Source organism: Sciurus carolinensis, chromosome 6, assembly GCF_902686445.1.
Source record: "Sciurus carolinensis chromosome 6, mSciCar1.2, whole genome shotgun sequence".
Classification (NCBI taxonomy): Eukaryota; Metazoa; Chordata; class Mammalia; order Rodentia; family Sciuridae; genus Sciurus; species Sciurus carolinensis.
In genome coordinates, this window is record NC_062218.1 from 129,610,266 (window position 1) to 129,680,512 (window position 70,247).

Genomic DNA, 70,247 nt, shown 5'->3' on the forward strand with positions numbered 1-70,247 from the left:
TGTATCAGTGTACCTATTTCCTCACATCCTGACCAACATTTGTTGTCATTTGTTTCTTTTTAAAATACTTTTAGTTGTACATGAACACAACTTTATTTTATTTATTTATTTATTTGGTGCTAAGGATTGAACCCAGTGCCTCACACTTTGTTGTGCAGAAACTTTTTAATTTGATGCCATCCCATTTATTGATTTTTTATTTTATTTCTTGCCCATTTAGGAACCTTGTTAAAGAAGTTGGTTTCTGTGCTGGTATATTGGAGTGTTGGGCCTACATTTTCTTCTAGCTGTTGCAGGGTTTCAGGTCTTTGGTTCACTTTGAGTTTTGTGCAGGGTGAGAGATAGGGGTTAAATTTCATTCCACTACATATTGATTTTGTTTTCCCAGAATCATTTGTTAAAAGGTTCTGTTTTCTCCAACTTCTGTTTCTGGCACCTTTGTCTAGTATCATATCACTGTATTTCTGTGGGTTTGTCTCTATGTCTTCTATTCCATTGATCATCTTGCCTGTGTTGGGTACCAATACCACACTGTTTTGTTACTATAGCCCTGAAATATAATTGAGATCTGGTATTGTGATGCCTCCTGCTTCCTTTTTCTTGCCAAGGATTGCTTTGACTAGTCTGGGTCTCTTATTTTTCCAAATGAATTTCATAACTGCTATTTCTAGTTCAGTGAAGTTCTAGTTCATTGGAATTTTGATGAGAATTGCATTGAATCTGTATAGTGCTTTTAGTAGTTTGGTCATTTTGACAATTTTAATTCTACCATCCAAGAACATGGGAGGTCTTTCCATCTTCTAAAATCTTCAATTTTCAATTTCTTTCTTTAGTGTTCTACAGTTTTTGTCATAGAGATCCTTTACCTCTTTTGTTATATTGATTTCTAAGTTTTTTTTTTTTTTTTAGGCTATTGTGAATAGGATACGTTTCCTAATTTCTTTTTCAGCAGATTGATCATTGAAGTGCAGGAAAATGACTGAATTGTGAGTATTGATCTTGTATCCTGCTATTTGGATGAATTCATTTATGAACTCTAGAAGTCTTCCAGTGGAGTTTTTTGGGTCTTCTAAATATAGAATCACCTTGTCAGCAAACAGAAACAATTTGAGCTCTTCTTTTCCTATTTGCATCCCTTTAATTTCTTTCTTTTGCCTAATTTTCTGGCTAGAGTTTCAAGGACTATGTTGAATAGAAGTGGTAAAAATGGGCATCCCTGTCTTGTTACTGTTTTTAAAGGGAATGCTTTCAATTTTTCTCCATTTAGAATGATGTTGGCCTTGGGTTTAGTGTATATAGCTTTTACAATGTTAGGTGTGTTCCTTATATCCCTGTTTTTTCTAGTGTTTTAAATATGAATTGATGCTGTATTTTGTCAAATGCTTTTTCTGTGTCTATTGAGATAACCATGTGATTCTTGTCTTCAAGTCTATTTATGTGATGAATTACATTTATTGATTTCTGTATGTTGAACCAAACTTGCCTCCCTGGGATGATACCCACTTGATCATGGTATGCTATCTTTTTAATGTTTTGTATGCTCTTTGCCAATATTTTAAAAATATTTTTTAGTTGTAGATGGACACAATAACTTTATGTATTGATTTTTATGTGGTGCTTAGGATTGAACCCAGTGCCTCACACATATTAGGCAAGCACTCTACCACTGAGCCATAACCCTAGCTCAGTTTGCCAATATTGTATTAAGAAGTTTTGCATCAGGCTGGGGATATAGCTCAGTTGGTAGAGTGCTTGCCTTGCAAGCACAAGGCCCTGGGTTCAATCCCCAGCACTGCAAAAAAAAAAAAAAAAAAAAAAAAAAAAGAATTTTTGCATCTACCTTCATTAAGGATATTGGTCTGACATTTTCTTTCCTCAAGGTCTTTGTCTGGTATTGGTATCAGGGTGATACTGGCTCCATAAAATGAGTTTGACAGTATTCCCTCCTTTTCTATTTTATGAAATAATTTGAGGATGGTTGATATTAGTTCTCCATTAAAGGTCTGGTAGAACTTGTCTGAGAATCCATCCAGTCCAGGGTTTTTCTTTATTGGAAGGCTTTTGATAGCTGCTTCGATTTCATTACTTGATATTGATCTGTTTAATTTTTCTATATCCTCATGGTTCACTCTGCATAAGTCATATGTCCCTAGGAATTTGTCAATATCTTCAAGATTTTCTAGCTTATTGGAATATAAATCTTTACTATAGTTTCTGATGATCCTCTGTATTTCAGTAGTGTCTGTGGTGATATTTTCTTTTATCTTAACTTTTGTTAATTTGAGTTTTTCCTTCTTTCTTTTGGTTAGTTTGGCTAAGGATTTATTGATCTTGTTTATTCCTTTAAAAAAAACAACTTTTAGTTTCATTGATCTTCTGTTTTGTTTCTTATTCTCAATTTCATTGATTTCACCTCTGATATTTCCTATCTTCTAATGATTTTGGTATTTGTTCTTTTTTTAGGGCCTTGAGATGGAATGTTAGATTATTTATTTGGTATCTTTCTATTCCTTTAATGTATGAGCTCAAAGCTATGAACTTTCCTCTTACAATTTCCTTCATACTGTCCCAGGGATTTTGATATGTTGTATCATTATTCTCATTTACCTCTAAGTATTTTTTTTTTATTTCACCCTGATTTCTTCTGCTATTCATTCATCTTTCAATAGTATATTATTTAGTCTTCACGTGTTAAAGTAGTTTCTATTTTTATCTTATTATTGATTTCTAATTTCATTCCATTATGATCAGATAGAATGCAAGGCATTATTTCTATTTTTTGTATTTGCTAAGATTTTCTTTGTGACCTAAAATTTGGTCTCTTTTAGAAAATGTTCCATGTGCTGCTAAGATGAAAGTGAATGCATCATTTGATGGATGAAATATTCTATAGATGTCTGTCAGGTCCCTATTATTAATTGTATTTTTTAGTTCTGTAGAATCTTAATTTGTGTTTGGATGATCCATCCAGCGGTGAGAGAGGTATATTAAAGTCATCCAGTATTATTGTGTTGTGGTCTATTTGATTCTTAATATTGAGAAGAGTTTGTTTTATGTACATAGATACTGTATTGTTTGGGGCATAAATATTCACAATTGTTATATCTAGTTGATGTATAATTCCCTTAAGCAGTATGAAATGACCTTCTTTTTCTCTTCTGATTAACTTTGGATTGAAGTCCACTTTATCTGATAAAAGAATAGATACCCCTGCTTGTTTATGAGTCCCATGTCAATGGTATATATTTTCTCATCCTTTTACCTCCAGTGTGTGGATGTCTTTGCATTTGAGGTGAGTCTTTTGGAGACAGCAAATTGTTGGGTCTTGATTTTTAATCCATCTGCCAACCTATGTGTTTTGAGCAAAAAGTTACATTCACTTACATTCAATGCTATTATTGAGAGTCGATTTTTATTTCCTGCCATTTTGATTTATTTCTAATGTTTAAATCCTTCCTATGTTGGTTTTCATTTATTTTTCATTTCTTCATCATGAAATACTTCATTGAGTATGCTTTGAAGTGCAGGCTCTCCAGTAATGAATTCTTTTAGCTTTGTTTATCACAGAAGGTTTTTATTTAATCTTCAATTCTGAAGCTTAATTTTTCTGGGTATAGTATTCTTTGTTGGCATCCATTTTCTTTCAGAGTTTAGTATATGTTATTCCAAGCCATTCTGGCTTTTAGGGTCTGAGTTGAGACATTAGTTGAAATCTGGATTGGTTCACTTCTAAATGTGACTAGCCATTTTTCTCTTGCAGCTTTTAAAATTCTATCCTTATACTGCATGTTAGGCATTTTCATAATAATGTGCCTTGGAGTGGATTTATTATGATTTTGTATACGTGGAGTTCTATAGGTCTCTTGTATTTGAATTTTCATTTCATTCTTAATGTTTGGAAAATTTTATGATATCATTCAGTGAAAAAATAAAAAATGTGTTTCTATTTCTCACTTGTACACAGAAATTCACATTTCTAGGGATCTTAAAAATCTTGATGCTTGGGATATACCCCAGACCAATGGGGTGGAGTCCAGATAACAAATGTTTTTGTCCCCTAAAAGAATTTTTGTAAAGCTTATAGGCAATTTCAAAGTAAAGTCAAGGATGTGAGTCACTGTCTTAAATGGTTAAGAGGCATTGATATGAGAAAATGAACACCCAAGTACCGACTCGTATTGGCATATGGACCAGACATGTTTCATCTGAGTGTTAGCCTGAGTCTATGCGTCTGTGCCTGGGCCCAGGAGGGGAGCTCCTACTTTGTGTCTAGCCCTCTACAGGGCTCTGGGATATAAAGAAGATCAAAATGCCACCCTTACCTAAAGGGTGCTTAGACTAGTGGGGAATGTGGAAGGGACCAAAAAGGCAGTGGTAAAGCCTGAGCCTTCAAGTCAAGGAGGAAGAATCCAGTGTGGCTCTGCTACTGGATAAAGATACCAGGCAGGCCTGGGCAAGCTCAAATTTGGACCATCAGGCTTCATATATCATGTCCAGAAATTACTCATCTCAACCTATCTAATTACTCCTCATAAAACATTCAAAAATCTTGCCTTTATCAAACCCAGTTCAGAACGTGGTAGGAACTATTGGAAAATGCGAACAGGCAAATACATCAATCACCACTACCAAAGCGAAGGGTAACAGTTGGGGTAAGAATAAGCTTACCAAAAATTTTAGAGGGCAATGTTGGGGAATGAGATGTTTGAGGAATAAGGAACTTTAAAATTCTCTAATATTTTCCTGGGAATCTAGAAAGTCACATACATGCCGCAGGCCACATGCACGTTCAGAAAAGACTTTAAAAGGCCTATACTCCCACTTCTGGTTGACTTTCAGGCTTTGAGCATGGAGGAAGTAAGAATTTTTTATCTGTCTTGCTGAGTATGAAAGTATGTACCAACCCATACACAGAGCTCATGTGCAAAAAATGGGAGATTTATTTTTAGTTCCAGGTGTGCTAGGGTTTGGATAAGTTTGACACTGTTTGAATATCCCCCCAAGACTTTGTCTTTTGAAATTTAGTCCTTATTGTGAAGTATTAAGGTGGCAGAAACCTAATCCAACTATGGTGTTTAGAGGTGGGGCCTTTGGAAAGTGATTAGGATTAGACAATGTCATTTGGGGGAAGCCTCCATGATTGAATTCTGATGACTGATAAGAGGAAGGGAGACGAGACAGACATGTGTACACGCACAGGCACACATCTCCCATCTCTTGCCGTGTGATGCAATGCATCTCCTGGAGACATTGGGCCACATTTGGTGATGGCAAGAAGGCATGGAAATAGCTATGAGACATAAAGGGAAAAAAGACCTTAGATAACCTCACACAGATTCCCACAGGCAAGAATGACTCAAGGAAGAAGAGAGCTATTATCTCTGGCAGACATGTGGATGAGAATAAGCCAGGACTCAGCAGCAACCAGTGGGATGAATGGTATATCCACAAACACCTGGTGAACAGATGATATTAAGAACTAGATTCCCTCCAACACACACACTCATCCCTGAGGACAGCAGTGCCCCTTTATCCACAGAAGACAAGTTTGAAGACCCTCAGTGGAGGCCAGAAATCACAGACCATCCCTGTATAAGCTGTTTTATCCTATACCTACATACCTATGACAAAGTTTAATTTATAAATTATGCACAGTAAGAGATTACACAATGACTAATAATGCAATAGAACACTTATAGCAATACAATGTAATAAAAGTTATTTTAGAATTATGAATTATTAGCTGGTTCAGTGGCACACTCCTGCAATCCCAGTGACTCAGGAGGCTGAGGTAGGAGGATCTCAAGTTCAAAGCCAACCTTAGCAATGTAGTGAAGTCCTAAGCAATTTAGTGAGACCCTGCCTCAAAAATATAAAATAAAAAGGGCTGGGAATGTGACTCAGTGATTAAGAGACCCTGAGTTCAATCTCTGGTACCGAAACAAAACAAAACAAAACAAAAAAAAACAAAAAAAAAACAATTGTTTGTTTCTAGAATTTTTCATTGAGTATTTTAGAACTGTGTCTGACTACAGGTAACTTGATTAAAGAAAAATTCTGAGATGTCCTGAATTTAATTAAAATACAGATAGTGGAAGAGGGGAGACAAGAGAATAAATTAGTTACTAGCCATGGCCTAAAATAAAAGATAGGTTCACATTCCTGAATATATGTGGAAACCGTAACTCAAATCCCTTCAAGACTATTTGGACTATTTATTATCCTTAAAAGCAACAGGTACTTCTCCTTATGGACTGTCCTCCTATCCTCAGACTTTCCCCCATGGGGTTATCCTCCCCTCTTATCTATAGCCAATGTGGGTTTGACATAAACAATTTATGATTTCCTTCCCAAATTTTGTAATGAAATGCTCTTGGCTCTTGGACATAGTGGACATACTTCATCTGCTGTCTAGACTTACTGCCAGTAACTGGAATTTGTCCCTAGGGCCTTGTCCTTTTCTTGCTAGCTTCTGTAATTGTTCAACTAACCCTTTTATTTCAGAGATCCCTTGGTATCAAGAGTTTTGGCTTAACTAACTAAAACCTCAGAAAGTGAAATCACAAATAAGGGGGAGAGGCTACTATATTAGATAAGGCTCCAGGGCCTTATATACAACCTCAATGAACCCTAAATTAGCTGAGATTAAGTTTCTGCCACTCTAGCAGAATGGGTTCCAAAGTAGAAATTAAGTTGAGTTATAGAAAACTTTAATTATATTTCTTGCACATGTGGGTTTATGAACAGAGATTCATCCTGACTGGAGTAAATATTTTGAAGACAGAACCAAGGCTTAGAGATCAGATGGATGATAGGGTGGTAAGGAAGAGGCCTCTCCTGCCTTTGGGACATTTGTTTTCCAAACAACCTAGGCAAATTAAGATTCTGGGGGAGAATATCTGCAATGTTTTACTCCTTCCTTTAATCATCTTCCTCATAGTTCATAACATCAATGGTTCTATTGTTATTGTCCAGGCAAAACAGAACACTTATTATATGAAAAAACAAAATATTCTGTAGATACAGAAAGATCTGGTTTCTTAGGGAGCGGAAAAAGAGTGGGAGGCAAGAATTCTAGCCAGGTGGAACCATGTGGCTAAATTCTCAGCAACAGAATGTGAGTAAAGAGAATGAGTGTTCCCTGGGTATGGTCAGAAAAAATGGTCCCAACGACCCTCACTCTATCTTCATTCCCAACTTCTAGTTGAGTGAAAAGGACTTTTATAGTCTAAATGAAGTCCAGCCACAAGATAGGAGACTGGATTCCTGGGTGACTGCATGAAGCAAAGTTCCCTTCAACCAGCATTGGACCATGACATGAACAATAACTAAGGTGTTAAAGTCTGACTTTGAGGACTGTTTGTTACAACAGTTAACCAACCCTGATTAATACATAGTACAATGTAGCCATTCTGCTAAAAGATAGCTGGCTGGTCTCCTCAATGTAAATTCCACACAGGATTTTAGACTGGTTCCCTGAGGCTTACAAATTGGGTTCAGCACAGTAGATGGGTCAGTCTTGGGAAGGGGCACAATCCATATTGCTGGTTTAGTTTTCTCATGAACTCACTGAGTAATCCCTGAAGTGGTCAGGGAAGGAGATAATCTAACATCACAGAAGGACCATATTTCCATCAGACTTTTAGGAGTTGTTTTGCTTGTTTATTTTGTTTCTGTGGTATTGGGCTTGAACCCAATGCCTGCACATGCTACACAAGTACTCTAGCTCTGAGCTACATCCCCTGTCCTCATTTACTTATTTTATTTTGAGACAGGGTCTAGCTAAGTTGCCCAGCTGATCTCAAACTTCTTTTTGCGGCACTGGGGATTGAACCCAGAGTCTTGTGCTTGCGAGGCAAGCACTCTACCAACTGGGCTATCTCCCCAGCCCGATCTCAAACTTCTGATCCTCCTATCTCAGCCTCTAGGTAGCTAGAAATATTGCAAGGTCTCTCCACAGACCTTCCTTTTCTATGCCCTTAGGTCCTTTCTGAAGACCTAGTAGTCCACTTCTAGCTGGAGCTTGCACACCACATGGAATCATCGGTAAAACAGACTTTTAGATTTTTCTTTCTCTGTCTACTCTCCTTAAATAACATCCATGAGACCATGAACATAGATTAAGGGAAGAGTGGCAAGAATGGAATGTAAGCAACTTGCTCAGACAACCTACTTGTGCTTGAGGACTTGCTTGGACCTAGTCCATATATATCACTTCCTTTTGATGATGGAGTGCTGCTGGCCACCCCTGCTGTTATGGCTGGGTAGATCAGAACACTAAACTTAGGTCACATGGTCACCTGGAATGCTATGGTTAGGCATCCAATTTCACTAGATTCCTGGAGCAAGCAAAATGCTGTTTCTCAAAAAGAGAATGATTGTTTGCTAAAGGAGGGTATTACTTTGCTCCAAAAGCTGATGCTTGAGTATAAGGCCAAAGTTAGAACTATTTACTAACATGTTCTCTCCTAGTTTGCTCTCCCCACTAAAGTTGGCAGCTTTCAAGTGACCCAGTAACTGTTCAAAATAATGTAACTAAATGTTATCTCCCAAGTATAAAGAAGTCCATGAAGTATTATTGTACTTCCTTCTTAGACGTAGGGAATGTGATGTACAGTAGTTGTCTTTCACTTTGTAGAGAATATCTCAACACGTCTGCTATGGTTTGAATGTGTCCCCCAGAGATCATGTGTTGGAAGCTGTGCCCTTGTGGTTATGTTAAGAGGTGGTGAGACATTTAAGAGGTGGGGGCCTAGTGGAGGTTTGCAAAACTGGCTTCTTCCAATTCTCTGGATTCCTATTAAGGGAGATGTAGAAGGGTGGCTTAGGCAGCAAGGACAGGATGGAGAGTGAAGAGGTCAGGGGCAGGGCCAGAACAAAGAAGCATGGAGAGGTCTTCTGATGAGGTTAACTTCCTGTTTGACAAAAGTGTTCAAGAACACAGGCAGGAGACCCAATCAGACAGACACTTCCACACTTATGCTCCTAAGCGAGGGATCCAATAGCAAAACTAAAAGAGACATATGGATGGAGGGGGCACCAATAGATCATAGGAAAGCATGGATGGGGAGGAGATAAGGAAAAGAGGAAATTCAGAGACCATAAAAAAATCTCCCCCACCAGATTCCCAGCTCTGAGACCCCTTCTCTTTGGAGAAGTCTGTTTCTGTCAGTTTTCCAATAAACCTGCTGATTGCTTGCTATCTCTGTGTCCCATTTTTCAATTCTTTGCTGAACAGAGGCAACCCAGCATCCCTAGCTAGTAAAACTACCTTGCCATGTGATCTCTTCATATTGCATATACTCCTGCAATCGTGATGCCATTCACCATGAGGCCTTCACCAGAGCTGAGCTGTAGAGGCACCATGCCTCTGAACTTTCAGAACTCTGACCTAAGTAAGTCTCTTTTCTTTATAAGTTACCAACCTTGGTATTTCACTCTAATAACAGAAAATGAACCAATACAACACCCAAGACTTCCAATGGTTCACTGAGTAGACAGGTCTCTGTACATTTGTGGGATTTATTATCCATCCTCTGGCACACACATCATGCCTTACCAAGTCATATAGGCAAACTGTTATTTCCTATACTCAAGTTCCATCAGGGTGACATCACCAAAGGCATGGCAGATTAGCCAGATAGTCATTGGAATAGTGATTGGTCAAAAATCCTGGAAAAACAAGTGTGTTCAGAGAGTGACAACAGCCCAGAAACATACAGTGAAGGTCTACTGCTACCTGTCAGATGAATGCAGATTATTGTTGATGTTTGTTACAGTAGGCCCTCGTTACCAGAGGCTTCACTACCCACAGTTTCAGTTGCCCAAAGTCAACTGTGGTCCAGAAATATTAAATGGAAAACAGCAGAAATACAATTTTAAATCATGAGTAGTTCTGAGTAACATGAAATCTTGCACCGTCCTGCATTGTCTTGCCCAGGATGTGAATCATCCTTTTGTTCAGCATATTCATGCTTTATACGCTACCTGCTTGTTAGTCACTTAGTAGGCATTTGGGTTGAGATCCACTGCCATGGTATTGCAGTGCTGGTGTTCAAGTAATTCTTATCTTATTTAAGCACAGAAGTAGTGGTACTGGCAATTGTATTACAGTATCTTACTATATTATTATTTGTTACTGTTACTGTACCTAATTTGTAAATCATAGGTAGGTAGGTATATGTATGTATAGGAAAAAGCATAGTGTATATAGTGTATATAGCTCAGTACTATCCACAGTTTCAGTTATCCACTGGAGGTCTTGGACTTAACCCAAAGGATAAGGAATTACTACTTTCTACAACTGTGCTGGGCATGGTGGTGCACAACTGTAATCCCAGAAGCTCTGGAGGCTGAGGGGGTGGATTCTGAGTTCAAAGCTTGCCTCAGCAGCTTATTGAGGCCCTAAGCAGTCAGTGAGATCCTGTCTCTAAATAAAATACAAAATAGGGCTGGGGATGTGGCTCAGTGGTTGAATGCCCCTGAGTTCAAGCCCCAGTATGACCCATACACACCCTGCCCCTGCAAAAAAAAAAAAAAAAAAAAAAAAAAAAAACAGCTGGGGATGTGGCTCACTGGTTTAATAGCCTGAATTCACTCCCAGTACAAAAAAAAAAAAAAAAAGTCAATAACTGTGCCAGTTGCTCCTAAAAGGACCATATCTGGAAGTATACCTGCAATTGAGGTCCTTACAGAGTAAGTTTATCATAATGTCCTCCCTGCCAACACCTTCCCCCAGTGCTAGGGATTGAATCCAGGGCTCCCTGAATGCCAGGCAAGCACCCTTCTACTGAGCTACATCTCTGACTTCCATCCTGTCATTCTCTAAGCCTTTCTCTCTTCTGTTTTGGCCAAACTGAAGAAATAATGATGATATGATGGGAATCACTTACATCTTTCAAGTATTTGATAGTGGCACTAATTCCTATCATCAGATGAAGTTTTTAAATTTTTTTTTTTTTTTTACAGACTGCATTTTGATTCATGTACACAAATGGGGGTACAACTTTTCATTTCTGTGGTTGTACACAATGCAGATTCACACCATTCATGTAATCATACATATACATAAGGTAATACTGTCTGTCTCATTTCTACTATCTTTCCTTCCCCCACCTGCCCCATTTTCCTTTACACCATCCAAAGTTCTTTCATTTTTCTCTCCCCCTCTGCCACCCCCGCCACCCCCTCTCGTTTAAGTACAATTTTCATTTATGTCTCGGTAGTTAAGGTTCCAAGGCTTTCCATTTAGTTCTTCAGGAAGCCAATGTCGGGATTCTGTCCCTGTTGGTATATCTATAACAATACTACACATAAAACCATAAGGTTTCAGAATGTCACTGACCCGGACGAGATAGCACTCAAAAAAAATTTTTTTTAAATTTACACATGTACACGTATTATATATTCCCCCCAAAACTTGGAGGGAAAATCCATTTAAACAATTAAATGTATAATTATTAAATGTTTTAATGCTCCTTTGTGTGCCACTCAAAATCGTTTCCTGCACATACCACTTTTTTGGAAACACTGACCTAGCACGTGCCCTAGTCATCTCATTTTTATCACGCTGGTAGTAATTGTGTATTTAAGTGTCCACCTTCCACGACACTCCGGGTGAAGGAGCTGGGTCCTAGGCACACAAGACTGGATTGGATATCCACTAAACCATCTGTTACAAATAAAGATATAGTCGATGGCTTGTTCTCTTTCAGCGCAAGCTGATCGTGAGCTCATGATCTCTGGCTGGATGATGTTGAGCAATCTTTCCCGGGCCTGTTGTAGACTCTAGGTTTCTCCACTGCAAAATAGGAATGATCCGTTACCTGCCTTCAGGTGCTGCTGCGAGGAGTCACGAGATTAGTGTGAAAGTATCGTAGCAGAAATTAATTCACTCATCCATGTAACAGGCAATTATTAAACTCCTAGGCCCTCCCAGCACAGCTGCCACAGCGTTACAAACGTTTCTCCCGCAAGTCGCATCCCTCAATATCTGTGCAGGGAGTGCTAGGAGTGGGGGTGTCTACCAGGCCGACTTCCTTCCACGGAACATAGGGCGTGGACCTTAGTAAAAATGGCGCAGGAGCTTCGGGGACTAGTGCGGCGGCGCAGATTCTGAGTGCCCTCTGACCTCCTGGCAGCGGGCGGAGGGGGAGCCGGGCGCCGCCATATTGGCTGTTGTCCTGTGAGGGGAGCGGCTGGTGGCAGCGGCGGCGGCGCCAGTGGAACGAGGGAGCGGCACGAGCGGCAGCATGACTCGGAGGCGGAGCAGGCCGAGCGGCGGCGCGGGCCGGCGCGAGCGGGCGCGGGCCGCGGGGCTGCAGAAGCCCCAGGCGCCCGAGCCCCCGCCGCCGCCGAGCTTGGAAGCGGGCGTGGGAGCAGGGCCCCCGGAGACGCCGGTGGAAACCGATCACGACGGCCCTAGAGAGGAAGATGAGCCCAAGCTGGCGTCCGGCCTGCAGGTAGGAGCGAGCGAGGCGACTCCGGCTGGTTGGGTGCTTTCACCTACCCTGAGCGGGAGTGGGGCGGGGTTGGGCATGGACTATCCTGCCTGGCTGGGGCCAGAGCCTTCCCCCAAGTCGGGAGTTGAGACTTTCTCCCCCTGGGGTGGGGGTGGAGGCTGAACCCTATCTCCAAAGCCGAAACTTGGCCTGTCCTTCTGTGACCAGGCTGAAGCTGTCCCTTCTCTCCGCCGCCTCTGAGCTGGAGCAGAAGCTAAACGTTCTGGCTGTACACCCACACCGGGACTGGGCTCTGGTCCTGAGGCCACAGCTCAGTTTTCTGCCCTGGGCCCACCTGCTCCCCAACCCAACCACCAGTCATCTCAGGGCGCTGGAACCTGCAAGGCAGCCTCTGCTTCTTCCCCTGCACTGCGTGCAGCCTCTGCCCCTCGGCAGCTGTGCCCCCAGCATCTGTCTCCAGGGACTCCCTCCTTTCCCTGCCCAGCAAGGCAGTTGGAGCAGCCAACCAACCTGCCCAGAGGACTGTTTGGTGGGACTCCTGCCCTGAGGTGGAAACCCAGAAAACTTGCCCTTCCCCCCGACCCCGTACTCATGTTCCCACAAGGCGCCCCCCACCTCACCCATCAGATCCCTGATTTGGCGAATCCTGCCGCGTGTGAGCAGTAGGAGGATTCTCGAAAGCTTCCAGCTTGCCACCTGGCAGAAGGTCACTTTCTTTTGAGCAAAGGAGATAATAGGAGGTACCCTGCCAGTATTCACTGAGAGGCGGGGTGGCACGGACCACAGTTGCTCTGTGAGGGTTGTGGCACCTGGGGCTGGGTGGCTCGCACCTAAGCTGCTCTGACAAAAGAGTTTTGAGTTGGTCTTTTGGCTGAGCCTGCCAAGGAAGGCAGGCCACTGCAGGAGTCTTGGAGGGTCGGATGCAGCGCCGGATGAGGATGAGGCGTGGCAGAAGATGCGTTTGGCTCTGCAGACACTGCATCGGGCAGCAGGGGACTCTGGGAGGCTGGTGCAGCCAGAAGGCATGGTTCTTGACAGCCTTCTAGTAGAATCTCTGGAATTGTGCATGTGAGTGGGGATGCCATTTGGGGTACTATTCCCAGAAAGCCTTCCCTGATCTCCCCAGTTGCTGTCAGGTGCCCCCTCTGTGCCTACAGTCCTCTGTGCTTCCCTCTGATAGCACTCCCCATTCTGTGATGAAATGTTGTGTTGATGTGTCTATTCCCTGCACTGGACTATGCACTCCACAGGGACCCCAATCATGTCATATATCTGATCCTCCAGGTCTAGCCAAGGCCTTGTGGACACAAAATAGAACTAACTAGGTAAATGAGAGAAAAAACTCAAATCAGCCCAGAACCTGTGCTTATTGTAACCTAGTTTGGTGCTATCTCCTTCTGTCTCAGATCACAGTGAGCTTTTTAATTATGAAACTGTCTTTGCTTATTGACTATCTGAAGCCCCACCTTCATCCCAGTCTCCTACCCTGAGTTTTCTCCAGGAAACTCTCCAGGTTGGACCTGGAGACTTGCTGGGTCTGGCTTCCAACCCTGAGTCTGCTTCCTCTTCTTATCTACTCTGGACCCCTTCAGGAGTGCTGTTATCTAAAAAGGAGAGTGGAAAAGGAGCCAGAGTGGGGTCTTGTCATCTTCTCTCCTTCCATTCAGATCATACAATACTTTAGGGTCCCTTACATGTAGAGGAGCAGAAAGCTTGATGATGGCTTAACCATTCAATTTTATTGAGGACACATTTCCCAAGGGCTATAAGCTTCATTAACTTCTCTGACATCTAGGTTCCTACCATGTTCTTATCTGTCAGTTCATTCATTTATTCTAACAGGCACTTGGCACACCTTACTCCTGATCTTCCCACCTCCCCTGTATTTCTCCACAGCATTTAGCACAAATATGATGAGTCAAGTGTGAAATTATTTGTCTGCTTTTATATATAAACTCTAAGATTGTAAGAACCAAGTCAGTCACCATCATACCCTGTGCCCATTGATTAACAAATGTTAATGAAAAAACTGAATGGTGCGTGTGTATATGTGTATACACATTAATTACCCTGTTTTTCAGATGAAGAAATAGAAATCCCAAATATTTTCCCAGTACTGACTATGTAGCTCAGTGGCAGAATGCTTACCTATCATGTGCAGGGTGCTAGATTCAATCCCCAGTACCACCAAGAATAAAATAAAATTGCCAAATGACTTCCACATAGGTATGAAGCCAAAAAAAAAAGCCACTCTTTTATATTTTGGGGAATTTTTAACAGCCATAGAGGTGAAACACCACATTGACAAACTCTGCTCTAATTGTGTCCCCACTTACTTGCTGGAAGTGGAATCTGGATCCAAGAACAGGTTTTTTGTGCCCTGGTGAAAAGTTCCTAGGGACAGGGTAGGGGATCAGTCATTGTTCTGCCCACAGGCATACCTTTGGTGAGGATCTCTGGCTTCCACCCCAACTTGAATGTAGAGCAGTTAAGGAAGGTGAAACTTAATGTCATGTGGCAACCTCAATCCAAAGGTAGCAAATAAGACCACTCCCAGTTCATAAGCTTGTTCCAAGGTCTCAACTCACACTTGTTTTATGTCCATTTTTATCTTAATGTGAACCAATATTTTTTAAAATCAAAAGGTTCCCCACAAATCTGGATTCTTGCCTCTTAAAACTAAAGATATGGTAATCCCAGACCCACATCTCCACAAGATAGTTATCTGTCTTTGAGTAGCACCTGCTGCCTTTATGTAGCATGTGTTCTTTTATGCCTCTCTGGTTTTTTCTAGGCCTCTTCACTTGTTTGTATAACTGGTACACATTAAATGTAAGACCTCAGGTTAATTGAAATCTCAAAGTCCTTCCAATTTTTTCAGGCTTCTAAACCACATTGATCTGTTCCTTAAAGCACAAATCCTTTTACTACCCAAGAAGACTAAATCAGATAGTGCCTATTAGCACAGGGAAAAAAACACAAAAAACTTAAAAACAATTGAAGGAGACCACAGGGAATAGTGTTTACCACCTTGAGTTGAACTCGCAGCTCTGCCTTCTGCTTTGTGATTTTGAGCCTGTTTTTCCTCTCTTTGAGTCTCATCAGTGATTGCACAAGAGAATATGAAGCAGCATGCAGAGCACCTAGTACACAGAGGTTCGTCTGAGGTGGCAGGAACTGTGCCTACCGGCCAGACAAGGCCTAAATATCCCTCACTTGCTAGAACTGCTAGCTGTCTTTGGTCTCTCTTGGACTACTCAGCTGTATTCCAGGTGTGTACTCAGCCCCCAGGAGACTTGCTAGAATGTAAACCAGCAATGGAAGAGGGGGGAGCTCATGCTATCCTTCCCCACTTTATGTACCTCTCCAACACTGATCTCTTTACAGTGTCCCCTGGGACTCTCCAGTTCAGTTTAAGAGACTATAGAAACCCAGTTCCCTCTGCTCAGAGTATACCTGTTTCCTCAGAAATTGGAGCACATGATCAGTTGGTCTTTTTTTTTTTTTTTTCAGTTGGTCTTTATTAAAACCATCTCATGTTTAATTCACTGAGCAAACTTCAGAATGACCTCTGTATCAGGTTCTTTATTTGGGGTACACAGAAGGATGAGATAGTCCCTACCCTTAGGGCCCTCCCGCTTAGAATCCCTGCCCACCCAGCCTTCACCACTTCCATAGCTAGTGGGAGGAAGTGATAACTGAGGGGCAGCCCTGCCACTTAATGGTTCTTTGTAAGCCAGTAGAAACTTGCTGGTAAAAATGCCATCAGTCTTTGAAGATGAAGACTTATCTACCCAGGGTTTTAAATTTTTAATTTCCCTAAAATGTACCAGAGTTATAAGTTTAATGTCCGTTATCAGATGGATAATTAAGATCCTAACACCTTTCCTTGTTGTACCTAGAATTTTTCAGAACAAGGAGAGTTTTAATTTATCTTTGGGGTATTGTGTATGGTCTTTACAGGCCCGTTAAACTAAATTATAATTTAAAAATTAGGTTTCTATGACTGTCTTTAACCCCTACCGCCTCACTGTCCAGACTGGCAGTCACTCACATCTTTTAAGTCAGCCTTGGTACACATGCTGTAATGCCCAGTCATTCTCTCTTCTTGTGTTTATTCTGCACACACTAACTGACCCCTCTTCTGTACCAGGCCCTGAACTAGCTGTAAAGGCAGAAGTAATCGAGACATGGTTCCTGCCCACAAGGAGCTCATGGTCTACAGAATGTGTATATAGTAATTGCAGTAATGCTAGAAGAATGTATAGTATCAGCTTCCTCTGAGTAAAAGTTTAAATCATATCCTTGTAAACCACATCCTCATAACTAGCCTTTGAAAGTGTTTCAGTCAGCCTTTGGTTTGTTTCTCATGTTTGAAAATGACAGTGGGTTCAGGATCACAGGTTTAAATGTTAGGGCTCTGTGAAGCACTTATAACAAGTGGTAGCTATGATTATTGTAGATGCTTGATGCTGAGAATGCTCAAGACATGATAACCCAGAGGCTGGGTCAGAAAAGGCTTCTCAAGAGACTAGTTTTCAAAGTTGAGCAGAAGTTCTCCAGGAACCAAAGTGTGAGAAAGAGGTCTAAAGAAGGAAAGCAGCACATACAAAGAACCACAAGTGAGCACTTGACTCATGGGAGAGCCTGGAATGATCAGGCTACAGAAGTTAGCAGGGCTCTTTTTTTTAGCACACCAAGTGGTTTTGGTCAGTGAGGATCAATGAAAGGTTTTAAGTAGGAAGTTGATCAGTATGTGCCTCAGTAAATCCTCTCTGATAACATGTGAAGAAGTAATTTTCAGTGGGAAAGGTACTGTGATTGCTTGATTCTACAGCTTCCTTGCCCCAGCCTAACTAATCATTGGGTCCCCTGTGCTTTTTTGGACACTATCCCCAGACCTTCAAAACCAGAGTCTCTAGGTCTAGAACCCAGGAATCCATTGTTGTTGGAGTGCCCCAGGTGATTCTGACTGTGACTGGGTCTAGGAACTGCTGAACTGAGGAGGCCTAGGGTTTTGTTCAAAGAATGAAGCTGCCCAGGGAGGAACTTTTTCATAAGCAGGAATAGAAGCAGTTTTGGTTTTTTTGAATAAGAGAAGCCTTCCCCCACTTCTCCAGTTATTGCTCTGTTAATGATATTCAATTGCTAATCTTCCATTGCATATCAAAATGCTTACCCATGTCTATGATGTTCCAAGCTTCTACTAAATGACTGGAATACAGAGTATTTTGGGACACAGGCTCTGCTCCTGGAAATCACAGTATTGTAGAGAAGGCAGGTTTCAACTACTAGGTTATTGTCATCAGCTTTTTTCTACAAAGATAAAAAAGCATCTAGCATTCCCAGAATGAAGCCCAATTCCTTCTGCCTGTGGACTTAGAAGGATGTGGACACCTAAACTGAGGCAGGGGGAACAGAAGGTGTGACTGCATTACATATTTGGAAATAGGAATGCCTGACAGGATGTGCAGAAACAGAAAAGACTGAGCAGAGGCATACTTATGTCCCAGGAAGGGCCTGCATTTGCATCTTTGGATCTGTGCCCATGCTGCCACCCTCATTCTTCAAACTCTACGCAGCTCCCAGCTGAGTAGCTGCATGCAGCATGGAGAGGAACATGTGGCTGTCCTAAACGCAATCTCCCCTTTGTACCCTACCCAATATTCTTGGTGCTTTTTGTGATTTCCACCTTCATTCTGAAATGCGTAGATACCTCTGCTTTGCAAAGTTTTGTGGGGAAGCTAAAACAGAAAGAAGGGGCTAGGGGGACTGCAAACACTGAAGGTTCTTACTAGGAAATTAGAGCCATGTTATATAACATGGACTTGGGTGTTCAGAGTACTTAAAGGTCACTTGTTCTAGTCCTCTGTCCTGTGCTTCAAGTAATAAATTTGGTTTGGGCAAGTCTCACTTAGTAAGTTTCCCTGTCATTTCTTCCAGGGCAGAAGAGGAAAGAAACTAACGGGTATTGAGCACCTACTGTGTGCCAGGCCCAGGCCAGGTACTTTACATAATTATTTCCTTCTGTCCTCACAACTCTGTGAAGTATGGTGTTATTCCCATTCAATAAATTGAGGAACCCAAGGCTCAAAGACATTTCCAAGAACATACTGAAAATGACAGAACTAGGATTTGAACTCACAACTGTGTCTCTGAAGTTCATGCTCTTTGCCCCATGAGAAACCTTGGGCTGGGTTTAGAATAGGAAAGTGGCAGTTGGCCCAAGGATGCAGGTAAATCAGCAGCTTGTTTCTTTCTTGTGGCTACTTATACTCAGGAAGCAAATTCAACAGATAAAATTAGTCTTATGTAGGTAGAGGGTCACTAGGGTCAGATAGCCTCATTGTCCTGTCCTCAACTCAGCTTTACAACCAGATCATATTTTCCACCAGCTGTCCTTATAATAATGAAAGGCTGTTCTACCTCCTGAAAGGCCCACAACCTGAGTGGGAGTTTGGGTAAAATTTCCAGGCCACTGAGGTGGGATTGGATTGGCTCCCTGAGAATTAACTGCAACTGTGATTGCCAGCATTGAATTGGTCTGAGATTCTTATCTTTGATTGCCCTCTCACTGGAGAATCATAGTGGTGTAGCCATGCCTTCAGCATAGCATGCTGAGAAAGGGGCTCCTTTGTGTCAAGCAGCTGAGACATGAACCAGAAAGGCTTTAAGCTTATATTTATTCAATGGATAGCTGTTAGGTCCAAGCCAACCCTAAGTTCCTGGACCTATGTAAATGACCAAGATCCACTCCTTGCTCCCAGAGAGCTCAAATTCTACTAGGAGTTTGGTGACAGAGAATACATTTATAGCATAATGGAATAGGTGCTACACTGAAAGAATTAGTTCTCCTTAGCCTGTTCCAGTTCATTGACCTTTGACTAGATCTTAAGGAATGCTAAGGAGGTTGCCAAGGAATAAAAGTCTCTTACCCCAAAGCACAGTGGTTAACATGAGGTGGCAGCTCTGAGGAACCTTTGTTGAATGAGGTAATGAATGGAAGAGTGAGCAACAGTAACTGGCCTGATGAGTTTTTCTAGACTAGGGAATAAACATTTTCTCTGTTCTCAAAGGGAGTTTTAGCTACTCTTGTTGTCCTCTGCCTGCCTTGGTGACAAGGAGACTCTTGGAGTTTGGTTCCTTGAGAAGAGAGTGCTCTCATGGACTGTTTAAAAATAGAATTTATAGCCTGTTGCAGGGTAGCTGGTTAGATACAGCATGTGTCTTGGGAAAAGCCTGTGCAAACATACTAACTCTAGGGACTAAAGGAAACCCATGGGAGGAATGAGACCAGGTTCAATGCTTCAGAGCAGTCCTTGGCAGCTGCCTGGTCTGGTAACCTGGATTATTCCCTGACACTTCCAAATTGTGGACAGAAGGACCAGGGTGAAAAATTGAGTCATGCCCCCAAAGAGCTATCCAGATATGCCATGAACTGCATGATTATTAATAATCACTATTGCTTGACATACACCCACTATGTGACAAACTCTCCTAAGAGGCTTTGCATTAGCAACTCTCAAAGTAGTGGTCTCAGGATCCCTTTACATTCCTAAAAATTATTAAGAGCCTTGAAGAGCTTTTTTTGTTTATGTTGGTTATATTCATTGTTATTTACCACGTTAATTATTAAAGCTAAGAAAGTTTAAGAATATTTAGTCAACAATTCATTTAAGATTAATGTGAGCCAAGCACCACTGGCATATGCCTGTAATCCCAGCAATTTGTGAGACAGGAGGTGACAAGTTCAAGGCCAATCTGGGCAATTTAGTGAGACCCGGTCTCAAAATAAAAATATAAAATGAGCCGGGGTTGTGACTCAGTGGTAGAGTGCTCCTAAATTCAACCCCTAACACCCAACCAACACACATACAAAGACTTCTCTTGTTTTCATTTTTGCAAACTTCTTTAATAGAATAAACTAGTTCCTCATAATATGCTTTTGTATCAACTGTTGCAATACATTGTTTTCATTAAAGTATGTGAAAAAAATCTAACTTCACACACATATATGGTTAGGAAGTGTGGGTTGTCTTAGAGACCTTTCCAGATGAGTGTAGACATTCTTCTTTGCAGTATGAAATATGACACCATTATCTGAAATCTTTGTACTGTTTCCATTAAAATCCATTGTCTCTCTGACACTTGGAATGAATATTTTACCAATGGATAATTCTGTATTTCCATGCTTTGGTAATTTGAAAGTAGATTCACTGAGTTTTGCAGATCTTCCAAATGTTTTTGTTTCATTTTATAATACCAAAGATAAACATTTGTTAATGTCATCACTGATTTCCTCAGAAAAGTCTTGGGAAGCTGTCAACCTCCTGGTGATGGATACAAGTTTCCCAAATTCTAAGTTTTGCTTAAAAGCTTGAATTTTATCATTGACCACAAATACTTCCAGTTGTTTTACTTGAAATGATGAGCTCATTTTGTTCATTTGTTCATTTTTTAAGAAAATGTCTACCAGTATCCATATGTGCGTAACAAATCAGTCATTCCTTTAAGTAAAAATGGTGTTCCATGAAAAAATAGTTTTCCCTTTGATGTTCTGTTTATCCAGGAAGAACTAGATTGTCCTAACTTAATGCTTCTCAGGCCAAGGCAGAAAAGTCTGGACCTGGTCAGGTAAGGAAGCAGAGATAATGGTTTTAATGACTGCAGGTGCCAGCCCCCTAAACCTTGGAATGGCCTGAATCTAGAATTCACCTGGCTCCTTCACTGCTTGAGGGATGTACATGCTACAGCTTGGATTCTTGTGAATTATTTTACTCTGCAGAGATTCTGGTTTTGTTTAGAGTGAAGTAGAATTACCTTGAAACCTTTTATACAGATCCCAAATCACTAGAACCTCTAGAACTTATCAGTTCCAGGCTGGGAACACAGCTCAGTGGTGGAGTACTTGCCTAGCATACGCTAGGCCCTGGGTTCTATCCCTGGCACCACACACACCAAAAAAAAAAGAGAAGAAAAGGTTTAGTCCATCAGCCTTTTTTGATGAAGAAAAATGGTGGCTTCATTCAATGAACATTTTTTTATAACTTTCATTTTTATGCAGTCCTGAGGATTGAAACCAGTGCCTCACATGCGCTAGGCAAGTACTGTACCACTGAGCCACATCCCCAGCCCTCAATGAACATTATTGACCAGGTTCAGGTTCTTTGTGTGTGAATACTGTGCCAGATGATAAAAATACATCTTGAGACCAGTGAATTAAAGCCTGAGTGAATGACTGTTCAAGGCATAAGGGGTCATGACTGCCAGAATTTGGAAATTGGAGGAGATTGCAGTCAAAGGGAACCCTGAACTCTGAGAGATTTTCCTTCCAAAGTAAAAATGTGAAGGAACACAGCTACTCAGGAGGCTGAGGCAAACAATTGCAAGTTCAAGGCCAGGCTGGGCAACTTGCAAGATTCTCAAAATAAAGTAAAAAGGGCATAGCACAGTGGTAGAGCACTCATGTGTGAGACCCTGAGTTCAATCCCCAGGACTCCCTTACCCCTCCACAATTTTTTTTTTTGTTGTTTAAAGCAACAGTCATATTACTAACTAATTGTAACATCTCCCGGTTTGGAATTCTCACTAACCCTGACAAATACCCTGACAGATGAAACTGTCAGAAAAGTTACTCAAAAAGCTCCTCAGTGCACTCATTGTACCCAGAGGCAGCCACTCAGGACCTAGGTTTAAGGGGTGACCCCTCTGAGCTGCCTGGACCTGAAAGCAGGACTTTAGTCTGCCAAACTTGGGGATAGTGAACTAGTTAGTCTCTAGTATAGATTTAATGAAAACAAAACAGCCAAGGGCCTATATAATGAAATGAGTGCTTACTAACTTGGATACCTTGAGCTAGGTGCTTTTTATAGCTCTAATGTCACTTAGTCCTTTGGCAACTTATGCAGTACAGGTGGTATCCCTACTTCACTTAGAGCTTAATTAACTTTCCAGGCCCTATGTTTCTTCCTTTACCTGTGAAGACAGCCTGTCCTATAAAGTGACTTCTATTGATGGCTGATTCAGTTATTTTGACCAGTTTGTCTCAAGAGTTTTGCATCATTCCATTAACTGGGGGCATTTCAGTATAATCCCTGAAGACTATAATATTCTACTTTTTCACTCTTGAAATTGGAACCATTTGGATAGAGGTCTAGGGTTGGAGAGATGTAGGCCTTCTCTGTAAGAAACAATTTTAAGCACCATCTCACCGAGCTGCTGGCAAGCTCTATTGCCATGGGGACACCTCGCAAATCTGGTTGAACTAGTATGTGCCAGCTAAGCCTATGTTCTGAGCCAGGCCCTGTATTGCACTAAGAATCCAGACAGGAATCAGACCTGGTGTCTGTGCCTCATAGAAGGACAGAAGATGCAGGTAAATAAATTAAACAGAAAGCCCTAGTGTTGTAACCAAGGCTTAGTGTGCTAGGGGAGTGTGGGGGAGGAGAATGAATTGCAAATGGGACTCTCCAGGAATGCCTAGAGGAGGCTGGATTTAAGTTGGGCCTTTCAGGGTTGCCCAGCTATTCACTGGGAAACACTGGAAGGAAAAGACTTGAGCAAAGGATCCATTTTAGTAAAGTTATGTGGTAGAAAAGTACAGCGTATCTGGTAATTTAAGGATTGACTTCTTGAGGACAGAGTCAGAGATTAAGATGTTTTCTATTCTGACAAGTCATTTTACAGTCATCCATCACACTCTTTATTAAAAAAAATCCTTTTTTGCTTCCATCATGTTAATAGTTAGTGCCTTATGTTGAGCAAAGTATTATGTGCCTACCACTGGACTAGGTGCTTTGTCACATTTAATTCTCAGCTAATCTTGCAATTAGGACTTAATCCCATTTTACAGATGATTATACAGAAAGGATAAGTAGAATTTAAAGTGATGGTAGCCTAGTATTTTTTAAAATATTTTTTTAGTTGCCAATGGACTTTTTTAAAAAATTTATTTATATACAATGTTGAGAATCGAACCCAGTACCTCACACATGCTAGGCAAGCACTCTACCACTGAGCTACAACCCCAGCCTGGTAGCCCAATATTAATGCCAAGGCTTTATTTTTTCCATCTCATCCAGTACCTCCCACAAGTACTTTGGCACCAAGTACAATCACAATGTTCACACACTTTATTTTTGAGAATTATGTTTGCTTTTTAAAGAAAACAAATTGTATATTGCCTTAAACATTCATTATATATGTGAATTCTTGGACATACCTACAAAACCATATATATTGTGCTTTACAGGCCATACAAAGAATTTCAGGACACCGGTGTAGCTCAGTGGTAGTGTAGCACACTTTCCTAGCATGTATAAAAATCCCAGGGTTCAATCCCTAGTACTAGGGGAAAAAAATATGCATGGATTCAATAACCAGCACCCCCATTGCCCACCCCCCAAATTTCAAGACCAATTTTACTCTTATAAGTATGATTTTCATCTTATGTAATGACTTTAGAATTCAACATGCAAATGAAATGAAACTATTGTAAAATTCCTGTCCTGGTTTTTGCCTTGACTTGGTCACTATAGTCACGGGGAAAGAGACTTGCACCTTAGTCTCCTCCTTCCACCCAGAGTTACTATAGCATCTTGGAACTGTGGAAAATTTCCAGAGTACAGTTGTTAAAAAGGCCTCCTTGGCTCTAAATACCATCAACTTTCCACCCTTTCATGAGATACTTAACCATTGATAGGTCCATTTTGCAGCTTAATGTTAAACAACTGCCTTCTTTCTAAGGTGTTCCCTTGGCAGAGTCTATATAGGCAGTATCTTTTATGAATTCCACATGTAAAATTTCTGTTGCTGGTATTCTTCCCAATTCCATGTGCTTAAATTCCATGTACCTAAATGTTTCATTATATTCCTGGTACTGCTATTGGATCCTTGCTTTTTTGAAAACCATGGACCTAGGTTAGTATAATTGTAACATAGCAGATTTAAGGATACCCTAATGCCAACTCATTAGGCAGTTTTACTGGAGACAAATGATGGCATTTGTTTCATTGGTAGGATGAGGATGACACCCTCTCCAAACACATTACTTAGTGGAGGGTAAGTTTGAAAAGTGTATTGGGGCTGGAGACATAGCTCAGTTGTTAGAGTGCTTGCCTCGCAAGCACAAGGCCCTGGGTTCAATCCCCAGCACCGCAAAAAAAAAAAGAAAGAAAGAAAGTATATTGGTTATTTTTTATGTTACAAACCACCCCAAGACCTAGTAGCTTAAAATAACACTGTTATTTCTCCTGAGTCTACTGCCTGCCTGGGTGTTTCTGCTGATCTGGATGGGTCTAGCTGATCTTAGCTGGGTTTGCTCACATATGTCCGATCAGTTGGCTTATTAGCCAGGAAGACTCTGTTTTCTCTACACATGTCGTTCATCTCTACAGCCACTCTCACATTCTTGGCAACCACCTGTAATGCCCCTGTGGCATGGCAGAGCTGCAAGAGTGAGCAGCCCAGCTATGCAAGGAAACAAGGAGACACTTATGCTGGCAGCACCTCTGCTAACATACCATTGGCCAAAGAAAGTGACATGACCATACCCAATGTCAGAGTGGGACTACAGAGTTTCAGGATATAGAATAGCTATTAATCAGGGCCAAAATGCAAGTAGTCTCCCAATTAGGTCCCTTCTATGTGAAGCCTTCAGATTTACATTACTGGACTCAAGTCTGTCTAGAAGGAGAATAAAAGGCCAAGTAATGATTGTGTATTGGGCCTCCTATGGGCTTGCACAGGACTGGGCACTTTATCTGCTTTTTCAGCAATCCTCACAACAACTCTGCAAGGTAAATAGGAATCAGAGTTCTGAGAAGTTAAATAACTTGCTCAAGGTCATCCTCTTGGTGGGCAGGAACTAGAATGCATGTCCATCTGACCCCAAAATCCAGGTTCTATTTATCATCCTCACTGCCTCTCAAGAGTACCATGGTTGAGCCAGGCATGGTGGCACATACCTGTAATTCCAGTGGCTCGGGAGACTGAGGCAGGAGGATCGAAGCCAGCCTCAGCAACTTAGTGAAACCCTATCTCAAAATAAAAATAAAAGAACTGGGGATGTGGCTTAGTGGTTAAGTGCCCCTGGGTTCAATCCCTGGTACCCCAAAAAAGAAACAAGTACCAGGTCTGCCTTAACCTCCCTGCTAACATAAATTTTCAATTGAGTTGATGCTTTTTGACTAGTTCTACAAACCCCTTCTCCAAAACGTTCCTGCAGTTAATAGAATTGTGCAACTCTCCTGAAAACCCACACATTCTCCCAAATTCTCTATCAACTGAAAGCATGCTTTCCTTCCAGATGAGGATTGATCTGAAAGCTGCACGGCAGCCTTAGGATCATGACCCCCTCCTAAATATGCCAGAGAGAGAAGGGCCACCTTTAACCATTGAAATTTGGGGACATTGGTACATTAGAACATTTGAGCATGAGCTTTTGAGTCAGATTCCCTGGAGTTCAACCACTCGCTAGCTCTGTAACCTTGGGCAACTCATTTAACTTCTTAAAATCCATTTTTTCATTTAAGAGGGGAAAAAAATGGGAGTAAGAACACCTCGTTTGCAGAGCTGTTATAAGGACTAAATCTAAATTATGTCTATAAAGTGCCTCCGTGCCTGGTATGTAATAAGTGGCATTATTAGTACTGTTAGTATCATTTCTAAGGAGAGTCTTTCCCCTCCTGGGAAACCCTGTATCTGTCTGTTGTACAGGTCCCCCTTACCTCCAGCCAGTCTGTGCAGACTTGCTGCCTGCTATGTCACCGTGAAACGGAAAGGCTGGGAAGAAGGCCCTTCACAAAATGGACTGGTGTTGCAGGGTGAGAAGCTGCCCCCTGACTTCATGCCAAAGCTCGTCAAGAATCTCTTAGGCGAGATGCCTTTATGGGTCTGCCAGAGTTGCCGAAAGAGCATGGAAGAAGATGAAAGGCAGACAGGTCGAGAACATGCAGTGGCAGTAAGTAACCGCTGAAAGGGGGGTCCCTGAATTCAGAGCAGCCACCTCCCCAGGGAAATCAGACTGTTCCTTCCCTGTATTTGGGGAAGTAGGTTCTACTTGGACCTTCCACTGGCCCAGGCACTGAGAGACTACTGGTTTACCCTGACACAGCTTTTGTGGCTCAGGTTCAGATTAGGGTGAAGAGACAGATTTCAGGTATCCCACCAGCCCCTCAGCATAGTACATGCACAAGATAAGGACCTGCTCATAAGTTCTGGTAGATCATAGCCCTGCCCTGTCATGTGAATCTGATGCCTTCAGCTCTGTGGCAGTTTGAAAGTCAAACAGTATGACACAGAGGGCAAAGGTCAGTTTGAGGGTCTAAAATGTGCCTTAGTCTTCCAAGATAGCTGGGAACCATGGATGTCTGCCATCCCATTAGTCATGGTGGCCAGACTTTCCTCATTTCTCATTCCCCTCCACACTTTCTCTTTTACCAGGATCCATCAAGCTTCAGGACTCCTGACTTAAAAACCTTTCCTCTTATTAGCAGCCTTACACCGCTTTACATAACTGAGAGCAGCACAGCCCCCAACTAGCAAAGTCCTAGCCCTTGCTTATGCATGTTACTAGAGTTGTGCTGATTGTGTTTTGACAGTGGCAAAGAGGTCTGGGGGAGAAGGGAGTACCTTTGGTATACACGGAGGCAGTAGAGAGTCAGCTCTGCTGTTTGATCATGAGCCTTTTTCTCCCCCTTTTCCAGATCTCCTTGTCTCACACATCCTGCAAATCACAGTCTTGTGGGGGTGATTCTCATTCTTCTTCGTCCTCTTCTTCATCATCCTCATCTTCCTCCTCTTCTTCCTGCCATGGGAACTCAGGGGACTGGGATCCCAGCTCGTTCCTGTCTGCACACAAGCTCTCGGGCCTCTGGAACTCCCCACACTCCAGTGGTGCTGTGCCAGGCAGCTCGCTTGGGAGTCCTCCTGCCATCCCTGGTGAGTTCTCCTAGCTCAGCAGAGAGTGAGGCCCCCTCAACATAGACAGCTGTATTTTCCTGTCTACTTTATTTCATAAATCAGGAGATTTTTTATTAAAATAAGTGAAAATTGAGCTGTCCTCATGGCAGCAGGGGCAACCTAGAACTTCTATCTCTGTGAAACACCTTCCCCATGACTCTAAAGTTGAAAAATACTGCTGATAGAAGAAAATTGCTCTCAAATTGTCATTGACTCTGATAGCTGTTCACATTGGATCCAGGGTGAGACCTGGCGAGCACTGTTTGAGGAGTAAATGGAGTCAGGGTAGGGGTGCTTAGGGAAGTAGGATTTAGGTCTCATAACTCCTGCCCTGCAGCACCACAGAAAACCTGGGCTTCCTCAGCTCCCCAGCCTTGTTTCCTCCACCTGTGAGATAGCTATAAAAACACTGCACTTTATGTCCACAAGAGATTGGCCATGCAGTCTGCCATGCTTATTAGTTAGTTAGCAGCTTTAGAAGCCTTCCTTAGATTAGGATAATGCTCAGAGACCCAGAGAGAAGAATCTTGAGTTATTGATTTGTTACATACATATGATTTGCTGTCAGCCTGCTAAATGGAGGGACAGATTCTTCAAAATGATGCCACCCCAGGAATCAGGCATCCCATGATCACTTGGGTTCAGAGCCTAAGCTTGTTGTAGTGCCTGTCCCAAGTCTGAGGAAAGCCTTTGAATAAGCAGTTCCTAGATAGACCCAGAGAGACCAAACACACATCCTTTGTTCATGCTCATGCACAGTAGAGATGTGTGACTCTCTGTGGGTTTGGGCGTGGATTCCTAAAGCTTATCCAGCTGAGCTGCTGCCCACATAGAATCCTCTCCAGCTCTAGGGTCTCTTGTGCTAAGACGCTATGCCCTCTGGTAAATAAGCAGGATGCTGTGGCAGTGAGCTCCTGGGCTTTTTTCCCAAGTCTGACCCCTCTCTTCCCCCTCCACCCACAGGTGAGGCTTTCCCTGTCTCGGAGCACCACCAGCACTCAGACCTCACTGCTCCCCCTAACAGCCCCACTGGCCATCACCCCCAGCCAGCATCTCTGATCCCTTCTCACCCTGGTTCCCTTGGCTCCCCACCCCACCCACACCTGCTGCCCACCACCCCAGCAGCATCTTTCCCTGCCCAGGCTTCAGAGTGCCCTGTGGCTGCTGCTGCCACCCCCCATCCCCCAGGGCCATGTCAGAGCCCCCACCTACCTTCCACCAGCATGCCGCTCCTGAAGATGCCTCCACCATTCTCGGGGTGCAACCACCCCTGCAGTGGACACTGCAGTGGGCATTGCAGTGGGCCTCTCCTCCCACCACCAAGCTCTCAGCCACTCCCTAGCACTCACAGGTAAGTGAGCTGTATGAAAGACACACTCCCTGCTCATCGGAACTCAAAAGAATTTTGGAAAACTTTGCCAAGGGTGCCTTTGGGATAGAAATTAAAAGTTAGATTGAACTGGAGGGTAGCTCAGTAGTAGTGTGTGCTTAGCAAGAACAAGACCTTGAGTTCAATCCCCAGCATAAATAGACAGATATGTGTATATGTATACATACATAGTAGTTGCTTTTTTTTTTAATTGTTTTCTAAATTATAAAGGGAATTTTTTTAACTTGGAATAATTCAGAAGTGTATGAAGAAGAAAAAATATTCTTATAACCTAAACTTCTAACTATTGTGGTCTGTTTTCTTGATGTTTTAAAGATCATATCATGAGCATTTCGCCAGTTTAAATTCCTGTAACTTTTCAAGGACCACATATAACATCTTACTTTATAGCTCTAGCATGGTTTATCATTCTATTCTTAAACATGTAGGCATTTCCAGTTTTTTAACCAAGAGAAATAAGGCTGTAATAAGCATTCTAAATCTGTATTTGAATGGGGAATTGCGTCCTTTAGGCAATTCCTAGAAGTAATTTACACGTTAAGAAAAGTTATATTAGTATATATTTGAGGTAAATTCTTTGGAGAAGGTAGATGTATATTTTTATAAGCCAGATCTATGTTTATTATGCATCTATATTTTCCCATTCCAAAATCCCACTGCCCTGCTGCCACTACTCTTAAGAGTTTTCCCTCATATATCTTTCACATGGTATTAATGGCATCTATACAGATTTACTGCTTCTGATTTTCACTTAGCATTACCTCATTAGTATGTTTGTGTTCCTTTGTGGTGTTCTTAGTCCTCAGTGTTCAAGTCTGGAGAAAATTAACAGTCACTTCACTGTTCTCTTGTTACCAAACATTTAGGTCATTTAGGTCATTCTAACCATTTTAACATCTTCAAAGAGATCTTAACCTCAAACCTTTTTTAGATTTTTCTCCATGGAACAGATTCTTCAGAATGGAAAAGTTCTCAGTTAAAGGCTGTTTAGTTATTATTCCTTTGTTATTTTGAGGAGGGGTGTTTTGATTTGTTTTGGTGTTTTTGGGGGTTGAACCCAGAGCCTTGCACATGTTAGACAAGTGCTCTACAACTGAGCTACATCCCCAGTCCAAGGAGGGTTCTTAACATGCACTGAAAAGTTCCTTTCAAAAATGCTCTCCACATCACTATAACCACCAATAATAAAAGTGCTGGTCTCTCAGTATTGACTGGAGCACATTGTTTTTCCTAAATCAATTTGCTGCTGATGTGACAAATAAACAGTGGTCAGTTTGGAGTAAACCTCTGTAAGCACCACTGATAACAGTTCCTCCCACCCTCCTTTTTAAATCCTTGCTACATTCTTTCCTGTCCTTTTCAGCAGCAGAGAGGGGTTGTGTTCTACTGCCCTGGGAACTGAAACTCCACACAGCTCCTGGAGCTTCAACCTCACTCTTGGCTCCCTGACCACTTGAGCTTCAACCTGTTCCTGCAGCACTTCAGCTGCTGATGACCCAACTTCAGTTTAGCCTATGTGTTATCCTTACTCTGGGGATAGTCTCTACAATACAAGAGGCCCATTGGGCTTGATGAAATACTCCCGGCAGATCAGGAGGCTGAGTGAGGCAGGAGGATTGCAAATTCAAAGACAGCCTCAGCAACTTAGCAAGATCCTGTCTCAAAATAAAAACAACTGGAGATGTAGCTCAGTGGCTGAGCACTCCTGGCCTCAATCCTAGTACCAAAAAAGAAATGCCATGCTGAATATACAGTACCAGGCACAAGCAGTAGCTCTTAGTTTGTGGCCCAGGAGACACATTTGCTTTTCCTCAACTCAGTACTGCCTCAATTTTATTTAAGGCAGCTCCACTCACTGCTGCTGAGACCACACTCAGGTCACAAGGACCTTAGAAAGTAGAAGGAAACACAACCTCATTGATTACCTGTGGGTTACAAGGAGAGCCATCAGCTTGGTACTTGGTTTAGACAACTAGTTACTGAACACCTGCTGTGTGCAAGGTTGTTGTTCTACACACTGGATATTGCTACACACTTAAGAGGCAAATAAGCAAACAGACCATTATGGTAATACATATAAACAGGAGAATAAAGTCCACATGGTTCCCTGAGAAGGATAGTGGGCACAGGCAGGGGAGGCACTGGGAAACCTCAGAGGTTTGTTTGTGATGACCTTGAAGGACAGTTCTTGTGAGAATCACAGGTATAGCAAATGAAGGACAGTTGATGTGGCAGATGCAGGTTGTGATGCCTCCCTAGGCTCCTGCTGCCAACTCCTGCATTACCCTCCCTCACCTCTTCATCTGTCTTCCTCCCTTGCAGCAGGGAACCTGGGTGCAAGGGGCACAAGTTTGCACACAGTGGCCTGGCCTGCCAGCTGCCCCAGACCTGTGAGGCAGATGAGGGACTGGGCGAGGAAGAGGATAGCAGCTCTGAGCGAAGCTCTTGCACTTCGTCCTCTACCCATCAGAGAGATGGGAAGTTCTGTGACTGCTGCTACTGTGAGTTCTTCGGCCACAATGCGGTGAGTGAGCTTGCTTGGGCTGGACAGGGCTCAGGGCCAGCCAAGGTGAGCAAAGGAGTACCCTGCTCTTCCCAGAGACCCCTCATCATGGTGATCATCACTGCGCTTGGACCCTGTGAGTCCTGGTGCCTGCATCCGCTCGCTTGAGCTTCAGGGCACATTTATGAGGTTGGGGTTTTTTAACATTTTGCTACCTTTGCTCTTCTCGTGGTTTCTCTTAAGATTGACTTTTTTTCTTTAGGCAAAAGGAAAGGAAATGGCAGAGAGAAAGCTATGATTCTGATGAGTATGTATACGTGTGTAATCCCAGAGAAGTGAACGCTTGTGCGTGATGAAGGCAGAGTGGAAGCAAAAAGGCTCTCAGTTCCCCAAGTGTGACAGCCAGCCGAGGGACAGGCCGTGAGCACAGACGGCGCCAGGAAGGAGACTCAGATCAGAGTACATGCTGTCTCTGCACAGGGGAGAAAGCAGTTCAGAAGTCTCATAAGGTGAAGAGGAAAGGGCTGCTGGTTAGGGCAGAGCAGCTGAGGATAGGAGGAATGAAAGTAATTCAACTACTAGTCGCCTTTGAGCTAGGCGCTGTTATCCTCATCTTAGAGATGATAAAATTGAGGCTCACAAAGACTCAGTGACTCGCCCAAGGTCATACAACTTTCAAGTGATGAAGCCCAGGCTCAAACCTGCTAGCCTGGCTCCCCAGTCCGTGCTTGCCCAGCTCTGCCCTGTTTCCTCCTACTCCCTTCACCCCTGGCTGCCTTGGCTCAAAGCCTAGGCATTTGGCCTCTGTGGCTGATGGTAGGGAGAACAGCTGTCTCGCTCCTCACCACATACTTGGTGCCAGCGGGTGGGAGTGCTACGGGCCTCCCAGGCCCAGGGTGTAATGTCAGCACCTCCCCCTCCCCCAGCCACCCGCTGCCCCGACGAGTCGGAATTATACCGAGATCCGGGAGAAGCTCCGCTCAAGGCTGACCAGGCGGAAAGAGGAGCTGCCCATGAAGGGGGGCGCCCTGGGCGGGATCCCTGGGGAGCCCGCCGTGGACCACCGAGATGTGGATGAGCTGCTGGAATTCATCAACAGCACGGAGCCCAAAGTCCCCAACAGCGCCAGGGCCGCCAAGCGGGCCCGGCACAAGCTGAAAAAGAAGGTGGGTGTGGGGGGAGCTCAGCTCTACTGCCTATCCTCCCTGAGGAATCCCTCACCCCGAGCCCCAAGACTTCTGGGGCATGAATGGTGCTAGCTGCCAAAGGCCATGGCACAGCTCACTGCTCTGGGAAGGTCTGAATGAGTTTGGGAGGAATTAGGGTCAGAGAGTCTGGGGGCAAGTGAATGGAGGAAAAATGTTTCTTGGTCTCAGAAGTTGCTCACTGGATTCCTCCAAGCCAAGAACTTGCTTCATTCAGTCATTTATTCATTCAGCAAACATTTCTATAAATACTGGGAGCCAAAGTGTGATGCATTTAAGTTCTCATCTGGGAGAAGCTCAGTCCATTGGGGAAATACACAAAACTGGACAAATACATTGTGTGTGACAAACACTGGAATGAGGGAAGTTTCCCATCTTGCCCGGAAGTGGCTTTACGAGAGGCTGACTTGTGAGCAGAGCCATGGGGAGTGAGGACACACACATCAGGAGGGCCTCCTGGCAGCTGGCACAGCACATCCCAGAGCAGCTTGATAAAGCCAAAACTGAAAACAACAGAAGCAAGACACAGTGGAGGCAAGGGAGGGCCTCAGAGGTCCAGCTGAAGATAAGCTTTAACTTTAGCCTCCAGATGAAGGGATGTTACTGGAGGGTTGTCATCAAAGAGTGTGCTTGAGATCTTATTCTAATTGTGGTGTGGGGGTATGGAAGGTAAATTAAAGGGTGATACTCCAGGCAGGAAAACCTAGAGTTTGATGTTCCAGCCAGGAAAAGACAGGCCAAGGGAGAGATAATTAAGAACAGGGCTGCAACAGAAGAGAGGATTGCAAAAGAAGCAGAAGTGACAGGCCTGGTGATCTGATGGAGAATGATGGTGGTGCCTTTCACTGAGCCAGGATGGCATTTGCAGAAGACTGAATGCAGTTGGGGCACACTGATTCAGAAACATCAGCGTGGAGATGGAGGTGCAGGGTTAGGAGTTGCCAACACAAAGGTGTAATTGAAGCAATGGGAATGAAATGGTCCTCAGGGCTAAGGATTGAACCTAGAGAGCTATTCCTGAGCAGCCCTGCTGCCAGGTGAGTCCCAGAGCTTGATGGCGTATTCCCTGCAGCTTCATTACCTCTTTGCCCACTTATCCCCAACTGTATCTGCACAGTGCCATACTCAGAAGCCCAGCATCAAAAGGATTTGGGTTTGATAACTAGTTCCTATTCCTGGGTGGTCAAACAACACTAGCGCTCTGGAAGGCAGAAGTGATTTCCATCTTTCTCCAACCTAAAGAATTACTAAGATCCTTCTGCAACCTGAAGTATTCAGCTAAGGAGTCCCACTGCTGCCTTCAGAAAATGGCCAGCAATTTTTATGCTCCCATTCAAAGTTGCCAGCCAGAGATTTCAGTGAGCTACAGTGGCCTCTTAAGGCAGCTGTCTCCAGTTAGGTCCCCAGAGGGTACCCTCAACAGTTTCCAGTCCTAGTGTGCTTCTCATAAACTTGTGTGCCCAAACAGCCCTTCCCCTTTACTCTTCATGCTATTTACCCACTTTTTCTTCTTGATAAGCTGTCCCTGCAAGCTTGGTTCAGATGTTTCCTCCTCTGCAGACTTCCTGAGGGAATTCTGCTATACTCCCACCACACCTTGGACATCTCTCTAAGCTGCCATTTGTCATGATCTTTTCACTCATTCCAAAGCTTACTGCACAGCCTCTGTCTGCTAGGTCCAGCCTAGAGACCAGAACACACACAAACCAAGCATCCCTGCCCCCTCAGATGTAAAATGATGGGACCACAGGCAGCAGTTGCCATGTTAGGTCAGGGATAATTGTTGTCATTATCAGTTTAGACAGCAGCCTTCACCCTGAGGTCCCTCCACCTGCCAGAGTTAACTACAATCTGGTCCAATATAGCCCAGCTTTCCTAGCAACCAGATTGTGATGACTGTTTATTCACTCTCACTTTGGGAGATGGGTAAAGCCAAGTGTCTTTCTATTTACCATCCCACTTCCAGACCATGACTCTCACCTTTGTATACTAACCCCTAATCTTTTGAAACTGTATTCCTGGTCCCGCCATCTGTAACCTCCTCCACTGAAGACTGTCACCTATTCCTTTCTCTTATGCCCACACCAGTCTAGCACTCATTCTCTTGAACTGAATAAGTATTGGTATAAGAGGAAGTGAACTGACCCATCATGCAGTCACTCTTGCCAGTACTCTCAATTCCTTGCCCCATTGCCCTTCTGTCAACACCCACTCAGAAGAACTGCCCCTCCCCTTGTACACCTCAAAAATAGTACATGACCATATCTGTCTGTGACTCCTGGCCAGATGTTCTCCCATTGCCTAAGCCCACACATTGCCTGGCCAGCCACCTATAGCTCTCTAGTCACCTTGCTCCACCTTATACCTATTCATATGGCCTCTTTGTCAGAACTCCATTCTCCAACCTCCAGGTCCTCCACGGTCCTCCTCCTCCCCCTTGTTTTTGGTACATAACCACTTCCCATGTCAACAAGGAAAAAAGCCATTGGACAGGCATTCTGTCGACTGACCATCCCACCTGCAAACTTACTTTGTTCCTTATCGTGAGAGAAGAGTTAGCCTTTTCTCACCCAGACCCACATGGTCCTTTTTTGTGCCCTCAACCTAGCACCAGGCCACCTGCTCTGGAGCTGCAGCCTCTTCTGGGCCAGTTCCCATTGCCTGTCACTGTGCCCACTGCTCTCATTCCAAAACAGACTATTCCTCAAGCTTGTAGCCTCTCCTGTCATCAAAGCCATTTCTTGAAAAGATGTCTGTGTTTACTGTCTTCACCTCCCCCTTTGTCAGCTCACTGCAGGCTGTTCCCCATCCCCTCGGCAGAGTGACACTGACTTCTTTGTTGCCAAATCGAAGTTATATTCATCCACTTAGCAACCTTTGACATTTTTTTTGTTTTCCTTTTTAAATTTTGTCTTTGGTTCCTCTACCCTCAGCCAGGCAGGGCTAGCGAAGAAACAGTGGGAACACCATCTTCTCCAGTTTTCTCACCTGCCTCTCAGACCACTTTCTGTCCTTTGTGAGCACCTGGCCCTCCCTCTTGAGCACATCTCCCTGGGAGAGGGAAGCCATGGAATTTACACTATACTCCCTTCACTTCAAATTGATATCCCCTACTGCTACTGGGCTCCTTCTCACGGATGTCCCCCACACCTCACACTCAGCATATCTCAAACTGAGCTTGTTATCTTTCTCCATTTTCTAGTCAGTGGCACCACCATCCACCCTGATTGCTGAACAAAGCTCACCCCTGGGTGCCATCCTGGAGGAGTGCATTATACTGACTGAGAGCAGTGGGCCTTGCAATTGGACCTCAGTTTGAAGCTCTGCTCTGCCACACTTGCTGTATGACCTTGGGCAAATCACTTACCTCTAAGCCTCAGTTTCTTCATCCATAAAATGAGAATAACAGGAGAACCTAAGTCAGATTATTGAGGATGAAATGGAGAGACGCACGAAAAGGTTGGGCAGAGTGCCTGGCACATGTGAACGCTTGGTCTGTGGAGGCTGCTATAGCAGCCATAGTGGTTGGCCGTGTTTTCTCAATGCATCTCATTCTCTCCCTACCCAATATCCTATCCATGCTGCTTTCCCTAATGGCTCTAACCAGTCCACTTCTTTCCACCTACCACCTCTACTTTCAAAGCCTTAAGTGGCTGAACATTGTCCTCAGGCTCAAACCAGAACCCAGTGTGGCCTGCAGGGCTCTTTGGGATCCAATGCCTGCTTAACTTGCTAGCTTCATTTCTCAGCCTTTCCTCTCTGACCTTCCTCCCCAGCCCTCACCCCCAAATAAAATAAAATCTAGACTCCAACTGTACCTTTGAATGGTTTGTGTTCCCTAATGATACACTTTTCCATTTCCCAGCTTTTATGCTTGCTATTCCTTCTGTCTAGAACGTACTTGTCTCTTTGTCCAGGATGATTTCACTCAGCCTTCAGTGCCTCCTTTAGGAAGCACTCCCTGATGACCCAGTCTGGGATAGGAGCATCATCATCTCCCTGTAGCTCTGAATTAAACAGCCTGTTTACATATCTTCTCCCCCAGCAGACTAAAGTAAGTGAAGCAGAGACCATGTCTCATGCATGACTGCCCATCCAGAGCCTAGCCCACTGCCTCAGAGTTGATGGTCAATAAATGGTTGGCAAATGGAATTGAAAGCCATGGCAACTTCTGAAGATCATTCCTGGTGTATTATCTAAACTCTCTCACTATACTAGCCATGTAACCTTGAGCAGGTTCCATATTCTTCCCAAAGTCAAGGTTCTTCATCTATAAATTGAAAATCACCATGCAGCAAGGATAATAATCAAGATTAAAAGAGTCAGTTTCCTGGTATGTAGCAAAAGATGTGCATTTCTGTGCTTTCTCCTATTAGTATCAGAGTGTATGTGGTGCTAGTGCATTCCCTCCACACCAGTACCTTTCAAACATTTTGGTTCAGCAGCAAAAGTATTTTTCTCTGAATGAAATCTTCCATGGAATTTTCAGTCTATAACAACTAAGAGCAAAGCTGGGCTGGTGTAGGGAAGGAGTGAGGGGAAAGGACCTCCGGGCCCTTGGCCATCCTTATGGTCTCTAAACCCCACACACAGCTAGAAATGCTTCTTCAGGCTACACTGTTGCTCACTTGAGCCCCCACTACCAAGGTAAGCCTTATTAGCACATGGGGAAGGGACTTGGCACAGACTTCTGGCCATCCTCAGAGCAACCCTGTGTAGTAGAGGCACTTTTTCTCCCTAAGTCGTAAGCTGGAAAATTAAGGTTCAGAGAGCATAAGCAATTTGTCCAAGGTCCCCCAGGAATAGCTGACCTTAGTCAGTCATAGAGCCAGTGTTCAAAAGAAATGAGAGAATAAATGCCTGTTTACGAGGTCACAGGGTCAACCACTTTTAATTTGACTCTAAGGTGGTGGCAAGCTCTCCTTTTTTCTCATTTTTTTTTTTCTGTTTCTCCCCCTTTATTCCCAAATCAACTAAAAATACCTAAGGTGGTGGGAGTCATCCAGCACCAGGGACTCTACCACCACATCCTTCCCAAGGGTTCTCCTACTTGTCTCCTATTTCCTGTCTCCCTCTAAAGGCCTTATTTGCCTGGTGATGCGTTGAAATGGGAGTGATAGCCAACAGATTGATTACCATTCTCCAGATCAGAGTCTCTCAAAGCCTATTGGCAATGCCCAGCTTCTCAGAGCCTCCCTGGGCTGAGGGACTGCTTTTGTATCTTGATACCAGGGCCTGGTATGGCTAATCTCTCTATGCCAGTGGGCACACTTGGAGTGCGGCTTCAGTGACCTGAGGCCAACTGAATGGTGAGAGGCATTGCTATGGGAAGAGCACTCAGACATAACATCAAGAGGGCACATGCATTCCCAGCCACCCAGAGCAGTCACATCTCCTGTGACAGCCTCACAGCACCCACATCTTCCTTCCTTTAAGACTGCATAATAAGACTTTTCCCCTGCCACCTGCAGAATTGGAGAGACTGCCTCTCCAGCAGCCATGTTCCTCACATGAATCCCCATTTTGGTCTTCACTCCAGAATTACTGTCCCCATTTTGATGAGTTCACAGGGACCCAACTGGTAAGTGTATGAATTGCTCAAGTGCACATACAACTCAGACGTGGGAAGCAGAACCTGGCCCTTTGAATCCTAGCCTTCTTAGGTTCTAGGACCAAAAGAGGGCTTGGTATGAACAAACCATAAAAACCCTACTCTCTGGGGAGGGCAAACCTGCCTGATTACATTTCACCTTCATTCCTTCAGGGTTGGGGAGCAGGTCAGGATTGTGAGGCTCTGCCTCCAGCAAGTTAATGGCAAAACTGGGCCCCAGACTGATGTGTCAGGTGTCATATTGTGTCTGGCAGCTGACAGACCTCTGCTGAAACTGGCTCTTGTATTGGCAGGAAAAAGAGAAGGCCCAATTGGCAGCAGAAGCTCTGAAGCAGGCAAATCGTGTTTCTGGAAGCCAGGAGCCAAGGCCTGCCAGGGAAAGGCTCTTGGAATGGCCTGACCAGGAACTGGATCGGGTCAACAGCTTCCTGAGCAGCCGTCTGCAGGAAATCAAGAACACTGTCAAAGACTCCATTCGTGCCAGCTTCAGCGTGTGTGAGCTCAGCATGGACAGCAATGGCTTCTCAAAGGAAGGGGCTACTGAGCCCGAGCCCCAGACTCTACCCACCTCAAACTTCAATGGCTCCTCAGAGCAACGGCCTGACATCAACCTTGACCTGTCCCCTTTGACTTTGGGTTCCCCCCAGAGCCACACGTTACAAGCACCAGGTGAGCCAGCCCCACCATGGGCAGAAATGAGAGGCCCCCATCCACCATGGACAGAGGTGAGGGGCCCCCCTCCTGGTATCATCCCTGAGAATGGGCTAGTGAGGAGACTCAACACCGTGCCCAACCTGTCCCGGGTGATCTGGGTCAAGACACCCAAACCAGGCAACCCTAGTTCTGAGGATTCAAGCTCAAAGGAAGTCCCCAGTTGCAAGCAGGAACTGCCTGAGCCTGTGGCCACAAGTGGGAAGCCACGGAAAGGCAAGAAACAGGGCAGTCAGGCCAAGAAGAGCGAGGTGAACCTGGCCTCCCAGCCTCCAGCCAACATAGAGGCTCCTAGTGCCAAGAGCCAGATGTCTGGTCCCAAGCAGCCAGGCAAGGCCCCAGAGCTTCCTAATACAGGCAGTTGTGTTGAGGCTGGAGAGGGCAACTGTGGGAGCCGGCCAGTACCAGGTTGGGCTGACAGCCCCAAAACTGACAAGGAGAAGGGCAACTCCTGGCGGAACTGGCCAGGTGAGATCAAGGCACGTTCTCTGGAACCGGAGTTTGTACAACCCCCAGGCCCATCAAGGCCACAGAGCTTGCCCCAGGGCAAGAGCCGCAGCCGCCGGAGCCGCAACAAGCAGGAGAAGTCAGCCTCCTCGTTGGGTGAGTGCACCAGGAACCAAATGGCTGGCCCCCCACCCCAACCAGGCCACAGGGTGGAGGGCAGTCCTGATGTATGGGCAACGCTGCCCCCCAGAACATGACCCCAGAGGCTTGGCCATGGGCACTGAGCCCTCCTGGCTCTGTCTTCCTAGACGATGTGTTCCTGCCCAAGGACATGGATGGGGTGGAGATGGATGAGACTGACCGCGAGGTGGAGTACTTCAAGAGGTAGGCGTGGGCTCCCAACTCTCCCACTTTGCAAGGGAGCCCCTGCACACCCAGGTCCCACGTTTCATCTTGAACCTCAGAAAGGCCTACTCCCTGGCCCTTTGGGGTACCTCACTCCTCCAGGCCCTGCCACTTAGCCAGTCTGTTGGAACCCAGGGAGCCACTTTTTAGAATGGAACATCTGGGAAGATGCAAGGCATGGGGAGGAAGCAGCACATCAGGCACCTAAATCTAAGCTTTTTCCAGCTTTTGTTCACTTTATTTATTCACTTGTATTTCCTGTACTATGCCTGGGCTGGGATCTGGGGTCAATCTACACAGGGAGAGGTCCAGAAGTATACAGCACAGTGATCAGTGCTATTAGAGATGTAAGGTCATGATGGGACTATGGGATGGGAAGAGGATAGAGCTGAAGGGCAGAAGCAGGCCAGGAAGCCTTCCTAGGAGAGGTGACACCCAAGCTGAAACCTGAAAATTAAGAGTGAGTTGGCCAGGGAAAGCAAGAAGGTATCTGACAGTGTGGCCAGGGTGTACCAAGGTCTCAGGGTGAGAGAAGCAAACATACTTTGAGGAATAGAAGCCAGCCTAGTACAGCTAGAGAGTGAAATATGAGGTAAGGAAGGAACTCATATCTCGGGTTGTCTTCCTGTCCCCTTGGCCTCATGATTCTTGAACCAGCAAAGCTCCTATGCCTGTCAGACCCTGACTCTTGGGAGCACAGAGGTTGTGTTGCACCAAGTGGTCTCTTAGTGAGTGGAACACCTAGTGTCTGGAAAAGGGATCCAGTGAGGAGGGGAGGGAATCTCTGATGTGCTTCTTCCTATCTCCCAACAGGTTCTGTTTGGATTCAGCAAAGCAAACTCGTCAGAAAGTTGCTGTGAATTGGACCAACTTTAGCCTCAAGAAAACTGCTCCCAGCACAGCTCAGTGAGGTAGAGACCCCAGGTGTTACTTGCATCCCCTGCTCTCTGCCACCTTATGTGCCATGCCAAACCATTCTCTGCCCTAGGCAAGGGGTTTGTATTTTGGGTTTGTTGGTCCTGGCCCCTGTACCTCTACAATAACCCCACACAGCCAGTTTACAGTGTCCAAAAGTCTAGACCCCACCTCTTTTCCTGCAGCCACTTACTCCAGGCCTCTTTTTCCACCACACCTTTCTGGCCAGGTGCTCCTCCTACAGGGCCCCTTCATTGACTGCCATCCCTGGACTATCACCACCAAGGCCTACCAGCTGTCTCTCAAGTGCCAAAGCAGCTGCAGACCCATGGGGATGTCCTTGCTTCTTATACAGTCAGTTCTTGGATTTGAATCCCACTTGTTTAGCCTGGTTCCTCAATGCAGACTACAAGAATAACTTCCAACTAAAGCAGTGTGAAAACAGCCAGCCTCAAGGGAGCAGTGAAGGGCAGAATGAGTGAGAACAAGGCTTTGTAGATTCTCCAAGTGTGGAGAATTTTGTTGTGGGACAAGTTCCCTGAGGAAGATAGTAACCACACTGCCTCCAGAAAGAAGAGACCCAGCCTCAAGATGGCTCTGGCCTTCTTTCCAGCCACCTGCACAGTTCCTTTTGTCTATTTTTTTAATTTTAATTTTTAATTTTTTTAATTTTTCATATTGGGATTAAACCCAGGACACTTTACCACTGAGCTTCATCTCCAGTCTTTTTTTTTTTTTGGTATCAGGGATTGAACTCAGGGGTACTTGACCACTGAGCACATCCCCAGCCCTTTTTGTATTTTATTTAGAGACAGGGTCTCACTGAGTTGCTTGGTGCCTCACTTTTACCAAAGTTGGCTTTGAACTTGGAATTCTCCTGACTCAGCCTTACAAGCCACTGCGATTATAGGCATGTGCCACCGTACCCAGCTATTTTTAACTTTTAAACAGAGTCTCACTAAATTGCTAAGGGTCTTGCTAAAAGTTGCTGAGGCTGGCCTTAAATTGCAATCCTCACACCTCAGCCTCCTACATCTCTGGGATTATAGGTATATACCACCATATCTGGTTTGTCTGAAATATTGACATTGGATGATATTCTTAGACTGGGTACAGAAGACTGGAGAAGGCATTGTCTGGGAACCTTAGTGCAGAAAAGGGGCAACTAGCAGGCACGCCTTAGTGCTGGGCTTGGGGCAGTTGTGTACTTCCCTGTCTTAACCCTGAGTTGTGTCCCTGGTGTTAGTCCTTTTCTTGCTAGCAACTATACACTTGCCCTCAAGGCAGTGGGAAGCTGAGGTAGGTGGGCTGAGCTCAGGGACACCAACCTCCACCCCCAAGATCCCCACTTGTCCCTGTTCTCCTCTTTCCAGTGCCAGGACAGCTCTCTGGGCTGAAGGAGCAGGCTTCCTGCTTCCTCAGCTCCCTAGGGACAGCCTGGAGAGCCTGAGCAGCCTTTGGGGCTGTGCTCCCAGTGTCATTGTGATGTCTCTACATCAGGACTGTCTTTTTTAGACTCCCCTTAGCCATTCTCTGCTGGGGTGGCTGGGCTTCCTGATCCACAAGATATCTACACCCTAGGAGCATCTTTCAGGTTTTAGGTGTTTTCCTGCCTCTCTTCTACCTCCACAGAACCAGGAGTAGCAGAGACCCAGGCACTTTATCTGTTGTTCCTACTAAGCAAAAAAGGGTCACATCTCCCATAAGCCAAATTCCACTGTTATTCAGGAAGCCATATCCAACCATCTTCTCCCATTGTGGCTGATCTCTTATAAAACATCCTCTAGGCAGGATTGGAGCCCCATGCATGAGAAAGCAGTGCTGGCATGGACTTGGAACCTAACCCAGGCTGTGTCCCTAGAGCCTAAGGCAGGAGTATGAGTACAGAGCTGGCCTTCTCTAGTACCTGCCAGTGGGAGAGCAGATAACCAGTAGCTTGGTTACTTAGCCCTGGCCCAGAAGGGGATTCTGTAGCAGGATCCTCAGAAACTGTCCCTCAAATTGCCAGAACCCCAGGACTGGGCTTCTTTCTTACCCACCAACAGGGTTTTAACCTTCTTCCTCTGCTAGATGTGATCCAAGGAAATCTGTTCAGCATTTTCAGCCTAGGTAACAAAAATAAGAACCCCTTGCTTTTACCTCCATAGGGACCCAGAGTCAGCATAGAGAAATCAGGTGTGCTCTGTTCTCACTGTGATCCTGCTCTCTATTCTTTCTCAGCTCTGCCTAGGTCAAGCTGCTTCAGGGCATCCTGAGCTCCCGACTGCCAGCTGAAGGTCTACAGTTTTTCCTTCCACATACCCTGCCCACCTGTCCTGACCTGCCCTGCTCCTGCCATCCTGGACCAACCAAACGCTGAATGGATGCTGTGCTGTGCTGGGGCCCCTCAGGACCTCAGCAGAGCCACTTCCTGGTGCTATGCAGCCTCCACACTCAGAATCTGGGGACTGGGCTGGCCTGTGCTGTGGGCCAGGGGCTGATGGTACTGCTGGCCCAATACTGCTCTCTTTGTGTTCAGTTTTTTGTTTTTTGTTTTTCTTTGTTTTTATTTTATTTTATTTTTTTCAATTCTTTACTTTTGATACTGTGAAGATCTTTCATGCTGAAAGATAAAGCAACATTTGGACACAGAGTTGATGTAGATGGTGTTTTCTGGTCTGGGTGAGGAGTGGGGTGACAAATATATTCAGAAGCGTGCTATCACCTTAGTAACTAATCTTATGGAGCAGGTACCATTGTCAGCAGTTTGGCATAGTTTCTATTAAATCCTTAGAATTTTTCAAAGCTATCCTAAGTGGGACAGTTAGTCCATTTAATAGATGAGCACAGTGAGTCCACTGAACTCTGGCCAAGCAAGACTGAGCACAGGCCTACATAACTCTGGGGCCCTTTCCTCCTACTGAAGGGACTCTGGTATGTGAGCCTGAAGCAGCCCCTCCCAGCTTTATGTCTCAGCTTCCCCCTTTGCAACATGGGTGATTTGAAGCAAGTTAGATGTGATCTGTGTGCATCCAAGGGTCTAAGAAAGGTCCTGGGCCTTTATGGACAGTGCCCTATAGCCTGGCAAGTTGAGGTTCCTTACACTGCCTTAATGTAGTCAGAGGAAGTAGAGGGTAAAATGATTTTTTTATAAATTAGATCTGATTTCCCAGAGGGAATAGGACATGTAGCCTAAGGACTTGAGAGTTAAGGAGATAATGAACCAGTCTGTAAAGTCAAGCAACCTGTCTCATCCCCAAATGGAAATGGTTTGGAAATTCAGATTTAAATGTGTATATGTTAAAAATGCCTCATATGCATTTATGTCCAGACTCCCTGCCTCCAAAGTAATTCTCTTTACTAAAACCACCTCTTAACTTGAGCTTATGTGGGGTGTTCCATGTCTAGAGGTGAGTTCTATAGCTGCTAAGAGGGCTCTATGGAGCTTTAGGAGCAGGACCAGAAACCACAACCTCCACTCTCCACGCCCAGATTGAGCCCCACCGTGATACTGAGTGAATGCGGGGTTTTTTTGTTTTTGTTTTTTGAGTTGGTGGGTGCGGGGTGGTACCGGGGATTGAACTCAGGGACACTCAATCACTGAGCCACATCCCAGCCCTATTTTGTATTTTAATCAGAGACAGGGTCTCACTGAGTTGCTTATCACCTTGCTTTTGCTGAGGCTGACTTTGAACTCAATATCCTCCTGCCTCAGCCTCCCGAGCTGCTGGGATTTCAGGCATGCACCACCGAGCCCTTCTGAATGTGTTTTCTAGAGAAGCATTTGGCCACAGGCAGGCAGTTCCTGGTCCCTGATCTGTTCCAGTCTCTGAGGAAGTGTGAACACTTCCCTGTGAAACCTTTCTCTTATATTTATTTGTGTTCCTCTCCCTGCCATTCTTGCACCAAGCTCTGCCTTAAAGTTGAATTGGTACAGCTCTCCAAAATGCTGCTCCATCATGTCAAAAATGTGGATCCGGTCAAATAGTCCATTTGCCTACAGAGAAGGGCTTATGTGAATGGCATTCAGAATCTCTTGTGCCTCCATGCCTGACTCCAGCAATCACTCCCACCCATGCAGTCTCTAGTTAGGCCTACTACCTGTCGGACTCCCAACATTATTTTGCTCATGTTTCCCTCATCCCAAATTATCTTCCTTCATAAACTCTTATTTATCCACATCCTTTGATTTTCTGTCTTCTCAACTAATCCAAAACATCTCATATGCCAAGTATATGTCTTGCATGCACAGTGTCCAGCATTTACTCATATTAAACATACGAGAGAACAGCACCATGTCATTCCTCTTTACAAGTCCCCAATGAATTTGAATTTATAACTCCTAAAGTTCGCTGCCCTGCATCATTTGAGCCCAGCATCCTTTTCCCACTATATCCCTAGCTACCCACGCCTTTCACCTGCCATGGTGAACTCTTTGTTCCCTGAAGCACATACTTGCACAGCACCAGAACTTTATTCCTGCTGCGCTCTTGCTCAGGAAGCCTCTTTTTTCCACTCCCTGCAATGAGATTTTCACACTCCCCTGGAAACTCAAATCCAGTCTTTGCTCTAAGTCATCTAGTTTCTCAGGCAGTTAGTCACTCTGACCTCTATTAAGCATTTACAATAATCATCATTTACATATACACAAGGCCTCAGTTAAAAACCACTGTCATCAGGATTTTATTTATCCCTCACCACTCAAGGTGTTGACTTTCACAGATGAGGACACCAGTCAGAGCGGCTGTGGGTGTTTCTGGTCATTTATTCCGCAAGCCCCACCCTGCTCCGGCGGACACACTGGATCCCAGCTTGCCAGATCTGGGAGCTCCCGGTCACTAGAGGGCTTAATGTTCGCTGGCTGGACGTACTAATGGCGTCATGCTTTAGGTGCGGCCAGGCACCTGGCAAGCAGCCCTTCTCCCCTCGGGCTCAGCGGTCTCCACTCTTTGAGTCTCTCGGGATGGGTTTGAACCTTTGCGCATGCTCCAAGTCCTCCAGCGTTCCACAACGCCGTACCTGACGCTTTTGCCTTAGGCCCAGTCAACAGTTGCGTAGGCCCCCACCTAAAGAGGAAATTTGTCCCTCTGCGCGATCCGGCTCTCCAAGGCCGTTGCTAGGCGCCGACGTCCGCTTCTTCACATCGGATTGGATCTCGCTCAAAGATGAGGCGTGGTTTCGCCGTGGCACGCATGCGTGCGACAAAGGATGGAGGAGTCGGAACCCGAGCGGAAGGTGGGAACGAGGCTGGGGCCCACGCGGGTGGGGAGCGGGACTGAAGGTGGGGGCGATGCGGGGTTTCGGGTCTGACTGGCGTGTATCTGTAGCGCGCCCGCCCCGACGACGCAACCGCTAGAGGAAGCCGCTCCGAGGATGAGGATGAGGATGACGAGGACTACGTCCCCTATGTGCCGCTGCGACAGCGCCGACAGCTACTGGTGAGGGACGAGGGTCGGAGGAGGAATGGGGGCGTGACCACTGGTTTCAGGGGACTGGAGGTGGCGCTGGCCTCCAGGAGGAACCGGGGTGATATGAGAACTAAGTTTCCGTACACGAGAGAATGACCCCGAGGCAAACGAAGGACCCTAACCCTTAGGAGTAGAGCAGTTCTGCGCCTCCCGGTTCAGTACCCGTACCCAAAAGCCCGGATCCTGATGCAGTTTCCCCAGAGACCAATGCCACCACCACCACTCCCAACACACACACACACACACACACACACACACACACACACACCCCGTCTTGGACTGGACTCTGAGAGACACTGGTGGATCCTCAGCTCCAGAAGCTACTGCAGCGAAGACGCAAGGGAACTGCAGAGGAGGAGCAGCAGGACAGCAGCAGTGAGCCCCGAGGAGATGAGGATGACATCCCGCTGGGTCCTCAGTCCAATGTCAGCCTCCTGGATCAGCATCAGCACCTCAAAGAGAAGGCTGAAGGTAGATTGGGCAACAATGACTGAATAGGAGGGTAGAAACCAAGCCTAGTGCATTACGTTTGTGTATATCCTGACATCTTTGGGTTCTTTTCTTAGCCCGCAAGGAATCTGCCAAGGAGAAGCAGCTAAAAGAAGAAGAAAAGATTCTGGAGAGTGTGGCTGAAGGCCGAGGTATGATTGTAGCTAGGACAATGAGGAGGTGAACTGAACCATCTTCCTGCAACCCCAGGCATTTAATATCTCATAGGATCTGGCCTCTGGGAAGCAGGAGCCAGCCCTGAGTTATGTCTGTCTTCTCAGCCTTGATGTCAGTGAAGGAGATGGCCAAGGGCATCACATATGATGACCCAATCAAAACCAGGTATGTTTTTCCAGTCTGTTCAGTTGCCCCTACTTAAAATGGTGTGTGACTGAGACTAGCAGTGACACCCCAAGGCCAGCTGTTCCCAGGGCCTCTCTTGAACCCTACTACCCACCCACAGTTGGACACCACCCCGTTATGTCCTGAGCATGTCTGAAGAGCGGCATGAGCGTGTTCGAAAGAAGTATCACATCCTGGTGGAAGGAGATGGTATCCCACCACCTATCAAGAGCTTCAAGGAAATGAAGTTTCCTGCAGGTATCTGGGAATAGGGAGGAACACTACACTTTTGTAATCAAGCCTCTGTGAGGTGTGTCTTAGCCTCCACTGAGCTCAGCAGTGTCAGCGGTGAGTCCAGACAGAGGGAATGGAGAGATTTGAGAAGGGGTATCTTTAGGCTTATTTTTCAGTTGCCCCAACTGTACATATTCTCTATCCTCTGTTGTTACAGAGTTTCATTGGGAAAGTGCTATTGGGCTTAGACAGCTGTGGGTGTGAGTACTAACTCTAGCAAGCCCATGATCATTGGACAAGTCTCTCTTTCTTCCCCTCCTTTCTCCCCCTGAGCCTGTTTCATCTCTTGCAATTTGTGGGGAAGTGCTAATCTTACAGGCTCTAGGACTCTGATAAAGCACTTGTTTCCCACAGCCATCCTGCGAGGCCTAAAGAAAAAAGGCATCCTCCACCCAACACCTATTCAGATCCAAGGTATCCCTACCATGTGAGTATGGACCATGGACCTGGGGTCCCTGAGAAGAACAGTGACAGGGAGAACAGTGAGGAGAAGCAATGACCAGGTGTCTGACTGGAGAAGTAGTTGCTATTTTCTGCTGGGCCTGGCCCTGAGGCTATCTTCTCTTACAGTCTCTCGGGCCGGGACATGATTGGCATTGCCTTCACGGGATCAGGCAAGACGTTGGTATTCACACTGCCTGTCATCATGTTCTGCCTGGAACAAGAGAAGCGATTGCCTTTCTCTAAGCGTGAGGGGCCCTATGGACTCATCATCTGCCCCTCGGTAAGACAGGCTGGCCTGGAGGGCAGGGTAGAGACTGGGACCACCTTCTGGTGCCAGCCTTGTCCTTGTGCCTACAGCGGGAACTGGCCCGGCAAACCCATGGCATCCTGGAATATTACTGCCGTCTCCTGCAGGAGGACAGCTCACCTCTCCTGCGCTGTGCTCTCTGCATCGGGGGCATGTCTGTCAAAGAGCAGATGGAAACGATCCGACAGTATGTATAGGCACCCCTACCCCACAAAGCCTCCCCAGAGTCTCCAGAGAAGCTTAATTTAGCCATTTCATAGACCCTCAAAAAGGCCTCCTGTGAGCCCAGCTCTTAAGGACCCCTAAGTCTTATGGGAGGTGGGTTGTGGTGAGACAGAGATATGGCCAGGTACAGATGGCAAATGGAATGGCCTACCTTCCCTAGGCTTCTTGGAGGTAGAAGGTCAGAGAAAGCTTTGCAGAGATGGTGATATTTGAATTTTGAAGAGAGGCAGTTCAGGCAGAAAACAGAAGTGGATGTCAGAGGTATCTAGAAAAGTCAGGGTTATTCATTATAGTCAACCAAGAAGACTGAGGCACTAGAGCAGGGCTGGATCCCAGTGGCACCCATGTCCTTTCCACACAGTACAGTCCACAGTAGACAGGGCCAGATGCCATGAACCAGGCCTTGGGGTCACCAATGGGCCAGACCCCATTCCTATTCTGAGACATTTTCAGGCTCAGGGAAGATGCAGGCACAGAAAAGATGAAGTCGGTAAAGGGAGGTAAGCCAAGCAAGGCCCCCAAAGGGGCTGTGGGAGCCTGGAGTGAAGCCTCTGCAGGGTTTCAGTATAGCTTTCCTGGAGCTAGAGGAGTGACCCAAGAGAAAGAGGGTGGGGTCTCAGGCCAAATGCTGACCAGAAGGCTGCATACACTTCTTATATGCTGTATGTACTTAGGACAGGATATGGGGGATAACAAGGAAAGGATAGGGGAGGAGAGACAGGAAAGAAATCATAGAGCAGAACAGATGCAGGATGCTATCTCTTGGTAGGTGATAGGCAGGTGGCCCCAACCTCAGAGTCTTTCCTTGGTCCTCAGTGGTGTACATATGATGGTGGCCACCCCTGGGCGCCTCATGGATTTGCTGCAGAAGAAGATGGTCAGCCTAGACATCTGTCGCTACCTGGCCCTGGATGAAGCTGATCGCATGATTGATATGGGTTTTGAGGGCGACATCCGCACTATCTTTTCCTACTTCAAGGTGCCTCCCCAATGCCTTTCCAGGGTACTCCTATACTGCCCCTCTCCCCGTGCGTACCACATTCAATTACAGAGGGCCCTGAGCCCCTGCACTGCCCTGTCTTCTGCTCCTACTTCAGGGGGACTGTGTCCTAGCTGCTATGTATCCCCAGAACCTATCCCCCACACATCCTTGTCCCATCCCCACCCAGCCCTGCCTGCCCTCAGCCCCAGCCTCTACCCTTCCTCAGGGCCAGCGGCAGACTCTACTCTTCAGTGCTACCATGCCAAAAAAGATTCAGAACTTTGCCAAAAGTGCCCTGGTCAAGCCTGTTACCATCAATGTGGGGCGTGCTGGGGCTGCCAGCCTGGATGTCATTCAGGTGAGTAGGCATTCCTGGTGGGCAGTCTTTCACTCATGAGGGTTGGATCTGGTAAAACTGATGGGAGCAAGGGGTTCACTTCTTGTTTGATTGGAACCCCTCGCCCTTTAGTTAGGGGTACCAACCCTTGGTGGCAAAGGTATCTGGTTACCTCCTAGCTTAGATTTAAGGACTCAACCTTCTGTGGCAGGGCCATGGCTGGTGAGCCTAACCTTGAAATCACCTGACCTGGCCTCTGTGTGGCAGGAGGTGGAATACGTGAAGGAAGAGGCCAAGATGGTGTACCTGCTTGAGTGCCTGCAGAAGACTCCCCCTCCTGTGAGTGCAGCCAATCCAGGATAGTGCCAGAGTTCCAGGACAAGGAAGAGGGTAGTAGGGACAGCATACTGGGGTAAGGTTGGAAGAACCCCCTGTGACTAGAGCTGGCTTTCCTGGATAGGTGCTCATCTTTGCAGAGAAGAAGGCTGATGTGGACGCCATCCATGAGTATCTGCTGCTCAAGGGAGTTGAGGCTGTTGCCATCCATGGAGGCAAAGGTCAGGGCAGTGCATGCATTAGCATGACCCTTCTGCTATAGCCCTTCACCTAATCCCTTCCCCTGCCTGACCTTCCTGCTCCTACTCCCAAAACTCCTACCATAACTCTGACCGCTGCTATCTGACCCCTCCCTAGACCAGGAGGAACGAACCAAAGCCATTGAGGCATTCCGGGAGGGCAAGAAGGATGTCCTGGTGGCCACAGATGTGGCCTCCAAAGGCCTGGACTTCCCTGCTATCCAGCATGTCATCAATTACGACATGCCTGAGGAAATTGAGAACTACGGTGAGGAACTTGAAAGACAAGGGCTGTGGGCTAGACAGAAGGACCAGCCCAGGTCCTCAGCCCTGGAGCACTGAGCTAGAGGCTCTGTCCTTCTCTTTTCAGTGCACCGAATCGGCCGCACAGGGCGCTCAGGGAACACAGGCATTGCTACGACCTTCATTAACAAGGCCTGTGGTGAGTCTGTCACCAGAGCCAACTCAGCTGTCCCCCAGGTCCTCCACCTGTGGCTACCCAGGTTCCTGCTACAGAACCCAGGGTAGTGCGTGATGTTTCCTCTTTCCCCCTAGATGAGTCAGTACTGATGGATCTCAAGGCCCTGCTGCTGGAGGCCAAGCAGAAGGTGCCACCTGTGCTACAAGTGCTGCACCCCGGGGACGAGTCCATGCTGGACATTGGAGGTGAATGCTGAGCAGGCGCAAGTTCTCTGGGGTCGGGGGCAGAACACCGTGAAACAAATCTGTACTAGATATTGGTGAACTGGGGGAACTTAATTGGGAGGTGGAACAAGGTCCAGGGCCTGAATCCAGGCCCTGTGACTTTGCTGACCCTTCGTCATCCCTCCAGGAGAACGTGGCTGTGCCTTCTGTGGGGGCCTGGGCCATCGGATCACTGACTGCCCCAAACTTGAGGCCATGCAGACCAAGCAGGTCAGCAACATTGGCCGCAAGGACTACCTGGCCCACAGCTCCATGGACTTCTGAGCCGTCTGTCTTCCCTCCTTCTCTCCAAGAGGCCTCAGTTCCAGGACTCCAGCCACCCTATCTGCACACACACACCAGCCCCATGGACAAGAAGCCAGCATCCTTGGCCCAGCTGGCCTGGGCTGTTCCTTGTACACCATCCACCCCAGAATTATTATTTTTGTTTTCCTTCCCTTCAGCTGCCATTAAAGCACAAACCGCCTCTATCTCAGCCCCAGCCCTGCCTCTGTGTCTCCACCGTCAGCCCTCTGATACCTGGACAGGCCTTGCCCTTCAGCCTCCAGCAGCCCTCTGAGGCAGGGTGTCAGCATCTCCTACTCCCACTCCCAGCACCCACTCTGCTGTTGGCTATAGAAGGAGATGTCAGCCAGTGATCAGGAGTGCTCAGGAGTATGGAGGACTGTGACTCACAAAGGGTCCAGGGGGAAACAGCTGGGCATCTGATCCCCTTGGCTGGCTTAACTGTCAGCCTCTCTCTTTCTGTCAATTGCACGATGCTCTGGGGGCTTCTGGAACCCCCTTGGGAGGCTTCTTCCTGACTCAGCCCCTGCCTGCCTGTGCATACTACCTGTCAAAAACACTCAGTTCCAGGGACTGGGGATATGGCTCGGTTGCTAGAGTGCTTGCCTCACAAGCACAAGGCCCTGGGTTCAATCTTCAGCACCACAAAAAGAGGAAAAAAAAAAAAAAAACAAGAACACTTCTATTCATTGAGGCAGCAGATACTACAGAACTGCCAATCAGGCCATAAGCACCTCTTCTGTCAGCTTTTTTTTTTTTTTTTTTTTTTTCTTTTGCAGTACTGGGGATCGAACTGAGGGCTTTGCAAGCACTCTACCAGCTGAGCTATCTCCCCAGCCCTTCTCTTAGCTTCTTATGGGGGCTGCAAGGACCCAAACAAGCCAGGCAGAAACCTGCCTGGAAAGCCCTCAGGTAAGCAGGAGATTCACATGCAAGTAAAAGTCATCTCTCTCAAGACTGCCAGCACAGCAACCAGGATTTTAGTATCTCGCAAGAGGTGGGCAGAACAGCACAGCAGTGGCTGTGTATTGCACAGTTCCTCTGCCAGGAACTTTGTGAGCAAGGCCACATGCTTATCCCAGCAGGACAGTGGTTGCTCAAACCTGTTTGTTGCTTGGTGTGTGGCCTCCAGCAAGTTGCTTAATATTTTTGAGCCTTGATTTCGTCATTCTTGAAATGGTGATGAGAATGCAAAGGACGTGGTGTTGGAGGCTCCAAAAGCTTAGGTCTATCTGGACCACAGTGGGCACAGAGTCAGGTGCCAGAAGGCCCTAGAAGATATATTCTGGCTAAATGTGACCCCCAAAGCATTCTTCAGTCTGGTTACAGCATACTTTCTGGAGGTGACATTAAATGAATGACATGGGACTGTTCCTAGAATTCAGGTGCACATACAACCCTAAGACTGGCTTCCAGCAAGGCAAGGCAAAAATAAAAGTCAAGGCACCTGACAGGAAGCAAAGCTTTAAAAGAGCATGTGACCTCCCTGGGGAGCCCACTGGGGGCCTATCACACTCACGTGGTTAGGGCTGGTTGGGGTACAGATCCCATGTGCACTGGCTGCCTGATAGGAGGTGTGTTGCTGTGCTCTTGAGAGTGATCACTTGAGGAAGTCCTCCAAGAGGAAGAGGCAGCCTACTGCCCCAAGCGGTAAGGGGTTCCCTGGAGGGGTTGGTCTGTGGGGAAATGAGGCTCAGGGGAGGTGAAGGCCAGAACACACAAGCCCCCAAGTCCTGGGATTGGTGGAGCCAGGTGGGGCAGGGGCTATGAAGATGGGGAGTAAGTGAAAATTAGAAATATTTCAGACAGAGGTAGGACCCAAGTGAGACAGTCTCAGACAGACATCATGGTCCAAACCTGGACTTGGTGGAGGGCCAGGAGTTTACCAGTCTGGTGAGAAGGGGGTACCAAGGTAGGAGCAGGGTATGCAGCACCAGGTCCCAAGCTACACAGCTGACCCGGAGCGGGGAGGCATTGGAGCTCGTGACTCAGAGCAGCCAAGTTGTGGGCAGTTGCTCATACCCAGCTGACCCAGGAGCCAGCACAGGGGTCATTTTCTCTCAGGTGACCTGAGGCTTTCGCCAGGTAGACTACACACCTTGAGCTGGTCAGAACCCCTAGGAAGAAATGTGTACTGCCCCTCAATCCCTTAACTGAGGACAGCTCCCCTCCCCCTCTCCTGCAGCTGCCTCCCTGGACAGAGGGAGGGGAAGTGGCCTGAAGGGGAAGTGTGAGGAGTTCCCCTCCAGGCTGTCACCAGTCTCCTCAAGTCTTCGGAAGAGAAGGCCTCTGGCCCAACTGTGGCCATGGAGCCTGTGGAGACTCCAGTTAAGGATGGCATTCTCTACCAGCAACACGTCAAGTTTGGCAAGGTGGGGACCCCTGGCTGCCAGGCAGCTGCCCAGGATTAGCGGTAGGCAGAGAAAGGGGCCTCTGCCCCAGCCCTGGATATCCCACCTGGACCTGGGAGAACTGGGAGGGGAGTCAGGGTGGGGGATGGAACCCAGAATTTCCTTTGCTTGCAGTGCTGGGGATTGAGCCCAGGGGCACATTGCCACTGAACTATATCCCCAGCCCTTTTTTATTTTTATTTTTATTTTGAGACAGGGTCTCACTAAATTTCAGTAGCTGGCCTCAGATTTGCCACCTTCCTGCCTCAGCCTCCTAAGTCACTGGAGACATAACCCTATGGTTCTTGGCTGGAACCCAGGAATTGGGAAGCAGAATAAAGCCCCTTTGTCTTCCTGAGAGCGTTGGGGCTAAACAGGCCTTTAAAACCCTGTCTCATTTTGGAGATGAGGTCACCAAGATGAGGGAATGGTCTAAGAATCAAAACCTCCAGGCAAGGCAGAGCCAAGCAGCCTTCAGCCTTCTGACCCAACTAATAGTGAACTGACACCATGGAGAGGGCCAGGGGCTGATCTGGAGGAGCCCCTGGACATAGAGCCACACCCTGCAGTGAAGGGCTGGGCCCCAACTCTGCAGTGGGCCAGGCCCTGAACCCCACTGCAGCTGCTGCCCAGGCAGATAAACACTCTGTTTCCTTTGTTAGAAGTTATTTGCATGTTTCCTTCCTAGTCTCATGAGGCTCAAGCCTCCCAGCCTCACCCAAATGTCCTTTTTCTATTTTTTTTTGTGGGGGGGGGGGGCGGGGAGCGGCCGTGGGGGGCAGGGGTGAAGCAGGCAGGAGCCAACATAATAGCAGTGTGCTCCAGCCACTAGATACTTTATAGACATAAGCCAGTAGAAGACCAACCTCATGTTCTCATGGCCTTTTGAGAGATGAGGACACTGGTACTACAGAGGTCACAGGAAAGGGCTGGGTGGAATTTGAACCCAGGGCTGACTGACCCTGAACACAGACTTTCCCCCTGCCTGACCCAGCCCTGACCAGACCTCCTTCCATGGCACCCTGAGGACTTATGGGAGGCAGAGGCAAGTCTGGTGGACAGCAGTTGCTGAGTAGCTTGTGCTGAACCGAGTGGCAAAAAGGATTTGCCACCCAAGGGTCTCCTCCCCAAACCTCCTCTCCCACAGAAGTCCTGGCGGAAGGTGTGGGCTCTGCTGTATGCAGGAGGTCCATCAGGCGTTGCTCGGCTAGAGAGCTGGGACATCCGGGATGGTGGCCTGGGGCCAACAGGGGACAGATCTGCAGGGCCTGGCCGTCGGGGAGAGCGACGGATAATCCGCCTGGCTGACTGTGTGTCCGTGCTGCCGGCCGATGGTGAGAGCTGTCCCAGGGATACTGGTGCCTTCCTGCTCACTACCACCGAACGAAGCCACCTGCTAGCTGCACAGCATCGCCAGTCATGGATAAGCCCCATCTGCCAACTGGCCTTCCCAGTGAGTACAGGGTGGGCAGGAGGGTGGCACAGTCTAAATGCTGGCAAGGGGGAATCACATCACCCTATGCTTGTTCATCTCCTTTCTCAGTCACATCCTGTCACTCAATAAGCATCACCAAGCAACTACCCGGCTTGGAAACAACCTAGAAACCCATAGAAGGAATCTAAGATGTCCATGCATGCTACAGAGAAAATGAAACACTGGGATAGAGCTGGATACATGGAGGAACTTTAGGCAGAAGGGTCAAGGAAGGCCTCTCTGAAGGGATAGTGGGCCTGACTCTTCAATGACAAATGAAAACCCACCAGACAAAGTCCTGAGGAAAGGCCAGCCAAAGACAACATTTTGAGTAGTGTCACGAATGAGGGGGCAGCATGGCAAAGGTCCAGGGGCAGGAAAAAGTGTGGTGTGTTCACAGGACAGAGAGAAGGTTGGTGTGGCCAAAGAGGGGTGCAGGAGGTAGGGAGGTTGGAGAGCTCAGTGGAAGCCAGCTAAAGCCACTTTGGGCCATGTATGGGGTTTGGGATTTGTTTCTGAATCAGAGAAGCCTTCGGAGGATTTAAGTCAGACACTGGTGTTTGTAAAGACCAGCTTTTTCAACCTATGTCTTGATGGATCAGAACAAAATGTCTGGTGGTTCCTCAAAGTTAGTCATGATGCTGGGAACAGTGGCACATGCCTGTAATCCCAACATCTCAGAAGGCTGGAGGATCTCAAGTTCAAAGCAACTTAGGTCTTAAGCAACTTAGTGGGAGTCTATATTAAAATAAAAAGTAACAAGGGCTGGAGATGTGACTCAGTGGTTAAGGGCACCTGACTTCAATCCCTGGTACAAAAAAAAAAAAAAAGAAAGAAAGAAAGAAAAGTTAGTCACAAGGGCTGGGGCTGTAACTAGAGGTAGAGCACATGCTTCACACATGTGAAGCACTGGGTTCAATCCTCAGCACCACATAAAAAAATAAAGATATTGTGTCCTATAACTAAAAAATATTTTTTTTAAAAAGTTAGTCATGGAGTTATCATATGACATAGCAACTCAACTGCTCAGTATATACCCAAGAGGAATTGAAACCATTATTCAAACAAAACCTATACGTGAATGTTCTTGGCAGCATTATTCACAGTTGCCAAAAAGTAGAAACAACCCAAATGGCCATCCCCTGATGAATGAATAAACAAAACATGGTCTATCCATATAATGGAATATTATTTAGCCATAAAAAGGAATGAAGCACTGATAACATGCTACAACAAGAATGAGTCTTGAACATATTAAAGAAGTCAGACAGAAAAGGCCACATAGTATATGATTCCATTTACATGAGATGTCTAGCATAGGCAAATCCATAGGGACAGAAACTAGATTAGTGATTGCCAGGAGTTATGAAAGGGAGAAATGGGGAGTGACAGCTAATGGGTAAAGGGTCTCCATTTGGGGCAATGAAAAAGTTCTGGGAATTAGGTAGTGGTGATGGATACACAATCTTGTAAATATAATTAAAAAAACCCTGAATTATGTACTTTAAAAAACTAAAATGGGAATCTTATGTTCTATATATTTTGTTACATTTTTTAAAGGAACAGAAGTAAGGAGACAAGTGAGGAAGCGGTTGCATGTGACCCTAGCCATTCTCCCATGGGCCAAAGTGGTCATGGTGGAGGTGCCAAGAGTCAAAAAGAACACAAGGACTTGCTAAATGACCGGATATGAGATGAGGATAGGGAAGGTCAAGGGTGACTTGCACAACAAATTTGTTGTGAGGAGATGGAGAAAGTATCCTTGGCATTGCTCACTGGCTGGTTTGATCAAGTGTACTGCCCCTAAAGCTCTTACCCCTTCACTGCTCCAAGCTGTTAGGAGACTCATACAAGCCAACTGAGCCTGTAGCCAAGCTCAGGGACTATGGGGTCATCCTCTTGATTTATAGCTGTCCATCCAGTGATTTATAGCTGTCAGACACCTGTAAGCACAGCACCCCCTTCCACAGCCCAGCACCCTCAAGGGGGAGCCCAATGGAGATTGCTGCCCCATCATACAGATGGGGGAATAACCTCAGAGAGGTCCCTGGAGTCAGGAAGTTTATCAGGGGCAGAACGGGGACTATCACCTGGGGCCCTGATACCCTTTCTTGTAGTGGAATCCAGGGGTGTGGACCCCATGGAGGGATGGGGAAGAGAAGCAGGTGGACGCTAACCTCTGACTTGAGCACATTCCCCAGGGCACAGGGGAGTGCTCCACAGGACCAGGAGAGGCTGAGTCTCCCAAGAGGGCCTTGTTCCCATGGAAGAAAACTCCATCTACTCTTCCTGGCAGGAAGGTGAGTCATGGAAGGCCCTAGGCAACCTCAGCCGGCCCCCCAACACTCCCAGGACCAGGAACTTTGGGGGACTGACAGGGTTGCCCTCACTGCCTGCCCACAGTGAGTGAGTTTCCAGTGATGGTGCAGAGGACTGAGGCTGCCGCCCGCTGCCAGCTAAAGGGACCCTACCTCCTGGTACTGGGCCAAGACACCATCCAGCTGAGGGAGACTTCCAGCCCCCAGGTCCTCTACAAGTGGCCCTACCACTTCCTGCGAAAGTTTGGCTCTGACAAGGTGAGGTGCTGAGTTGCCCACTCAGTAGGTCCCCGCGGGGAAGGGCAGTAGGTGGTCAGCAGGCTGACCCTTCGTCCCCTGAACCCTGCCCATGTTCCTGTGTCTAGGGTGTGTTCTCCTTTGAGGCTGGCCGCCGCTGTGACTCAGGTGAGGGCCTCTTTGCCTTTAGCAGCCCACGTGCCCCTGACATGTGTGGGGCTGTGGCTGCTGCCATCGCCCGCCAACGGGAACAGTTGCCGCAACGGGCTGTTCCCCAACCTTGCCCCCTGCCTCGCGCCACCTCCCTGCCCTCCTTGGAACCCCCTGGAGAGCTTCAGGAGGTGACACCAGGGTCGGAGCTGCCCACCTCCAGAAGGGCACCTGTGGTCGATCCTGGACCCCAAAGCCTACCATTGCTACTTGGTCCTGGACCAGAAGAGCCGGTGTCGGAGCTCTATGCCTCCGTGTGCAAGCGTGCCAGTGGACCCCCAGCCACCATCGAGCACCTCTACGAGAACCTGTGCATGCTGGATGCTAGTCCTGGGATGCCCAACGGGGGCCCCGAGCCCCAAGAGGGTCTTTCTGATGGCCAAAGCCCCACAGCCAGTCCCATCTACCACAATAGCGAGGACCTGGGCTGGTCCAGCCCCAACCACGACAGCAGCCTCGAGGCTCAGTACCGGCGACTACTAGAGCTGGAGCTTGATGAGGCAGGTGGCACCAGCCGCTCTGGCAGTCAGGCAGGCTTCAAGGCCAAGCTGGTGACACTGCTGGGTCGAGAGCGGAGGAAGGGTCCTACCCACTGTGACCGACCCTGAAGGCCTGTGCAGTGGTGGCAGGACAGAGGTGCTCCTGGGTTGGGAGGATGGACATCTGTGACCAAATTCCTGTCTACTCTGGTTTGTGGGAACTAGGCAGGCAGCCTGGGAAGGACCCACACCCTGCCCTGTCTGTCCCCCAGTGTACAGTGTACAGATTAACCAATAACAATAAAGTGCCAGCTCCCCCTCAGTTTTGCCTGTGGCCCACACTCCATACCACCTCACTTCAGCTCCTGGCATTGGCACTTGTGGGTCCCCATAGGCACAAAGACCCTCATGTTTGTTGCAGCAAACACTCATGTCCTGTGCTGGGCTCCAGGGACACAGGTGATCTGGACCTGAATTTAGCCACCAGTGGACTCAAATCCACTTAAGCAGATGGAGGTTATAGCAATAGTTTGGGTTCTATGTGTGAAGTAGGAATGACACAAACAGTCAGGTGGAGAGAGACAGGAGGCTTGTTGATGAGGGAGATACCCTCTGCCTTGAATTGGAGGGGCATGCAGGGCCCACCAGGTGGACAGTGAGCCCAGGCTTTCCAAGCAGAGGAGAGACATACATGGGCCTGAGATGATGAGGAAAATGTGGACCCAAAGGTGTTTTGGGTACCCTGCAGTGAGCTGGGTCTCATCCTCAGGGGAGGAACATGGTCAGACTCAATGTGGAGGCTACATTTGAGGGAGCAAAACTGGAGAACAAGATGCCCAACTGGAAAGGAGGGAGTGGGGGCTGGAGGGCAATAAGGGCAGGTAGAAGAGATTTCAATGATATACATACCCAAAATACTTGTTTCCTGCAGAAACAGTAGGCAGAAACTTCTGGGGGACCTCAGGCTTAGTTTCCTCAACTGTAAAGGATTAAGATTAAATTACATGGGGCTGGAGGTATGGTTCAGTGGGAGAACTCTGGCCTAACAGGGATAAGGTCCAGAGTCCAATGCCCAGCACTGGAAAAAGAATCAAATTACATATTAGACCTATTCCTTCATCAGAATTTTACTGTACCAGGCCATGTTTATAACCTCAGTCCTATTCTCAAGAAGTCAACTTCCAGAGGGAGATAAGCAAAGTTCTTGAAGACTAGTCCCTTCTTTCCTCTCCTCACCTCTGCTACTCCTGCTGACACCCTTGGGGCCATCCATGCATACAATGTGATCCCAAGGATAGGGCCTCTTTGTCCCTTGAACTCAATTCTATCTCAGCCACCCTTAACATATCTCAAAAATTGTCTTCAAACAGTAACACACCAATCTTATTTCCAAGCATCCTCCTCTGACCACTCTCTCCTTCCAGCTTACTTCCTCTAGCATAGCCAATATTTCCTTTCCAGCCACAATGACCTACAGTGATTCTTTCTCATGACCTGTAAAACCTTTGTCTACCTTCTATCCTTGTCCCACTTAAATTGTGTGCTCCACCCATAGAGTCATTTCTCCTCTCTTGTCTCCTTCCATTTTGTTTGACTGGCAAAGCCCCCAGCCTCAAGGGAACCCAACTATCACTGTGCCTGTTCTCTGGCAGTTGCCCTCGACTGGGGAAATTCACATAAGTAGGTTGACTGCCTTCTCAAACAATACTATTGCAGGCTCTCCAGGCTGCCCTCAGATCCTGTGTTGCACAAGGATGGCTTTTCTCCTCTGAGATTTTCAAACCGTCTCCTCTCCATTTCTACCCATTTCCAACATTTCTATTAATGGGGGACAACAGCCATAAATAGAAGTAAACTTTCCACCACCTTCAATCTTCCACCACTGCACCAGCAAAGGAATCAGCATCTGCATCCATCTTCTCCTGTGCCTGCAATAGAAGAAGAATCTGTCCCCAGCCATGTGCTCTGATCCCAGCTCTACTCAATTCCTCAAAGGCTGGCACACCAAGATGTCACTTTTCTCTTCTGTTAAATCAGTTCTCTCCCCCTCTCCACCCTTTCTCTCTTCAGAGTTGGGGATTAAGCTCAGGGCCTCACACATTAGGCAGGGACTCCACCACTGAGCTACACTCCCAGCTCCCCTTCCTTTTCTGGATCCATTCATTAGATCATTATTGTTGTCATCATCACCATCATTTCCAGCTATACACAAACATGATGTATCATTTCATAACTTAAAAGAAACCTTCCAGTCAGGCGTGGTGGTGCACTCCTATAATCCCAGTGGCTGGGGAGGCTGAGGCAGGAGGATCTTCAGTTCAAAGCCAGCTTCAGCAAAATTGAGGCACTAAGAAACTCAGTGAGACCCTGCCTCTAAATAAAATGCAAAATAGGGCTGGGGTGTGGCTCAGTGGTCGGTCAGGTGCCCCTGAGTTGAATCCCCAGTACAAAGAAAAGAAAAGAAACTTCCTTTAGCCTCATATTCCCCTTCAACCACCTCCCCATTTGCTCCTCCTCACAGTGAAACTCCTCAAAAGGGTTGTTGATTACTCTCATTTCCACTTTCTCACCTTCCATTCTCCCCTTAACTAACTCCAGTTTCCTTTTCTCCCCACTGTTCCATTGTGGTTCCTGTCCCAGTTGCCAATCATCTTGCTCCCCAAAATGAAAGTACCCCAGACTCCTTCAGCTTCTCAGCTGCATTCAATGCCTTTTTTTACCTTTCTTTTGGTGGTGGTGCTGGAGACTGAACCCAGGTCTTCAACATATTAGGCAAGCACTCTACCATTGAGCTACATCCCCCACTTGACATCCTTTTTCTTGAGACACCGTCTCTTCACTTTCTTCTCCAATCTCATGGCCTTGCCTTCCTAGCCTCTTTTTTTTTTTTTTTTTTTCTTCCAGTGCTGGGGATCAAACCCAAATCCCTGCACCATGCTAGGCAAGCACTGAACCACTGAGCTGTGTACCCAGTCTCTTTGCTCTCTTTTTTTTTAAATTACAGTTCCTCCCAGGGGTCTAGCCTCAGATATAGTGTAGCTCAAGTTTGTCTATACATGGAATCACCTGGAAACCTTTGAAAAATGCCTAGGCCCATCCAGGGGCTCTGATTTCATCAATCTAGCAACATGGAGCCTAGGCATCAGTACTTGTTTTTTCAATTTCTGACTGATTGTGGTATGCATCCCAAGCTGAGAACCACTGCCCTAAATCAGTCAATCATGTACAGATTTCATGTACATGAGATATAGATTTCATATCTTAGGTCATCTAAATGCAGATTACTCCCAAAGACATATCTTCAGTACACACCTCTCCCCTGAGCTCCAGACTTAAGAATCCAATTGCATATTAGGCATCTGGATGTTTAAAGGACATTTCCAGGACTGGGGTAGAGCACTTGCCTATCATGTATGAGAACCTGGGTTCTATTCCCAGCACTGCCAAAATATGAAAGGCATTTTCAAATTTAATGTGTGAAGGGAAGTTTGGGGAAGGAGGGCTCCTTGCAGTGCTGACCCAGGATGGATTTAACCACAGAGGGTAAAGCCCAGGAGGATGCTGGAGACACGTATAGGCAGATCTAACATCACTTAAAGAAACACTTCCTGACAGGTAAAGGTTTCCCATGATTGATCAGGCTGCCATGGAGCAAGCTGAGGTCAAGAGTGACCTCAACAAGGCAACAAATGACAAGTGTGGCAACAAGTGACAAGTCTAAGTCCAGGACTTGGCAGCTTAGAAAATCCCAAAACAGCTGGACATGATGGCACATGCTTACAAGCAACTCAGGAGGACTTAAAGACCCTGTCTCAACTCAAATAAAAATAAAAAGGGCTGGGATATAGCACAGTGGTAGAGCGACACTGGGTTCAATCCCCAGTATCACCAAAAAAGAAAAGAAAATCCCAGAACACACGAGTTACCCAGAGTCAGGGTCATGACCACAACTGAAATCAGGACTCTGGGTGTCCAGTCTAGCATCCTTTCCTTCATTACAAATCTAAGCAAATCCTTGGCAATTTCTGTGATTTTCGAACCAGACTAGAAAAGTCCTTGGAAACCTCCAGGAAATTCTAGAGGCCTTGCCCTGGAGCTGCAGTTCTGCCCAGCAGGGGGCACTGTGTCCTAGCTCAGGCCCTGTTCCTATTCAAGGGCTGCCTGTGCTGGGAGGGATAGTCCAGGCCTGAGTCTTGCACTGACCCACAGAAGAGACCTTAGGGTCCTTCCTGCTGGAAGACTTCCAGGACCCCCCAGGCTGCCACTTCTTCTTTTGCTTATTTGCTGTTTCACTTTTATAATCCTTCCTTCCTTCTTTTATCAGTTCATTCACATCCACAATGTATAAGTACTAGGGATATGCTGGTGGACAAGAAAGACAAACCTCTGCTCTCATGGGACTGACATTTTAATGGAAATAAAAGATGATAAAGAAACAATATCATGTCAGAGGGTGAAAAGTGCTATGCAAAAAATTAATCAAGGTTAAAAACTAGTGTGCGATTCATTCAGGTGTTACTGCTTTAGTTAGGGTAAACAGGGAAGGTCCCTTAAAGGAGGAAATATCTGAGCAGAGCACAGTGCAAAACATGTGGAGAAAAGTATTTAAGCAAAGGGAACAGCAAGTGCAAAGATCCAAGAAAGTGCAGGAATATACTTGGCATGTTGGAGGAACGGTGAGGAAGCCAGAGCGACTCCAGTGGAATGAGCAAGTAGTGGGAGGGTTGACCTGCTTTCTTAATGTTGTGTAGGTATAACAATTTTAGTTTTATTTTAAGTACAGTGTGATTCCATTGGAATGCTAAAAGTTGAGGTGTGATTTCTGCTTTAAAAATATCACTTTGAGTTGGACGTAGTGGTGCATTCCTGTCATCCCAGTTACTCAGGAGGCTGAGGATCGAAAGTTTAAGGCCACTGAGCAACTAACTTAGCAAGATCCTGTCTCAAAATAAAATAAAAAGGGCTAGTATGCAGCTTAGTGGTACAGAACTTGCCTAGCATGCATGAATCCCTGAGTTCAATTCCCAGGACTATAAAAAAATAATAAATATAAGTAAAGATATCATGGGGAAGACTGGAGAGGGCAAGGGTGAAAGCAGGGAGACCTGTGAGGAGACTATTACAGGTGTTCAAACACAAGACAACAGTATCTGGAGCAATGTGGCCACAACTGGGTACCAGTGATTAGATGTGAAGACATTTTGAAGGTAGAATTCGCAAAGACAAGAAGGGAAGGATAATTTTATTTCTGCTGAATTAGTTGGATTATTGGTGGTACCATTGTCAGGTGAGTAAGAGGTTAGAGAAAATCATGAGTTTGAACTGGGAAATATGGTTTGAGATATCTTAGTAGACATCTTGACAGGCTATTAAATACTGGAGTCTGAAATTCTTGGGGAGAGGTCAGAGTTGGCCATACAACTTGGGACTCTTTGGCATATAAGTGTTAATTGAAAGCCATAGAACAGCATGGGACCTTAAGGAATGATTGTAGAGATCAGCAGATGAGAGGTTGCTAAGGGAGATGGAAAATAAGAGGTTAATGAAGCAGCATAATCCTTGAAGCCATAGGAAAAGGGTGATTCCAGAAGAGGAAGTGATCAACCTGGACCAGTGCTACTCCTAGGAAGGGTAGGATGAAAACTGAAGGCCACCATGGATTTGATGGAGGTTACAGAAGACCTTGAGAAGAGAGCTCTTAGAGGACCGTATGAACAAGAGCCTGACTGGAGTGGAAAAGAGAGAACAGAAAGTGGAGACAGGAAGACAGATAAATTAGAAACGATGTCTTCAAAGATGACAATGCTTGCAGAGATTTGGATAGTGAGGGAAATGATGCAAAAGGGGGAATGTGATGATGGTGGAGAGGGAACAACAGCAGAGACCATATCCCAGATGAGGAGATGGGGCCACTCAGCAAGAGGAAGAAAGATGCCTCATCACTCACCCAAATACTCACCTGTACTCAATCGTCCCATGGCCTGCCACAGCTGCCTGGGCTGAGGCTGGGGGCAGAGTGAGGACTCTGAGCAGAATCCCACTGGAGTCTCCAGCCCTGTTCCACTCTCACTGGAGGAGTGCCTGCTCTGGAATAGGGTGTAAAGGGACATAGACCGTCCCATCAGAATACTGGGGACTAGGCTGAGGTCACAGGGCTGCTGACTGTTGACTACTTGGCAGGAGTGATGGAAGTGAGGACCTGGCCCACACTGTCGGCCTAAGGAAGGACCAAGGGCTCCCTCCAGCGCCATTCACTCCAGCGATATTTTTCTGACTTCAGAAGTGTTTCACAAATCTACGTTTGGTTAGGGTTGGTGCTGGAGAAACAACCCAGGGCCTCGTACATACCAACTAGGCACTCTATCACTGAGCTACACCCTCAGCCTCTTCAAACCTAACTTGAAACCCTTCTGCCCTCTCAACTCACTTCGACCTGCTCCACGCCTCCAGTCCCTTGGATTTAGAAATCCTGGAGCCACGGATACCGAGCCTACCAAATCCGCCCTCACAGCACCCCAAGAGAAGGCTTTTATCGTTCCATTTTCCGGGGGAGAAAACAAAGGTGGAAACAAGAGTCCAGGCATGTCTGGTTTCAAAATGCCGCTTTCGCACCACTCCGCCAGTGGGCGGCGCACAGGGCTGGACAAGACACCAGAGACCAACCAATTAGGCAGCGTCTCCCAGTCTCGGAGCCCCGCCCCGGCCCCGCCCCGGCTCCGCCCCACTCAGGCAGACAAGGACGGGCAGTGCCTTCCAGCTCGAGGAAAGATGGGGCTTCGTGATTGGGTGGGGCGTCCCACAGGCCGGGAGAACGCCCAGGGGCGTGGCTCTGATGAAGGCGTGGACCAGGGCTCCGCCCCCTTCCCCCGAACTCAAAGCGGACGGCGTCCGCGAAGGCGGGGACAGAACCCCGGCGTCGGATCCCAACCCTGCTGTTTGGAGCCTGCCGCCTACCAGCGCCCCGGCGGGGCAGAGCAGGTACAGGTGACCGCCCAGGGCATCTTGGACTGGACCAGACGGGGGCCGGGAGCCTGCTGAGGGCCCCGGAGGGCACTGGGGCTCTTGGCCAGCGCTCTGTTTTCTCCAGCGGGCTGCGGCCCCTGCTTCAGCCCCTGCCCCCGCCTTCCTGAGGCGAAGCCGGCTGTCTCTGGGTGGATTGGCGCCTGCGCTGCTTCCTGCGGCCGGGACTTGGCAAACCTTGGGGCCCAGGCGGGAGACTAGGGGGAAACTGAGTCACGTCGAGGTGGGAGAAGTGCTGCGTGGGCGGCACCACTCCCACTGATTTCCAAGGTAGATCCCTTCCCTAACCACGCTTTGGGATCCCGGCCGCCACCCATCTCCGGCAGCACACCACTCCTGCTCCCCCTCCTTCTGCTCCCAGGGGTCCCACTCTGGCTCCCTGCAGCCTGGACCGGTCCGGAATGGTTAGGACTTGCTCCAGCCGCCTCCTTCCCTTCCCCTCCCCCTCGCGTCCCGAGCCCCCATGTACTCCCTCCGCTGGCTCTCCGCACAGTGTCAACTTACACGCCTTATATAGTCCGAGCAGGCTTCAGCCGCGGCCTGCCTGCCGGGACCTGGAGGCGGGGGAGAGGAGAGTGGCCCCTGACTCACCCCACCGCGCCGCCCGAGGCTCCAGTCTGGCTTGGGAAGAAGCCGTGCCAAATTAGTCTCACAGCCCCCCTCTGGATGGAAAGAACCTCGAGCATAAATGAGGGCTCCCAGTTCCTGGGCGGAGGGGGTCTGCCCATGTGTTTATAAGTGAGGTCTGCCTGACAAGCCTAATAGAATACCTACCCACCCATGCCTTGTGTGTGCCCAGTCTTCCTCTGGTGCTTGGCACCTGTCCAAGGCTAGTGTCCAGCCCTGGACCCAGCCTGCCTGCAATGCTGGCCACTGATCTTCTCTTCTCAGGAACAGGCACCATGGATTCCTTCAAGGTAGTGCTAGAGGGGCCAGCACCTTGGGGCTTCCGGCTGCAAGGGGGCAAGGACTTCAATGTGCCCCTCTCCATCTCCCGGGTGAGCCTAGGTTGGGGAATGGAACCCTGGGGGGACTCTGGGTTCTTAGGTATCCAGTGGGTGATGGGAAGAATCTGAGCAGGAACAACAGGGATTAAAAGACTAGGAGGTGTCCAGAGATATGGTAGACACCTGCCATTCGAGCTCCCAGCTAGGTGGATACTGGGAAAGGAACTCCTAAACTTCCGTAGCACTGGTCTAACTAGATGGCATTCCACTTGGCTCCTGTGGCCACCCCTGAGGGCCTCCTTTGCAGGATGGGAGCCTGATGTCCCCAGGGAGTGCCTGAACCTGAGGGAGCAATGCATGGAGCCAGGCCTCAGGCACAGCACTTTGACCATAGAGTCTTATTTTAAGTTTGCTTTCATTCAGGGAATAACAGTTGCCACCCTGTTTTTCCAAATGAGAAAGGACTACTTGGAAAGGCAGAGGGGGAACATTCAGCAAGTCTGTGGCAAAGCAAAGATTTGAATTTAGGTGCAGGATGGCCTGCACTCTTGGTGACTTGGAGGAAAAGATGTCTTCCAACTTGTCTCTTCTCACCCTGTGTCACCATCAACTGGTCCTATTCAGGTTGTGGTGGCCTTTGACCCTGAACAGGGGTATTGTAAGCCTAGGCTATTGGGATTCTGACTCTAATTTCTGAGTCTGCCCTGGTGGGGCGGAGCTGGGGACTGGCTCCTCCCTGTGGCAGGGTGATTGCCTTATAAGCCCAAGAATGCATCCTCAGCCGAGATAGTCAACAGTGGTTAGAGTCTCCTGAGCCCAAAAGGGCTAGCCTAGACCTGGACCCCTGGACCCCATTGGTGGGCCCCTCACCTGGTCATCAGGCAGCAGCGCCAGCTGTGGGGTCCAGCCTTAGAGTTTGCCTACCCAGAGTGGGTGAGACCAGCCTTTGGACTTGGTGTCTCTGATTGTGGCCTGGGGGTCAGGAGCGGGTGGGAATTTCCTGCCCCCACATCCGCCTTCCAAAGAGGCCCACCCGGCCCCCTGTGAACAGGCAGCTATTGGCAGGAAGCCCAGGGCAAGCCAAGCCTGGCGGGGGCCAGGGTTGACTAGGCACTGCCCAACCTAACAGGCCCCAAGGCACAGTCTGTCAATGGGAGTTGGGCTTGGTGGCCAGGGCAAGCAGTGTTCTTTCCAGGAATCCTTCTATGTGTTCTGGAAAATGCCCTGTCAGCAGGATATCTAAGAGCAATGGTCTTCCTACCACACATATTTAGCTCCCTACACAATCTTCAAGCCTATTCTATACCCCCTTCCCTAGGAAAGTTCTGGCCAATGTGGCTGGTCTCAGCCTCAGTTTCTTCATTGATGAGGATGACCTTTTAGATGTGGCCTGTTGGGGGCACTCTGGGTTTGCGCTCCCTTGTCAGCAGCCCCAGCATGTGGGTGGGGCCACCAGCTGAGCCCAGCTCTGAAGTTGAATCTAGGCCCTGATGGGTGGCGGGGTGGGGTGGTCTTTTCTGAGCTGGGCCAGCCCCCTATCCCTCCCCTGACCCCACAGTGGAGGGAGGAGGGAGGGGCTAGGACTGGCTATGGGCCCAGGCCTGGGAGATGAGGTAATGTCTGGGACTGGGGGGTTGGGCTTCTCATTGGAGCCCTTAGGCTGACTCACCCCCGCCCCATACAGTGTCCAGCCCCCTGGCTTTTCCCCTCCTTAATCCTTCAGGCCTCCCTCTGCTCCTAGTCTGAGCTCCTCCCTGCTTTTCCCTCTAGCTACCTCAGATCTCTCTTGCTTCTCCACCTCTCTGACCACTTCCCTATTCTCTCCTTCCTGCCCTCCTTGCTCCAGGGAAGTAAGTAGTCCTTTACCTCCTCACACACCCTTTTTCCAGGAGCCAGCTGCTCCTCTCCACCCGAAGACCCCCACCTCAGACTCAGCCTACTTCCTGGGAACCACTTTGTGTGCATAGGGAGTGACTGAACCAGGTTTCCCCTGTACTGACTCACCATGACCTTAAGTAAGTCACTTCCCCTGAAGGTTGTTACTTCCCCATGCCCATTGTAAGGAATTGGATTGAACTAAAGTGAGACAGGGGATCAGGGAGCCTTTCTAGGTATGTTGGTCCCCCAGTTGGGTGCCCATACTCAGCAGAGGTGGCCTAGAGTGGTGGAGCCTTAGAGTCAGAATCAAATCCTGACCCTGCCTCTTACTAGCTGGGTTATATAAGGTGCTTAACCTCCTTGTTTTCCTGTGTAAGAAATGGGTATATTCTCAGATTCTTCCACAGGCTTATTGGAGGATTCACTGGCAGTGTGTGTCATTACTAGGTGCTCCATGTTCTTAGTATTATTATTATTTAGCAGGTAAAGAAGGGACCACCATCTCTTTGCTCTTCTAACCTTTGCAAGCATGAAATAGAGCCAGCTCTCCCTTTTGTCCCAGTGCTGGCAGTCTCTGCATCTGGCCCTCTGCCCACTGGCACCTCTCTAGAACCTTTCATCTCCCCTCTGCCTGCCTCAGCAGTTCATACACCAGCCCACCTGAGAAGCTTCCTGGGGCCTCTGGTAACCTGTACCCCGTAATTCCCCCACCATTGGTGAAGTGTAAATTAAGCCTGCTCAATGCAGTGCCATACCCCTTGCCAAATAGCTGGGTAGTCCCATGGGCCGAAACCCACAGACGGCCATCTGCCTGTGTTGTGACTGGAAGGACTCAGTTGTTTGTCGGGGTCACCTCTGCCAGGAGCCTGGGAAGTGGCCCCTCTACCCTCCGGCCTTCATAAATACTCTCAGCCCTTTAGCAACACACTCCATTTTCCTTTGACCAAGGATCATTGCTTTCCAGACAGCTAATGCTGGTGACTGCCATTTCTCCCAGCCTGCTATATCCCTCATTTACCACACAAATCAGGGATTTCTGACTCAGAGCCCAAAGGGTTGGGGGGCATGGGGAAGACATCGATTTAAAGCCGTGAAGCTCCTTTGGGCCCCATTCAGGGACCATTCAAGGGGGAAACTGGAGATGACAAGGCCTACTCAGATCTAGGCAGATTCCTACAGAAAGCTTCCAGGATAGGGTGATAGTAGTGTAAGAGGTCAGTGAGCACACTCAGTGGTGCCAGGATGAAGTTGCCACATACACAAGCCAGAGGATGTATCTGGTTGGTGAAACAGCCTGGGATGGAGGCCAGTCAAAAGACTGTGATCAGAACCCAGAAGTTTTGGTTTTAACCTGAGGGTGGCTGTTTGTTGACATCACAGCAGTGTCTGGGCTGTGAGGGAGGGTCCTGGAGGTGCTTAAATGAGCAGTGTGATGGAGGAAATTGTGTAGTGGATGAGCACCACCCCTTCCAAGGTTGCTTTAGGATCCAGCAGTTGCCCAGAAAAATGTTGGCTGGAGAGGCCTCTGGGTTCTGAAAGTGGGGGCAGCTTAGGATAGGCAGGGTGGACTACTGTTGCCTCAGTTTGGGCTGCATAGTCCTGGGCCTCACTGGGTACAGTGACACATGCCTATAATCCCAGCAACTCGAGGTTGAGGCAGGAGGATTGTAAGTTCAAGGGCAGCCTGGAAAACAAATTGAGACCCTGTCTCAAAAAGGACTGGGGTATATAGCTCAGTAGTAAAGCACCCCCGAGTTCAATCCACAGTACCACAAAAGAAAAACAATTTCCTGGGCCTTTGTGACCCTTCCTTTCTCCACAGCTCACTCCTGGAGGCAAAGCTTCTCAGGCCGGAGTGGCTGTGGGTGACTGGGTGCTGAGCATCGATGGTGAGAACACAGGAAGCCTCACACACATTGAAGCCCAGAACAAGATCCGTGCCTGTGGGGAACGCCTCAGCCTGGGTCTCAGCAGGTGCTGCTCTGGCCTGCTGGTGGGTGGGGGCCCCCCTGGCCTGGCCCACCGTCACTACCTTCCCTTCTCCTCTAGGGCCCAACCAGTTCAGAGCAAACCACAGAAGGTAGGCAGGGGGAAATCTGGGCTTTGGGCAGGAGGGCATGGATTCCTGAGCAGACCTGCCTTCCCTGGCACAGCCTTGGTACCCCATCCCTACTGGGAGCAGGGGGTAGATGCCAGAATGAGCAAGGTCTGGGAAAATGGAAGTGGAGTCCAGGGCTGCCGCACGGTCCCAGC

At 47.1% G+C, this 70,247-nt stretch overlaps 4 protein-coding genes across 12 annotated transcripts in view; all 4 read left to right on the plus strand.

Annotated features, from left to right (window-relative positions):
* The first annotated feature begins 12,147 nt into the window (after nucleotides 1–12,147).
* On the plus strand, nucleotides 12,148–43,241 carry Fam193b (family with sequence similarity 193 member B). Its single transcript, XM_047555549.1, is given in 11 exon segments — nucleotides 12,148–12,461; nucleotides 26,178–26,234; nucleotides 26,236–26,421; nucleotides 27,167–27,401; nucleotides 28,386–28,773; nucleotides 31,135–31,336; nucleotides 32,242–32,481; nucleotides 38,425–39,445; nucleotides 39,598–39,673; nucleotides 40,508–40,605; nucleotides 42,830–43,241. Coding segments are annotated over 10 exon segments (2,712 nt in total). The 5' UTR covers nucleotides 12,148–12,251; the 3' UTR covers nucleotide 40,605; nucleotides 42,830–43,241.
* Nucleotides 43,242–45,692: 2,451 nt separating this feature from the next.
* Ddx41 (DEAD-box helicase 41) lies at nucleotides 45,693–51,226 on the plus strand. The gene is made up of 17 exons (XM_047555822.1): nucleotides 45,693–45,823; nucleotides 45,916–46,026; nucleotides 46,368–46,527; nucleotides 46,623–46,697; nucleotides 46,827–46,887; nucleotides 47,009–47,145; nucleotides 47,536–47,608; nucleotides 47,752–47,905; nucleotides 47,983–48,119; nucleotides 48,974–49,136; nucleotides 49,366–49,497; nucleotides 49,744–49,815; nucleotides 49,937–50,033; nucleotides 50,170–50,319; nucleotides 50,422–50,493; nucleotides 50,607–50,717; nucleotides 50,884–51,226. Exons 1-17 carry the CDS (start codon nucleotides 45,797–45,799, stop codon nucleotides 51,018–51,020), a joined length of 1,869 nt encoding a protein of 622 aa, XP_047411778.1. The 5' UTR covers nucleotides 45,693–45,796; the 3' UTR covers nucleotides 51,021–51,226.
* Nucleotides 51,227–51,900: 674 nt separating this feature from the next.
* On the plus strand, nucleotides 51,901–58,461 carry Dok3 (docking protein 3). Its single transcript, XM_047556159.1, is given in 6 exon segments — nucleotides 51,901–53,413; nucleotides 54,579–54,884; nucleotides 57,107–57,152; nucleotides 57,155–57,205; nucleotides 57,309–57,481; nucleotides 57,589–58,461. Coding segments are annotated over 6 exon segments (1,332 nt in total). The 5' UTR covers nucleotides 51,901–53,347; the 3' UTR covers nucleotides 58,279–58,461.
* A 6,548-nt stretch (nucleotides 58,462–65,009) lies between these two features.
* Pdlim7 (PDZ and LIM domain 7) overlaps nucleotides 65,010–70,247 on the plus strand; it is a 13,445-nt gene continuing 8,207 nt past the window's right edge. For 5 of the 9 annotated variants that reach the window (XM_047556660.1, XM_047556663.1, XM_047556664.1 and 2 more), the window contains exons 1-4: nucleotides 65,021–65,127; nucleotides 66,061–66,167; nucleotides 69,817–69,968; nucleotides 70,044–70,074. In XM_047556660.1, the coding sequence (XP_047412616.1) occupies nucleotides 66,072–66,167; nucleotides 69,817–69,968; nucleotides 70,044–70,074 (279 nt within the window). In that variant the 5' untranslated portion in view covers nucleotides 65,021–65,127; nucleotides 66,061–66,071. Of the gene's footprint in view, nucleotides 65,128–65,236; nucleotides 65,440–65,471; nucleotides 65,913–66,060; nucleotides 66,168–67,976; nucleotides 68,132–69,816; nucleotides 69,969–70,043; nucleotides 70,075–70,247 lie in introns of those variants that run through there. The other 4 variants (XM_047556661.1, XM_047556662.1, XM_047556666.1 and 1 more) reach the window with 4 other exon arrangements.

Coding starts and splice junctions, on each gene's coding strand:
- Ddx41 (XM_047555822.1), top strand. CDS start 45,797: ATGGAGGAGTCGGAACCCGAGCGGAAG. Junction 48,120..48,973: donor CAGATGGAAACGATCCGACA/GTATGTATAGGC, acceptor CTTGGTCCTCAG/TGGTGTACATATGATGGTGG. Junction 49,816..49,936: donor TGCAGAAGACTCCCCCTCCT/GTGAGTGCAGCC, acceptor TTTCCTGGATAG/GTGCTCATCTTTGCAGAGAA.